The sequence below is a fragment of the Numida meleagris genome, chromosome 1, assembly GCF_002078875.1.
Source record: "Numida meleagris isolate 19003 breed g44 Domestic line chromosome 1, NumMel1.0, whole genome shotgun sequence".
NCBI lineage: Eukaryota > Metazoa > Chordata > Aves > Galliformes > Numididae > Numida > Numida meleagris.
This window is the reverse complement of record NC_034409.1, coordinates 110,791,676-110,854,352: the sequence shown is the minus strand read 5'-3', so window position 1 is coordinate 110,854,352 and position 62,677 is coordinate 110,791,676. Positions and strand designations below refer to the sequence as shown.

The following is a 62,677-nucleotide window of genomic DNA, read 5'->3' as shown; positions in this document are numbered from 1 at the left end:
GGGGGGGAAGGGAGAGGGGAAATGTCTGATCCACTTAATGCAAAGTATAAATTGATGTCGTTTTAATTTTCTTCTTATAAGATTTACTGCTTTACATGTAAATACCAGCCAGTGATGTTCCTATGCTGGATCTCCTATTCATATGGAGAATGTGTTCATCGACTGGAACTTAACTGATCACACAGAGTTAAGGGGAGGATAATAAAAAGCTATGGAGTGAATAATGGAAGGATTTAAAAATGAGGCAGGGGGGGTAGAAGGTAGAATACTGTGTGATTTTGGAGGTAAAATTACAGTTGAGATTAAATGTATATTTGTGGGCATCTGGCTGATCTAATGTCTGTGAGACAATTATCTTGTAATTGTTAAACCTGCAGCCTTTTAGGGGTAGGATTAGGTTTGTTAAATAAGCATGCAAAAAGCAGGACGCTCGCTGGTTCTGTGCAGCATCATTTGTGTGAATCCTAATTTGGAGTGGAATGCTTTTTATTTCTACTTTAGTTCACGCACGTATGGTTCTTGGTTTGCTTTTTTTCAAAAGTATTGTCAAAATATGAGCATTTGTGAGGAGCTTAGTGATAGGAGAGAGTTTAAGATAAGAAACCGCTACCATTTTTAGGGGAACTATTTTAGAAAGTAGTGGCCATGCTATTAGGCTAAAAATGCATCTTCTGAACAGCTGTATGAAATTAGCGTCTAATAATGCTGCGTCTGTATTTAATCACTTTCACTATCACAGATTTTTAATGTAAGGCTGACTATGCCTTTTTCCCAGTTAGTTTGCTATGTTTAACCTTTGTGCTTAGCGAGACATGATCGCAGGAGCTCTGCTGATATCCTCAGTGCTGTCTGTAAAGAAAGAAAACAACTAGGAAAAACACATTAATAGCAGCTCTCTTAGAAACACTCAAGCATTTCATTAGCAGTTGTAAACCAGAGAAACAATAGGGAGGGCCTTATTAGATGAGAGATGAGAAATGGGAAATTGGTAATAGAAAACCAAAGTTTGATAATCCCCCCTAACAACAGCAACATTGTCTTATTATCTGTGTGTTTGCATTTCCATCATGCCCTGATCACAAGTTTCTAAGGCCACACAATAAATAACAAACCAACCTTAACGAGCAAGAAAAACAATACGGTGGCTCGGCGCCAGCAAAAAATGCTGTGCAGCCATCTGCTCAGAATCAGCCCAACACCAACCAGTGCTTTGTGAGCGGGAAGTACAGATCATTCCTGAAGGCCTGATGGTCAAAATGTCACTGATTTTATGTTCTTCGCAGAGTGTATTTAATGTGACCTTTTCGTTACAGGAATGGTCTCCTTTGGTGTTTCTAGTTACATATCTATGTTTAAAGTTCATTGTAAGTATATAGCATCTATATTAAAAGGCTAAGGGTAGGGAGTTGAAAGAGTGAGTATTTGGGTACATTACCTTTAGACATCTTAAATGAAAAAATGAATATATGACAGGAGATGTGGGAAAAAGGACAGGTTAATACAGGTATGAGTGACCAGAAAAGGTGATGTTTATGAGGAGACAGGTTTCTGCAGTTGTTTAGGTACTTAAAAGTGCAGATGGGTCCTGGAATTTTCAGGTGGCCTGGCAGCTGGACCTCGGTGCGGCAAAAGACGACCTTTGGAAATAGGGTGCCTATTTTCGATTGCATTATCCCTTCTGAATGCTTGGTCCTTCTGAGAACTTCCCTGTTCACATACTGGCCTTCTAACAACCTCTGATAATCTGGTTTATAGTTGCTGTGAAAGCTGTTGCCCCTGTATTTTATCTGTACGCTGTGGTGCCCATTCCTGGGCAGAGTCTTCATGGTTCCTTTGCCAGTTAATATTAACATGCAAGCGCCAATACTAGGATTATGGGCTGAGAAAGCAACAGGTAAATAGAGGTCATCTCTGCTTAGCATTTAGATAACTGAAATCTGATAAAGTGAGTGGGCTGTAGTCTACCAAGTGCCTCAGTGGATGGAGACTTGTGAGCTTTTCTTTCAGTATTTCTGTATACTTGAGCCGTAATTATTATGTGGGTGTGAGTGCTCTTTGTACTTGGAGGAGCTAAACAGTTGCTTATGTATTAAGAAGGAAAAGTGAGATCTGAAAACTGTTCAAGTAATCCTGGATGGATTTACTTAGACAGCCATATGTGCTTGATGCTGCCGAGCTAGGGTTTGAAGGTTTAACAGGCATTGTAAAACCAGTAAACTCAAATGAGATCTTCCTCACAGAAATACTTGTGCTCATTTTCCAGCCAGTTCTCATTAAACCTGACTGTTATTGGTAGTCACCTGGGTCATGCGTGCTTGTGAATAAGAGTTAGAGTGTGGCTGGGAACTAACCTTAGACCTTGCATTTATACAGTTGTGAGAGTGACTCTATAGACAGTAAAGGGATGTGTTAGACTTGGTGTCCAAATGCATGCCCAATGCGTTGTGCGTATTCAGTGCTGGCAGCTCGAATGCAGGGTTACCTGGGCTCCCAGGTGGTATGGAGCACTTCAAGCTCCTGTCTGCTTCAGGGTTTGGGTTCTTCTCTATGCGGAGCAAAGACCAGGGGGAGCAGAAGTTTCTTAGAGGGGTCCTGGACTTGGGGGCAGCTAGCCAGGTTAAAAGACTGTATGTTATAGGACTGAAAAGATATGACATTAATATGGCTTTCTTTTGGTGCGTAGGTTTTTCTAGGATTGTGGAAATGTTTGATGGAAAGGACCTCTGGGAGGGGGCAACCTGTCTCCTTACAGCCACTGCTAGCTGCATCATCTGATGCCTTCATGTATTGGCCGAACTCTTCTCCAAGCCAACAGGCTGTTGCCTCCAACACTCCTGTCCAGAGACTATTCAGAAGCTCATTTGTATCAGGGTTAAACACCTAATTTTATCTCAGTTTGATACAGTTGTAGTTTTGAAACCATGCAGTTCCCCAGAAGCAAACAAGGAAAGCCAGCAGATCTGGAGGACAGTGGGACTTACTCTCAGTTTGTTGTATTCAGCAGAGCAAGCCACCTTCTTCTGGTCATTCCTTCTACAGTGGGCTGACTGAAGATAGAATAGCTGACCATTTCTTCCCTGGACCTTTCCCACTCTCATTTTATCATATTTCAGCATAAACATCCAGAATCATTACTCTACTCTATTAGTGCTTTCTTGTGTAGCACTCCTGTTTCCATGTACATGCTGGAAATACATTGTTTATACAAGATTTTTTCTCACCTGCATTGCACTGGTGGCTAATACTCATCTTCTGAACACCTGGTATAGGTCTTGCATCTGTAACTCCTGACTGCTGAGACCAGTGTGTGGCAGATACCTGTGTTCTTGTGCAGAGGACCCCACTGAGTTCATTGTGTGCCTTCTGTTTTGGTCTGACACTTGTCCATTTCCTCCATCATTCTCTGTGTGATGGTATTCCTCACACTGAAAGTGTTGGCCAGTTACATCACTGGTAAAATTTCCTTAAGATATTCCTATTTTTTTTAGACCTTCTTCCATAAAAACAAGTCAGCCTGAATGGCTGATGAATTTCTCCACCGATTCCAACAGTTTTTCCACCAGCAAAGGCTACAGCAGCTTTCCCCGCTTTGCCAGCTCCTTTATCAGACTGATTTTGTACAGCTCTGTCCTGTTTTCTGTGTGGTGCCCTGTCAGCGGGTTTACTGAAGGGAACTCAGATGGTTCCAGTGGATTTCTGTAGTCTAAAAAGTGAGTCAGCTTTTTAGGAAGAGTTCTTGGGATTAGCTTGCAGTAACTAAGCTTTAGTAAGCTATCTTGCATGGCTTTATACCATTTCCTACTTATCTCCATGCTTTCATTTAATAGAGAAAGTCAGACAAACAATTCTGTTGTTGTTGTTGTTAAGAAAAAAGACATCTGTTTAAATTAATAAAGCTTTTTTTTTCCCTTTCATTTAGCAGCGGTAGTGCAGGTAACATTGCTGAAGATGTACACTAGTGACCTTTGCTTGAAAATTAATGCTGGTTCTAAGTTTTGAAAGAAACATGTGCATAATATTTATGCATTTTAAGTGAACACGATCAGTTTAAGAAATAGCAGTGGAAATGATAGCTTGCTGATAGCCTGCTCCCAGGTGCCTGCCATTCCAAATGGAGCAGGCAGCAGCTCTTACCCAATGGTGAGCCAAATTGCAAATGAAAATATATATCTTTTTTTTTTTTCCCAATAGGTAGCACTTATTTTTCTGTTTCTATTGACACTTTATCAGTTTGGACAATGAAAGTGAGCTCACCAATTTCTAGTAGGTTTTACTTTACTTTATCTTTTTTTACTTTATCTTTACTTTCTTAAAGTAAAGCCATTCCAGTAAAAATGCTACAAGGGAGTATTTCCTTGCATTGAGTCAAAAATATCCATTTGAATGAGAAAATTTTTCATCTGGAACCTGTGTAAATGTGTTTCAGAAGCCCTTTCAGATTGGAATTTTTCAGCAAATTTGATCAGGTGGTGCCCTTTCAGTCCATCTGCTACTTCTTCCCTTGTTCTGCATTCTTGGGAGTTCAACTCACTGTGTCAGATCAGGACAGAGGGGAATTTGCCTGTATCTGAGCGGTCCTGTTGGGAGAGAGGGCGGTGTAGGGTAGAACATTTTATTCATGACAGTTCAAGCACAGATTGCTTTGAAAGATGCTCTAAGTATTCTTTATATGATCTCAGAAAGTAAGTGATGTGGTACAGTGGAAAATAGAGTGCCTATGTAGGGATTGTCCTGGCTTTTGCAAGTCTGTCCTCTTATGTTTGGATTCAGAATCAGGCTGTGACACAACCTAAACGTGAATATTCATTCTGGTTATCTGTACTTTTAAAGAATTTGATTTGTTTTAGGTATTTGATGCTTAACATAAAGGTGGAGTACTTCACAGTGGAGTCCTGCCAGTGTTTTCATGTTTACAAAGAACTGTTTACATTTCTTTTGAAAACCCGTGTTTCATTTTAACCATGACAAACTAAGTAGATGCTCTGAATCCTCGTTTTGTCAGGTAACAGCACTGGTCCGACATCAGAGGTACTATGTATTGCCAGACCAAACTTCCCAGGGACTTTGAAGCTGATCAGGTAGTTACCGTGGAGATAATAGATTGTTGAAGAAAATTATGTAAAGTTTATGCACGTGATTGCAAGGCAGTACAGCTGGTCAAGAATGGAAAAGAATCCACCCTTTTAACATAATCTCTGGTGGACAGAGGAGAAAGGGAGGGCAATAATGCCTGTTTTTGACGAGCCTCATCCTCCCCCTGCCACCCACGGGTGCAACTTTGAGCAGCAATCAAGACTGTGAATACCTTATGGTTTTTAAACCCTATGTACAAAATTATTCTGTTCACATTAGGCAAATCCTTTGAAATCAAGTGGGAGAGAGGAGAGATTATCACTTTCTTCCATTGAAATGTGCGTATTTTGTTTAGGCTGTTGAATGGGAGCAATATTTATTAATTTGCTGTTGCCATCTCTAAGACATATAGGAAGACTGATAAAGAAACTTTGGGAACATACCTGTGCATCAGGAAAGGTAAGGACAAACTTTTAGGTGAGGGGGGTGAGAGCATCTGAAATAGAAACATCTGAGGAAGGCGTTACCCTTGCTTCTGTGTAATAATGCTGATGATTTTCTGTATGAGACAATCGTTGTCCAAGCTGAACAGGTAGTTGAACGGGCTTTCTGTTGTTGGAAAGCCATGGAGTTGTAACAGACTGAGGTTTAAAACACCTAAGTGGAGAATGCCTCTCTGGGGTTCATTAGCAGGAGAAAATGCTGCTGTATCCTGGAGTCATTCTGCTCTACCTTTCTGTACCCAGCAGATTGTAAGTGGCTTTTGAGTGGACCTCTGTGGAAGGAGGAGGTCTAAAGCCACTGAAAGCTTTGGAAACTCCTCTTTTTTTGTTGTTGTTGTTGGCTTTCCCATGTCTTGGGCTGGCATTTAGAAAAGAACAAACCTACCTCAGAGTTGTGGAGTCCATGTGCCTGTCAGGCATGCCCAGAGGGGATGCCCAGCCACTTCTGAGGAGTAAAACATGGCGATGGAGCAAAGTAGAAGCCCAAGTTGAAGGAGAATGAGGAAAAGGAGGCCCAGCCTCCTAAAACAGTTTTAATTTTCATTGTTCTTTTTTCCTTCAGGAAAACATATTTTTGCTTTTGAAAATTTGCTTTGTTGTGCGTTCATCTCTGCTCTTTTTCTTATTTCTGTTTTCCTGCTTTCCCTCAGTATTTATCTTCTTTCCATTCTTGCTCTGTAAGTAACTGAATGTACTGCTGTGCTGTCAACTGTAGCACAAAATAGCTACGGTAAAACTTCTTCCAAACATTATGTACTTTAGGGCCAAGCCTTGAACTGTACTGGCAATAATATTTATCTATAATGGGGGAACATGTTGTTATATTGTGGGAACATTCTCATGTTCTGATTTCCCAATCTAAATGGACCATTTCAGTAAAAATAAAATTACCTTTTGAGAACTTGACATCCTCTTATTATATGTATCGCATACTCAGTGAGTAGGCAGCAACAGCAGACCAAATACATCGTGAGTGTTCCAAACTTACCAGGCTTCCTTCAGGTTTGCTTTCAGGCTTGTCTAGGATGTAATGTTGAGGTCTAGAGTTTTTCCCAGTGAGGGGTACAGGGACATCCATGTGTGCAGCGATGTTCCAAGTACTGAGCGGTGCCTGCTTGTTAGGACTGCCATGTGTTAGTCCTCCTTGGTGTCACAGGGCTGTGAGCCCTGTCCTCAGTCAGGGGAACTAATAAAGGGAAGTCATTCAGGATGGATTACGTAAGCTTTCAGCTTCATCATGCAGTGGCTTCATGTGTCCCATGTGAAGTATTCTTGTGGTGTGCTCTTATTTGGACACCCATTTACCCACTTGTGCCATACCATTGAGCCATAATTTTTTAACCTTTATCTGTGGTACACATCTTTATGTGTAAATAAGTCCAGGTGTGTGCATCTCCACAAGTCAGAAAAAGTATCCACAGCTCCCCATCATCCATGCTGCACGGCTGGCTATTCAGCAATACTACTCTACAGTAGAAAGAGCTTCACCAAGCCTCCTTCCAATGTCCAGGTGTTGTGCTTTAACCCGGCAGGTGGCTCAGCACCACAGAGTCATTTACTCCCTGCCCCCCTTCCCAGTGGGATGGGGGAGAGAGTCAGGGAAAAAAAAGTAAAACTCATGGGTTGAGATAAAACTATTTACTAAGATAGAGAAAAGGAAAAGGATAATAGTTATGGCTATATATATGTATATGTATGAATGTATATAACAAGTGGTGCACAGACAATTGCTCATCACCCCCGACGGATGCCCAGCTAGCCCCCGAGCAGCAGAAGAGATGCAGATGAACTCCCACCCCCTTCAGAACTCCTTCCCCACAATGTCCTGTGGAATGGAATATCCCTTTGGCCAGTTCAAGTCAGCTGTCCTGATTCTGTTCCCTCCCAGTTCCTTGGGCCCTATGCTGCAAATGGCCTCGGCAGAGGTACAGCCCTGATTAGCAGCAACCATAAACATCTGTGTGTTATCAACAGTGTTTTTCTCCTAGAACTTGGTTATGCTACTAGAACTTGATATAGCATCGTACCAGACACTCTGAAGAAAACAATTCCATCCCAGCTGAAACTAGGACACCAGGGCATGGAAATGGCCATTGATTTGTTTCCCCTTTAATTTTTCTAGTAAGATCTAAACTGAGAACCTGGAACCAGGAATCTAGGAATCTAGTGGTCTGAGAGTCAAATCCTGTTGTGTGATCTTTTGGGATGGTAGAAGGACAGAAGGAGGTTAGTTGAAAGTGATTTGTATCATGCAAAGTCAATTTTTTTTTCCTTCTTAATGTATTACAGAATGTCACATTTTTCAGTCAGCCAGCCATTCGTTTGGTATTTCATTCATGTTATGCATTGTGTTGGAGTAACCTGTGGGTCAATGAGTTTCAGTCCTTCTGTGTTTAATTTGCAATGTATCTAAAGTAGCTTTTGAAAGTCTGGCCCTTTTGGCACAAACAAAAAACATTCATTCTTGTTAAATTGTCTAGCTCTTCATGTTTTTTGATGTGGCACGCGTTGAGGTGCTTGCTACTGATAGTGAAAGCATCTCTGCAACTGCAGTATCAGGTCTTCATGGTGTAGAGGCTTGTAACAGAATGCCAAAGATTGTTGTAAGTATGAATGGAAATGTATGGAAACCTCTATGTGAAACAGCAGAAAAAAGGTTAAAGAACAGCATGTGTTAACTGCTGTGGAGCACCCTTTACGTGAGTTCATTCAGGGAGCCAGATGGCAAGAAGCAGAAGAAAAGTCTGACCAGAAGACAGCATAGTCCAATGAAGATCAAGACTGGAGCCATAAGATGCCTGGATAAAGAAAACAAAGCAACTGTGACATTCAGGAGCATTTCCTAAGATTTCTGAGTGGAATAAAGCAAAATAATGAACAGCAGATTCCAGGTGATATTCACTCCTAAATAGTGTGGAGGATGAGCCCCAGATCGTTTGTTTTCTGTCCCATTAAGAAGAACCAAGATGTTGTGAGGACTAGACATCCAATGTCTCCTGACCTCTGTGATGCACAGTGGAGATCCTGGCCAGACCGGCTGGGTAGGCATGAGCATCCTGATGCTTTCTGAACATGAGTGTCCCTGAGAAAAATCAGCTTCGGAGTGCTGTATAATGAAATCACCTTGCTCTTCCATAAAGTCTTACTGTGAGCTTTGTTACACTAATCTACAATTGTAGTATTTATAGGTGGAGAAGTGAGAGATGATGTAGATAGACTCTCTCAGTGAAGTTGCTGTTATTTGTTGGGATGACTTCTTCTCCGAAGGCTGATCTGGGAGTGCTTGAATGGAAATAACTTGTTTCTGAAGAACTGGAACGTAGTCAGACATACCAAAATCCCAAAGTGTTTGTCAGGGCTGCTGTGGCTGGAAGCAGGCTTTGCTGTGCATTTTCTCCCTTTGAATCCTAGGAAGGTGCGTGTTTCCTGAGCTTTGTCCTCAGCAACGGTCAGGCAGAACTCCCTGACAGCCTGGAATGCTTGGAAACCATGACATCCGTCTGTTAAATAATCCAAAATAAAAGACAGGTCTTTTATTTAAAATATCTTTATTATATTATAAATATTTATTATTATAATAAAATATTTTATTTAAAATATCCGAAATAAAGGACAGGAGAATGTGCCCCTTGTCTGTATGCCTGGAGTACAGATGTGGAAGCACTGTAACGTCTGTCAGCAACATGATTGGCAACACAAAATTGAAGAGGGACATCTGGACTTCTCCAATACTTTTTTGTCTAGTTTTTTCTCCCTGCCCCGCCTCCCCTTTTTTTTAAAATTATTATTATATGTGGGTGAGTGCAGCGACTTTATTTGCTGTGCCTTTCTTGCTGATAGCACAGTTTTGTTTGCAGGCAGCCAGGCTCCAGTACCTTAAGCTTTTCATAGCCCATTCGGTAAACCACCATGTCGGTGGCGTGTCATCCTGGATTAAGAGTGAGCATCAGCTAGAGCCAGATAGAATGGCAAATTTGGGAGCTGCTTCCCTGCCTGGAGCCAGTCACAGCATGGTCTTAGTGACAGCTGCTGGCAATGTGTAGTAAGAGCTGCTGAAGTAAAGTAGGAAAGCTTTGTAAATGTATGGGAGAGAGTAATGGGCTAGGAATTTCTATGGCTCATGCCCAGCTTTTTAATGCCTTCCATTTTCTCTCGTTAGTAGGTGGCTCCCCAAATTGGAACCATTTAAGATCATAGATGAGGCTTGAGCAAGCATGGCTGGCAACCGTGCAGACATGAATTTTACAACAACCAATCAAATGAAATAAAGCAGAATGATGTGTATAATGATGGGAGCATTAGCTTGTCTTACTGTTAATATGAATGCTAGTAAGATAAATATTGGATTTCTGTAAATAAACTATCATTATACTAGCGTGAGACCTTCCTTCAGACTGTAATTCTTCCTGAAAAAGAGACCATGGTTTTCTTTTCAACGGGAGCTCTGCACTGAATCATTTCCTTTAATTGCTGTTCTAAAATATATAACAGGGTTTTTTTAATGCCTACTTTTTATATTTATGTTTTTACTTTCCATTAATTGCAGTATTTCCATTCAAGCTTGAAAATGAAATTGCTTCCTCAATGTATTTCTTGTCTGCTCTATGTAAACATGGGCTTTTTTTATTAGCCTTGTTCCCAGCGAAGCTGAAAGCACACCAGTGCCGAATGCACTGAGAGGCTTCTGTCGGCTGTCCTATTTACAGGCATTTTAAAGGGAACTCAGAAAAGCTGCTACAGAGGGCAAATCTCATCTCTTTTTCTTATGGGGAATTCGTCTGTTGTGTTGGGGATTGATGTGCAAAAGCTTCATTATGGAATTTATCCTTAATTTGGTGCAACTATCTACTAGTTAAACCACAAATTTCCAATTCTTTTTCTGAATGTGCCCTGTTTTAGAAGCATAGAATCATTAGGATTGGAAAAGACCTCTAAGACCACCCAGTCCAACCACCAGCCCATCACACCATGCCCACTGCCCATGTCCCTCAGTGCCACATCCACACGGCTCTTGAACACCTCCAGGGACGGTGACTCCACCTCCTCCCTGAGCAGTCTGTGCCACTGCCTCACCACTCTTCCTGAGAAGAAATGTTTTCTAATATCCAGCCTTAACCCTGACATAACTTGAGGCCATTCTCTCTCATCCTATCGCTGTTACCTGGGAGAAGAGGCTGACCCCCATGTCACCACAGCCTCCTTTCAGGTGATTGTAGGGAGTGATACGGTCTCCCCTGAGCCTTCTCTTCTCCACACTGAACAATCCCAGCTCCCTCAGCTGCTCCCCGTAAGACTTGTGCTGTACTCTTTGCAGCTTCATTTTCCTTCTCTGGACACGCTCCAGGGCCTCAATGTCTTTCTTGTAGTGAGGGGGCCCAAAATGAACAAAGCACTCAAGGTGCAGCCTCACCAGTGCCCAGTTTTGGGAGATGTGGGCAGTGACTGTGTGAAGCTGCTTCTGCCCTGCTTTTGGTAGATGGTGGAGAACAGCACCAGGCACTGTGATGGCTGCTCAGCTCTGCTTTTTGGGTGTCTGCTCTAGGCAGCCCAGCAGGGCTTCCTGGTGCCTTGATTTGCAAGTGAGAGTCTTAAATGGTGTGTGCCAGAACGAGGGATAATGATAAAGTCCTTCTCTCCCTCTTCATTTAAACAGCGCACCTACTTCATTTATTTGCTTTGATTTTCAGTGGATTTGGTTAGCGAGTATGTTAGTGTTATGTTAAAACCTGATGGAAGCTGATGAGATGCATAGCAAAAAAGAATTATTTCCAAGTGAGTCATCGTTAATAGCAGTGAGATGTGCAAAGTTGGGTACAATTTGGTCCATCTGTCATTAGGTACATCACTGCAGCTTTTTGAAGAAAAGAAGACTTGAAGGAGAAGTGAGCAAGTGAGCTGCAAGTGCTGCATGTGACAGTGTGAGAGCTTGATGCATACCTTCTGCAAATCTCCTGCTGCATCTCACACAGAGGGAGCGTTCTTGATCAGAAGTTTTTAGATCTGTCATTAATTTTGACAAAGAATGTTCTGCAGGCCAGCAGTGCATCAGAGGTCTGAACGGTCTGCAAATGAGACTGGCAACAATTGCACCAACGGACTTCTCAGATTCTTCTGAAGGGTTTCGGAGCAGCTCAGCTGCACATAATGAGTGTTAGTGCCTGTGTTCCCAAAGGAGCTGTGATAAAGCTTCAGGGTGAGATAAACATGTGTCCCATAGCTTCTGGATCCACATCAAGATGTAAGATGAGTCAAAGTGGTGGGAAAGCTATGATTAAAAGCTCTTCTGATGTCCTTACAGTCTTCATGGATCTGAGCTGCAGATCAGATTGTTGACCGTATCAGTATCTCTTGTAACTTACAGTAGTGTTTTGGAGATGTCTGAGTATTTGCGTCTCAAAAGAGCATTAAATACAAACACTGTATTTTCCTGTGAGTTATCGGGTGCATATACTTGTGTGTTATGCCTATACATATATATAGAAATGCAAGACAGAATTCAAATGCTTCGTTGTGTAATGCAGGAACTTTTAGTGATTCTTTTGGTTACAGGCTATGAACTGTTTTGAAAGAATATTTACCAACCGTGGGCTGTCAGATGTGGAGGTGATCATTTTGAATTTTAGTTCTTAGGGCTATTTTTCCTTTAATATGATGTACTGCAAGGCCAGTTCACTGCAGTCTTGCGCTGAACGCTCTGTAGCAAGGAGCATGCTAGAGAGTTGTTCCTTCTCTTCTGCTGCCCTGTTGCTCTTGCCCCTTTCTACCAGTCCGTCTTGTGGAGCAGTCATCTTTTTTCTGCTGAGGATCAGTATATTCTGATAGCACAGCTTCCCACACACAGCTGAGCATCACCTCCTTGAACAACCAACTTGCTTGCAGATAAAGAGGTAGTATCCCTGTTAAACCTGTGAAGAATGGTGTTGATAATCACTCTAGCTGGGAACTGATCTTGCATAGGAGAACCGTGACATCTACGTAGTTGCTTCAGGAGCATGTATGTGATTTGTTTGTAAGCAGTTGCTAATCAGGACTTTAAGGACTAATTAAGGAGTGTGCTTCCAAAAATGCACACTAACACACTCCACAAATGGCTGCTTCTTTAAGTCTTAGAAGTTAAGAATTGTCAGTACGCGGTGTCCATTTGCTGTGCAGGCTCTGGAGGAACTGACAAATTGGAATTTCATCAGCCTTCTTCCTCCTCCTTTTTTTGCTGTTGGGAAGTGTCATGGTTTTGTGATTTTCGGTTATTGGTATTCCACATCATAACATCATGTAGTGGACATACCTAGTTCTCAGAAGAGAAGGACTACTACAGTCCCCACGGTACTTTGCTCCTTTGTTACCATTTTCCAGCCGGAGGGAAAAGATAGAAGCTCGCAGTATAAAAACTTGCAGATCACGAGACCTCGTCCCTTTTTTCCGCCGTCTCTCGTCTTGGCAGCACCTCGCTCTCCAGCCGCCTTATCGTCGGTAGTAGAGTAAGGCCTACCTTGATTTTGGGACATTCTCTCTCTCTGTATTGAATTTATCAGCTTAAATTGTAATTATATTGTATTATAGTGTGTTGTTTTGCATTCCGATATTTTATTTAGTAAATTAGTTTGTTTCTCCTCAGATTGTTGCCGCTGTTCTTTGCTCTCAGGGCCATCTCCCTACCCTTTTCCCCTTTCCCCTTTTCCCGGGACGTGGGCCCTTGGGTCCCCCGTCCCCTTTGTCACGGAATCGGGCCTAACGCCCGTAAACCGTTGACAGGAAGATGTGACAGGAGTGAAAACCCTTCATTATTAGATGCAGAGGAGTGCAGAAAGCATCTGCACGCCAGTTTGTGGGAATACCTTCCTGTTCGGATTCAAGGCTGATATTTCCTTTCCCTCCCTAAAAAGGTATATGAGTCTTAAAAAGCACTGCTTCTGACTTTGGCTTTGGCTTCTTTAGTAGGAATGGCATGTGAAAAACGGTGTATTGCAAATGACAAACAGAGCAGTATGAAAAACTGCTGTGTAGGTGCTAAGAGAGAGCCCTGGACTTTGACTGAAACAAACCCAAGTTATTTTGGAGTGGTACAAACCATGCTTTGGTCCTCCTTTGCCTTGTTTTGTTACCTTCTTTGCTTTCTTGGATGCATTGCTACCTGACTTTGGGAGGGGCGGTAGCCAAGCTGTGGGTGAGGGCAAGTATGGATGGCTACAGAGAACATTGCTTCTGATGGGCTGAATTGGGTACACTGAAATGAGAATGCTTGTTTTCTCGTGATGACTCATTTGAGCTGTGCTGCAACATGGTGAGGGTGTACTGTGTGTACGCTGCTTTTTGAAACAGTCCTCCATGCACCAGAGGCGTTTCCTACAGCACGGTGCCTGAAAGAGCTGGATAGGAAAACATGGGTCTTGCAAAGGGGGAGAAGGAAAGATCAGAAGCCTTCAGGGGGAAAGAAATATGGCCTTTCAGGAAGGGAAGAGTGTACAGAAGGAATGGCAGTTCTCCATTGCATCCAAGAGTGATTAGGAGAATGTAAATAACCAGTGGTTTCCAATAAAATGGGATCAGTACATTAAGGGTTTAGTTGCAATAATAAAATCCTTTTTAAACTTTAAACAAAGCACTTACCAGATCACCATGTGTGCTCCCGAGCTGATTTTTCATGGATTGAACTGCATTGCAGGCTGCAGCTGACTACTGCCTTGGCAGAGGAGCCCTGGCACTGAGCAGATGGAGGCTGCTTGCCCCCCCGCTTCTTCTCACAGGTTCCAGCCAATCTGAGTTTTTAGCAGACCCCCTGCCTTCCACTTGCGCCATTGCCCAGCAGCTCCCCTCTGACAGATGAAGGGATGCAAGCTGCCCACCCCACCACCTTCTGCAGGCAGTGACCCTAGGATGAGAGGTAATGGCCTCAAGTTGTGCCAGGGGAGTTTCAGGTTGGATATTAGGAAACATTTCTTCTCAGAAAGAGCAGTGAGGCAGTGGCACAGGCTGCCCAGGGAGGTGGTGCAGTCACTGTCCCTGGAGGTGTTCAAGAGCCGTGTGGATGTGGCTCTGAGGGACATGGGCAGTGGGCATGGTGGGGATGGGCTGATCTTAATGGTCTTTTCCAACCATAATGATTCTGTGACTCTGTGATTCTACCTGCTTCACCCTAATGGAAATTCCTAGCCTTTGGAGAAGCATCTCTGGGTTGTGTGTGCCTTCTTCTCACATCTTTGTGCCTTGAGGGGCTCCTCATAAACTTGTGGTCTGCTGGCATGCAAGAATCCTTTTCCTGCTCTACTATTTGCAAATTTAGGAGCTTGAAACTCCTGGCCTTGGTCCCAACAGCATGACCTTGAATTTGCAACTGCTGAATTTCATCATACATCTATTATCGCCCATTTCTGTGCTGTAGTCTGCTACTTCTGAAGGATATTAGGAATGTAACTGCCTGAATGCAAAGTGGTTCCAGGAGAGATTCATACCAGTGCTGTTGTATGCTGTGATTAATGAGCTTGTTAATCAGTTTTTAATTCCTTCCAAGTTTTCTTACTGCTAAATTTTAACTTTATAAGGACAGTAGATAAAGAATCCGATAGGTCTGCTTTGCCTCCAGTCTCCTCAGCCGGCAAAGAGAGAAATCACTCTGGTTCTTGTGCTGCTGTGGATGTCATTACTGCCTCTCGTTACATTCAGAAGGAACTGTGTGGGACTACTGCAGCCCTAATTACAGATATGCAATTGGCATACAGGCAGCAACAGACTAGTGCCTGATTAAGGGATGGAATGGGACTGATATTGCCCTGCATCTGCCCCAGAGTATTCATGAGCTCAGCAGGCCTGGATGCTGCTGTTGCCCTCTGGGCACATTGCTGAAGGTGGTGCAACTGAGAGGCCCTTTTCCACATATGGACTTTGCATGTGTTTGAATGAATGCAGCAAATGAAAAAAAAAAAAAAAAAAGGCTGGATTGCAGTCGTGGCCAAGACTCTCAGGCTTTGTGCCAATGTTCTCATCCATCATTGCTGCCTTGCCGAAGAGGGGTGGAAAGTGTAATGGGCACTGCCTTTTGAGGGCAACAGATCTGGACAGAAGTCCTCTCCTGTGACACAGGCCCTGGGTCTAGCTCGGAGGTAGGATGCTCTCCTTTCCATTCCTACAACACTAGGAATTATTCTGATGGTTTCCCTGTGCTTGCTGTCGCCTTTGGTGCACACCACAGTCCTGCTCTGCTATGCGGAAAACCAGAGGCACTGTGTTGTGGTAGGTTTGGTGACCACTGGAACACTGTGAATCTGCTTGTCATTCATGGATGGTAGGAGCAGGTAATCTCATACCATATACTTAGCAGAATGGGCCCTCTTTGGAGAAAAGGATATTCAGAAGATAAATCAAGGAAGGAACCACCTAGCTGCAGACGGGGTTTTGGCTGTGCAAAGCAGTGCAGCATTTGCAGAGCAACCTGTAGGTGTGCTGGCCAGAGCCCTGCTGCGAAGATGCTGCCTTACTGCTGCATCAGGTCTAAACTATAAAGTATTTTTTCTAATTGAATGAAGTATCTTACGCAAAAATGAGCATAAGTCTCATAGTGAAGGTGTTAATTTGACTGAGATATCTAAGCGTTTCTGTAAGTGCAAGGTGGGAGAAAGCTGAACTGTACACCATCGGGATGTCTGTTTATTATAGCTATTCATTACATGTATGATTTTAGTATGGAGATCAGGTCCCAGATCTCATTATTCTTCCTGAATCTTCAGTAAGTGGCATGTCATTAACAATTTCCTTAAAGAAAAAAATCTGTAAGAATTGGAATTTGCTACTATATTAGCAAGAAATGATTAGTTTTGAGCCATGTTGCAAGGCTCTGTTCAAGCTGTTGTGCTGTGTGCCCCCCCACTGTACTCTTTGCTAGTGCTTTTTAGGACTTCTTGGGACATTCCCAGGTTTTCATCCTGCAGAAAACTGAATGGTTCGGATTTCCCTTTCCCACTTAATTAGAGGAGCATCAGCCTCTTCTCCGGGCGTGAAGGAACACTGGGGGAATTAGGGATAAGGACACACACTATTTCCTATAGGGTCAGTGGTGAGCAACCTGATCAATTGCGTTCTCTGTGATAACCTAATAGTCACTTCGATGCCTGTCTGAGAGTTGGTATTTTACTTCCTTTCCATAGTATAGATGGCAGCCCTGCCCATGGCAGCGGGGTTGGAACTGGATGACCTTTGAGGTCCCTTCAAACCCAAGCCATTCTATGATTCTCTGTATATTTTTAAACTAGATCTTCATTTTCAGCTCCAAGGATATGAATGATGCAGCAGCTCACTTATGACAAGCATTCGTGCGCTTGCAGTAGCGTCACTGCAAGGAAGAGCGGTGAACCTCACAAACATTTTGGAGAAAGAAATAGGATTTAAGTCCGCACAGAGGAAGCGGGTTGTTAAGCTTGACGTTAGCGTATCTAATGAAAATCTGCTGCACTGTATTTCAGGGCAAACTTGAGGCTGTCTGCTGACCCGGACGCTGTAGCTTGTTCCTGCTGGTATTCCTGATGACAGTTTCTTCAGGGAGGGTACGGACCAGTAGTTTTAATAAACAGGAATCACAGTTTGGTATGGAAACAGTGAGAGCTGTGCTAGGTAATCTGTTTTGTGACAGCAGCTGGTACTAGATGGATGCTGAGCAGCGTGGATCATAATTCAAAGAGATTGCTAGGGCAGAGGGACAAGCCAGGAGCTGCTGTGCTGGACATCCTGCCCACCCAGCAGCAGGAGGCAACTGGGAGCCCAAAGACCTAGGCAAGACAGGCAGTGGACTACAGAGAGGGACAAAAGCTAACCAATTCAGGCCATGGCGTTTTTCTTTTGCATCCTTTGGACTGGATTTCTTTAGAAAGGCATTGTTTAGGGGGAAGCTGTCAGAAAAAAGAAAGGAAGGAGAGAGACAAGCCTGAGTTAGAAAAGGTGGGAGACACTGGGTTTAATTAAAAAAAAAAAAAGTAAGATCTGCTGGAATCATTTGTTTCATTAAGTTTTTCTTATCAGCTTCATTTTTTTTGTGGAAATACTGGGCTGTAACATTGGTAATTGCACCTTTGGTGGTGGTTTTGTGTTGCTGTTTTCTGTCAGTGTGCATCCTTTATTTTTCCCAAAGCAGAGGGAAAGCTGTGAGTTGCCTCCTTCCAAAGACATAACTTTCTTTTAGTTCCAGCAGCAGTCAGTACTGTGCAAAAGGTAATTGAGGTGGGTCTGTAAGGTGCAGTGAAGATGCCCAGATGTGAGGACAGAACATTCAGCTGAGTGGCTGGCTTACGTGCATCTCCGCATTGCATCACATCTATTCTTACTGCTTTGCACCTGCCTCTGAAGAGCTGACACTGATGCTCCAAGGAAGATTTACGTCTGGTTTAGTCCCCTGCTGCCTGATGAGAGCCCAGAGGGGGAGGCAAAGATTCAAAGCCAGCCACTCCCCTTGCTCGGCAGGCTGCAAAGCAAGAACATTTTGAATGTGATCCCTCACTTATTTTGGGAAACTCATAAAATTTTCAGAGGTAGGCCAGTTATTTTTAAGCCTTTCCAGACATGCTTTTAATGCAGGGTATGCTCTGGATGCTGTCAAGGTCGACCATTTCTTCGTGACAAAGTTTCCCTCTCTTGAGGAAATATCTGGTAGATCTAATTAGCTGTGCACCTTGGTCCTCTCTCATTTCCTCACAGCCTGCTAAACCAATCACTAGGCCTTTCAGCTTCAGCCAAGATGAATCACATGAGTTCTTGTCTGCTTTGCCATGGCTCCATCCATTTTATGTAGACACTTTCTCTAGTCCATTTGAGAAGATTGCATCAGAACAGTGCTGAGACAGCACACCTCTACTGAGGTACAAGGAGGCTGGTGTTTGGAAATCAAGGAGCTGACATGGGTACTTTCTTTGCATTTAGCTCTTTTCTACTGCTTTGGAACTCTTTTTAAGTTGCATGCATTTTGCATTCATTTAGCAAGGGTGTGAATATGAAATTAAGTAGAAAAAATGATACCAACAACGAGATCTTGATTTATGAAGCTCACCTCCTGCTTCCTGGTTCTGTGGGTAAAGAACTGGTCCAGAGAAATACTGAGCTCTCCCAGCTGCTTTGAAATCAGTAGGGCTTGCTGTGTGCTCGGCATCGATGAGGATTGGGTACCAGGTCTTATTTTGCCGGAGCTTAGGAAGCAAAATAGCTGACATCTGTAATGAACAGGAGGACATGAATTATGTAGACAAATAAACTAGCAATTACTGCTGCACATTTATCTTCACCTCTGTAAATGATAAACTTTAATGTTCCATATGGAAGCCCTGTGTATAAATTAGTTTCTCTGCATTTGGGGCTGTTGAAATCTCTGTGGATGTGAGATGGAGTTCCTTTTATATCTCCTATCTCAGTTTGAGGCAGCAGCTCCCTCTATGCCATGCTGCAAATGCTCTGTGAGATTTTGGGTGTGAAGAAAGCAGACTTAATTAGGATGCTGTGTGTATCCCGCTTGAAGGAGTATATGGTATTTTCCTGTGCAATTCTGGTGGAATTAAAGATAGAGCACTTTCAGAAGTTATTCACTGATTCTCTTCTCTTATTTAAACATTTCTTCCCTGTAACCCAGGAAGAGGTTGCCCAGAGAAGCTGTGGTGCCCCATCCCTGGAGGCGCTCAAGGCCAGGTTGGATGGGGCCCTGGGCAGCCTGAGCTGGTGGGGGGCAGCCCTGCCCACAGCAGGGGTTGGGGTGGGTGGGCTTTGAGGTCCCTTCCAACCCAAACCATTCTGTGATTCTGTGAAAATCAGTGACTAGTGAAATGTATTGGTGATTATATGCTTAAGAAGAAGCAGGGCAAGATGCTTTGGTGGTCCATGTGTTGTCCTACTGACAAGCCCTAATTTGTTGAAATGTTGAATAAGAGTAATTGTACACAGAGACATTAACTGGGAAGCAGCAGGAGAGGATCTAGATTGAAACACTCTGTGGGAACTTGATTTCAGTGGAGTTTTTCTTGGAAAATGACCAGGTTGCCTACCTGCCTCATTTCCTGCCATCTAGTCAGTCAAGGGTTTCCGAACTGTGTTTGCCAAGCCTGAGTTCAGAAGCACTGAAGTGTGAGACTTTCTAGCTCTAAACAATACAATTTTCGGTTGTGTGTAGTCTTTATAATCTTTGCCCTGCGTGGATATCTGTTTGATTTATTATTTTTTTTTCCTTTTAAATGTTTGATTTAATGATGAGCAGTCCTGGTGATGTTATATTGAATGCTACATCTCAAGTTTCCATGCTGAAGAAACATGAGTCTTCAGGCTTCCGCATTAGTGAATTTTTTTAAGGCCCTAGAAGGCCTTATGACAAGGTGACCCACTTAGTGGGTGAAGGTAAGGCTGTCAATGTGGTCTACCTGGACTTCAGTAAAGCCTTTGACACTGTCTGCCACAACATCCTCATGGAGAAGCTGACTGCCCATGGTTTCAATGGGCGTACGCTCTGTTGAGTGAAACACTGGCTGGATGGCTGGGCCCAAAGAGTTGTGGTCAGTGGAGTTAAATCCAGTTGGCAGCCAGTCACGAGCGGTGTCCCCCAGGGCTCGGTGCTGGTGCTGTTTCTATTCACCATCTTTATTAATGATCTTGATGAGGTAATTGAGTACATCCTCAGTAAGTTTGCAGATGACACCAAGTTGAGTGGAAGTGTTGATCAGCCAGAGGGTAGAAAGGCTCTACAGAGGGACCTGGATAGACTGGATTGATGGCCAAAGTAAACCATATGAGTTTCAATAGGGCCAAGTGTGGGGTCCTGCACTTTGGTCACAACAACTCCAGGCAACCCTACAGGCTTGGGGAGGAGTGGCTGGAAAGCTGCCTGATGGAAAGGGACCTTGGAGTGCTGATGGACAGTCGGCTGAATACGAGCCAGAAGAGTGCCCACGTGGCCAAGGAGGCCAATGGCATCCTGGCTTGTGTCAGGAATGGTGTGGTGAGCAGGACTAGGGAAGTCATCCTGCCCCTGTACTCAGCACTGGTGAGGCCCCACCTCGAGTACTGTGTTCAGTTTTAGGTGCCTCAATACAGATGGGACATTGAGGTGCTGGAGCAGGTCCAAAGAAGGGCAACAAGGCTTGTGAAGGGCTTGGAGAATATGCCCTACGGGGAGCGACTAAAGGAACTGGGGCTGTTTAGTCTGGGGAAGAGGAAGCTGAGGGGAGACCTCATTGCTCTCTTCAAATACCTGAAAGGTGATTGCAGTGAGAGCGGGGCTGGTCTCTTCTCACTGGTGACAGGTGACAGGACAAGGGGAAATGGCCTCAAGCTGTGCCAGGGGAGGTTTAGGTTGGATATCAGGAAAAACTTCTTTACAGAAAGGGTTGTTAAGCACTGGAATAGGCTCCCCAGGGAGGTGGTTGAGTCACCATCCCTGAATGTGTTTAAAAACCATTTGGATGTGGTGTTCAGGGACATGATTTAGTGGTGCATTGTTAGAGTAGTATGGTTAGGTTGCGGTTGGACTTGATGATCTTGAAGGTCTTTTCCTACCTGAGCAATTCTATGATTCTATGATTCTAAGGCATAATCTATCTTCAATGAAATCCAGGATGAAATATCTTCTTAATAATGTTTAAGACTGGAGAAATAGTACAGAAAAGAACCAGGAGTTGCATAGTGGTTTCTTACTCCTTTTTGGATCATGAAGCACTGAGGGATCACATGGTTAGTGACGACAATGGTGATGGGTTGGTGGTTGGACTAGATGATCTTAGAGATCCTTTCCAACCTTAATGATTCTGTGATTCTACCCAGGTATGGACTACTGTGGTTTAAATCCTGTCACCATGTTACAGCCAGTGCCACATAATTAAAAGCTGAGGCCTGGCAACACAGCTTGGGCCCTTCTGCCTCCCCTGGGCCATGGGGGTCCCAGCCCACCAAAGGACAGCTGCTTACCTTTCTCTCACAGCTCCTAATGTTTGGGCAAGATCTTCCTATAGGTTCTTTTTAGAGACAGATATTTTTCTTTTTTGAATGTACCACTCCAGATTATTTATCTGGGGCGCTGCAGTCTCTTCTGTGCCTGCTGAAGATTGCGGGTCTGGTTGTGTTTGGAGATGGACATGGCTTTGTTTGTCTTAGCAGAGACACCATGCCATTTCCAGGACAAATCTTAATTCCTAGCAATGCCAAGTGAAGGCCAAATTTTGCTGCTGCTCTCTTGCCCTATGTGTGCCAGCTTTTGCAGGTGCTTGTACATAATGCAGCTGTGGACTGTGATCCATGGCTCACATGGGCTCTAAAAGGCTTGTAGTGATTCTCCTGTGTCTGCCAGGAGAGCTGAAGTATTCTGTACATCTCCAGGGGATGACATGTTAATCATATGCATGTATCTGCTACTGTTTATCTTGTTGATTTGCTGATGTCTGTTGGGAGAAAGAAATATGTACATGCACAAACATACATGAATAAGGCTTAGTATTCCTAATGAAAACATACATTTTTCCCCCCATGAAGTCCAATGTTTTCTAGCATATATGCATATAGAAAGTCTGATTTCATAATGAGCAGAGCCTTGGGAAGAGTAAGGGTAGCTCTGAGCACCCCCTCAACATTTTGAGATCTAGTGACGAAAATCTAACAGAGCATCCCGATGTGTAAGGTGTTTTTTTCCTTGAACAGCAAAGAAATCTGAAATCTGGATAACCATTTCCCATTGTTGTTTCAGATTTGCTGAGGATAGGCAGCCCTTGGTAGCTTTTGAGTGACAGAAGGAAACTGCCATCTTTCACCTGGATTTCGAAATGCTGCAGATACCAAAGCTGCACAAGATCCCCATGGAATAGATAGCATTACCCGTTTCAGTGTGCTTTGATGAAAGCACATTCAGCCCTACATTTCACAGAAATATGTGAATGGAAGGGAAAGGAGTGGGGAAGATGAGGGAGATGGAGAGGCTGTGCATTGCAGGAGGTACTTTAAGTTTTCTTTGAGACCTTCCAGTTGTGAATGTCCCCTCTGTTTCTAAAGAAAACAGACCTGAAAACCAAAGAGGCAGCTGGTACATTGATTGATCCCTCGATTACGTGATGAAACAGGGAGGTAGAGATTAAAAGTATATCTTGAAAATAAGGAAATGAGATTTGCCTTTGGGTGGAAGTGGGCATTAGTCAGATTGCCGCTCGTGCTCCGTTAAATAAAGGCCATTAAAAGATCTGCAGGGAAATCTTGTTTTTTCTTCTTTATGAGTGCAGCCCGAGGGGCATCTGCAGTGCTTCTCTATGGAAACATCCCATCCCTCCGCACAGTGACAGATTTGCTGTGATTTTAGCCCTCACCACCAACTGCAAGATTTCCTTACACCAGCACTCTATTAAGATACAAAATGGGGATGAGCCACCAACAGACTTTGCTCTTTTTTCCTCAACTCTTTCTGTGTCGTAAATTGGATAGGTACCCTTGAGATACGGGGAAACCAGACTCGTAAAATGCATACTAAAGGGTTAGTAATTGTTTCCAATCGTGGAGTATAAATGCTTTTTGTTGTAAGACCATAGTTCTCTTTCCAGTGTGAAGCCGCTTGTTTGTTTTGGCAGGGAAGGCCGCTTTTACTGCTCCCTGGGGGCTGTGGTAAAACTTTCAGCAGCTCGACTCAGGCACAGAAATGAGCCCTTAGTCCAACCAGAGGCAAGAAACCAAGTTTTGCTCTTTGGATTTCAGAATCCCTCACAGCTCGCTTCCTGGCTTTGCTTTTAACCTGCACCACTTAAAAAACCTTTTGTGTGGGAGAAGAGGGAGAGGTGAGGGTGCCCCTTTCCCTGAAGAGCTTTGCAGAGGGATGGGAATAAACTCCAAGGAGGTGTTTGATATGTGTAGTTATGCGTGCTGCTTGGTGATTTGTTTGACATTAAGTTGTTGCTTGATGGGCTGCGGGAGTAAGGACTCAGTGCTTTTCCTAATGCTGCACTGAGAGATGAACAGGAGTTGGATTTACTCTTACTCACTTGTAGGCAGGAGAGCAGAAGTCTTTGCTAATCCTGGTCTGGAGGTGTGGCAGAAATACCAGCACCTGTTTTGGCAGGTCGGGGGCAAAAGGGGATGTTTAGTGAAACTGCAGGAATTGATGGGTTTCTCTGGCAGTGCTGCACCCTGCTGTGCTCTGGGTAGGTGCCAGGCGGGGACATTTCTTTCCCTACAGCTCTAAGATATGAGGTGGGAAGGAAGAGAAGGAGCTAGGAAGAGTTAAAATCACCAGATGAGATTATTTTCCGTGTGTTATAGAAAGGATCTCCTCCCTTTGAGAGGATGTTAATTTGATTTTCTCTGCCTGCCCTCCTCTCCTTTGGTTTCTCTTTAAGCTACTCTTTGACCTCAAGGATAGCAGTGGCACTTTCTTCTGCTCAGTGCCCCGACTCCCTCCATTATCTCCATCTCTTCCGCTGTCCAGGGAGCTCCACTGAGGATTGCCTTAATGCTTTTAAGTTAATTAAAAAAAAAAAAAAAATTATTCTTGTTAGCAATGCATTACCACTTCACACCTCAAGCAAGAGGCTGGCTGCTCCCAGGACCCTGTACTTAGGGGGGAGAATTCTGCACAGCTCAAGGTTTCACTTGCTGTTCAGGGGGAGTGGGAAAAGCTCAGCTTCCAGAGCCACACACTGCAAGGGATGCTGTGTTCTTAGAACTGGGTACTTGAGCTTTAATAAGGCCGGGTTGGATGGGGCCCTGGGCAGCCTGCTTTAGTGAGTGGTGGCCCTGCCCATGGCTGGGGAGTTAGAACTGAGTGGGCTTTGAGGTCCCTTCCAACCCAAACCATTCTGTAGTTCTCTGGAAAAGGGCAGGATGTGAAGTAGCAAGTTTGGTTGTTCAGTTTTAGTGGCAAAGCTCAGGTATGGGCAGTTACTGGTTTCTGGTAAGATGGATGGATTTGACCACCTTTCATGGCATGCTGTATGAGCAGAGAGCCTATTCCTAGGCAGAGTGAGGCTACCAGCAAGTACTACGTTCTCCCTCAGCAATCATCAGCCGTGCAGTGATTAGTCCAGATGTTTGTCCTCTGGTTGTGGCCTTAATATAACATCTCCAGATACTGAAATTTGTTTTTTTTTCTGTCCACCCCTCTGGAGTTAGTAGAAGTCTTGAGGTCTTCTGCCAACACATCACCACCAGTGAGTCTCTTCGGGATCACTGTGTACTGAATTTGGATGTCTTCACTGATAGCTCCTGACGGCTTTCTTCTCTTACTTTGCAGATCACAGGTGTTATCCTTCTCGCAGTCGGCGTCTGGGGCAAGCTCACTCTAGGCACGTACATCTCTCTCATTGCAGAGAACTCCACCAATGCCCCCTATGTGCTCATCGGGACAGGTACCACAATCATTGTCTTTGGGCTTTTCGGCTGCTTTGCCACTTGTCGTGGCAGCCCATGGATGCTGAAACTGGTAAGTGTGCCAAAGTACCAAAGTGCAGAAGAAGGGAAGAGGTTTTGTCAATATGTTATGATTTCTTGCTCCCACTCCAAGCTTCACCAGATGTTAACATGTTTTTTTAGGCACAGAATCTAGATTTTATCATTTTTAATGTTCAACACGTGTTTCTTTTGGATAAAGAAGTGAAAAAAAAAATACCTGCCAAAACCAGTTGTTGATGGAGTACGAATGAATTTTGCTACCGCACAGCGTACAGGCTCAATGTGTGGCTGGGAGCAAGGCTGAAGTGCCGCTGATGAATTACTCCGTGACCAGTTCTATGGTCATTCTGTATTTATGTGAGCCAGGCAGGTGTATTTACAATCTTAAAAAAGTTCACAGCACCATAAATGTGAAATGCATTTGAAATATAGATTAAAGGGGTCTTTTTAATACTCTGTTGTGAAATCTGTGGAAAAATATTTGATGCTTTCTAACTGCATACCAGCCTTGCTTTTTTTTCCTAACATTCACTCGAATAAAATACATCAACCCCAGAAAACAAAGCTCTGTACTGTATGTTTTTCCACAACTCAAAAGCACCGTGGAATGGAGCTACGCTAAGCAGAGGTACAGCAGCCATCTCTCAGTCCAGTTTAACCTCTCTTGCTATAAGTTTCTCTGTTCTGAGTCTTCCAGTTCACTTAAAAATGCAAAGTTACTAGCAGTTAAACAAATCTGTATCGTGGACTGTGTATTTTAGGAATATTCAGGAGCAAAATCTTACAAATGTAGTCATTTGAAGGGTGGAATTACCATTTGTGAAACACTACATGGTGGAAAAGGGCTTGACAGTAAACTCGTCTCCTGCCACCATACTTTGGGGCTGATTTCCTAAGAAATTAGCTGATTCTCCTCCAGTTTGAGCTGAACTTAAAAAAAGACATCTTAAAGAGAGTTAATTTGCTAAGGTGGTGGCACAGTGGGGCACAAGCATGAGCCGCAGCCTGATCAGCAGGTGCTCTTATACCTGATGCTACTGGAGCCGCACCGCTGTCTCTGGCTGGTGATGCGTTGTCAGGGTGTGTGTAGAGGCTTGTCAGAGTTATTGCAGTCCAGATGGGAAAGAAATAAAGAGTGAAGGCAGATAAAAATCCATAGGAAATTGGGCTCTGCTGGTTGCTCCATAAGTCATGTAACTTGTTTAAAGGTATGTCCTCTAACTTACTGTGGCACAGTGCTGTTTCAAGCGCATCATTTTATTTTCACTGTGTGCATTAGAAATATTTCAAAACCTTATTTCTTTGCCTGAGTACAGACAGTGATTTTACAGCAGCATTAGTTGTAGAGAGTGATTTTTCTAGTTCTGTCTGTAGTGTTGTCCTCCCTTCTCCAGCAGCCTTCAATTAAAATTAAATTTCCCTCTTTCCGTCAAATCCTTTTAGGACTGAATTTGATTTAAAATATTTCCTTTTTAAAGTAACTGTTGAGTATTCAGCACGTGGTGAAAAAAGGCATTTTCCCACGAGAAGATTAAGTTCCAACTTCACATTTTACCACCCCACTTCGCATTTTTTTCTTTGCTTAATTTTTTTATATTTTTGGCCTACGTGTATTCTTCATGGTTTGTGAGAGTAGCTACACTGAAATCTACTGTTTTCAAGGTTTATTTAGCTCTGAAGCCAAATGCTGCTCAAATTCAAACATGGGCTTTGGCTCAGCGAAATGTTAGGGGCATCTGTCTAGTATTCCCATGAGAATGTTTCCAGTGAATTCAATCAGTCCATTCATTTGAGAAACTTCAGGAGTCAGGCTGGAAATCCCAATCTAACAGCAAGAGATGGATAAACATGAGCCAAAACACCTGGAGAAGCCTATTTACTTTAGCAGAGGGCCATACAAATAAAAAGGGTCTGTTTGTATGCCTTACTGCAAGATCAAAACCTTAGTGATTTGTGATCCATCTCTGGAATGTGGATTTTAATTTATACGAAAACACTAAGAAATATGGGAACAGAAGGGTCGGAAGAGCTAGTAATTAGAAAGTGCATGCAATTTGTGAGTTGCATAAATACATACAACATACTCATGCAGTAACCTATGTATTGCCTTCAAATAAACTTTATTGACATCTTTAAGTGGTATCTAGAGCAGAAAGTATAGATTAAACTCTGTAATGAACAGTAATTGTGCTGAGACAAAAGCCTGTCACACTCTGAATTCTCATGCCTCCTTTCTTTTCAGTATGCCATGTTCTTGTCCCTGGTGTTCCTGGCTGAGCTAGTGGCTGGCATTTCAGGGTTTGTGTTTCGCCACGAGGTAGGTGGAAATGTGCTGAGGTTGCATGTGGCAGTGCCTCCCTGGGCAGGAGCTGCTGAGAAGTGCTCTGGAGCGTGGACAATTTGTAGGTCGCTGAGTTCAGCAGCTCCATATGCATCTCCAGGGATGTGGCTGACGTTCAACAATAACATGTACAGCTCGTAAAAATGATACGATTCCAAATGAAGGGATTTAGCCAAAGCTCTCGGCCTCAGCTGTCTGGTATTTACTCTGGAGCTATCGGTTTTTGTGTGTCCATCATGTAAGATCTTCTTTACTCTTTTGCGTATGCTGAAGACTGCAAAACAGATTAAATACTTTTCTTAAACACAGCTTCTTCAGCCAGGCAAGCATTTATATAAATAAGGCAGAGAGCACTTTTGCTTGAGAGCAGATTTGATGTTTCGTAAATCTTTTTCTTTTTTTTGCAGGGGGGAGGTGGAATGGGGTTGTATTTTTATACTGAGAATAGGGAGAGATTATAAGTAGCATGAGGTAGGAAACTGGGACAGGAAGAAGCTTTAAAAAAACATGATTTGTAGTAGCACTTCTGCTTCATACACTGTAATCAGGTCTATCTCTGGTTTTAAGTCTGTGAACCTATATGCAATTAATGCTGAACCAGAACAAAACCCCAGAGACCCTCTTAGTTTCTTCTCTTTATATTAGCTGTTTTTCTAGTCTCCTCTTTTGACATGAGAATTCCCTTGGTGCAGATGTTTCTAGTTCCTTGCAAGTGGTGGGTGGCTCTTAATTTGATCTTGAAAGACCTGTCCATCTGCTCAAGGTTGCCATTTCACCTGGCCTTGGCAGCCTTGGTGTGACGCTGCTGCTCCCTCTTGGCAGAGGCAGTCTCTTGTGAAGGTCACAGCTATGTGGGTTGACCAAATCATCTGCTACCCATCCCCTTTACCACCCAGTTGGAAGCACCTTTTGCACTGATGTGCCTGACCTTGACCTGAAAGATCTCATTTTCGCCATGTGCACTAGGGATGTACTTAAGGTGCTTGGTGCCCTGCTGGCTCCCTAGGACATGCTAAGTAAGAACGATGGCTTCATATCTTCTTCTGTCTGGGAGCAGTAGTCTGTGACACACCCCCCCTCCCCCCCCAGCATGGGCCATGTCCTGGGACTGTGGCTTTGCAGTCAGTGCCACGTGCTGTGCCAAGGAGTCTCACCAAACTCCAGCTCTCAGCACGCACTCCTGAGCAGAGGGATTCATCCAGCCTCTTTCAAACTCAGTGCTGAAGCAAAGTATTTGGGGAAAAAAGCAACAGAAGATACCCTTCTCATAGGTTAAGTCCTTTTCCCATCCCTTTTTGGACACCTGGCAGGCTTGACTTCCCTGGGTGCCTGCAGCTGATGGTGGTACATCCACCTGCTTCCTCTCCACATCTTCTCTGTGTTTTGTAAGGGACCTCCCTGGTTAACCACTAACAGTTCTTGCGTGCTTTCAGTGGTCACATTTTTGCACGTTCCTTGGTTGCTGGTTAGCTTGAAAAGGAAGGAAAATCCTCAAAACCAATGATTTTCTCTTGATCTGGAAAAAAAGAAAGTTTAATACCTTCGCTGGGTAGTCTGAAGCTGTCAGTTTGCAGATCCACGCACAGGATCTCCTCAAACTTGTTACGTATGCCAAGGATATGTGATCCTGAAGCATTTACTTTGAACTGTGATTTGTGGAGCTATCCTTTTGCTGTCTGCTTTTCCTTCTAGAGAATCCCAGTTCAACTGAACCAGTACATACATGCCCCAAACATCCCAATAACCTTCTTTTTTGCATTAACACCCAAACCATCAGTATTCTGATTTTAAAATTAAAGCAGTTTGCTGGGGTAGTGTTCTTTGAATATAATCCACTTGGAAAATACCATCAGGAGACTCCTGGTCGTAAAGAAGGAGCTCTGCCATCTCTGAAAGCACACTTTAAAAAGAGTTTCAAGGGCTACTTCAGTTGCCTTTTTTGGTTTAAAAATGCCTTTATTTCCTGCAGTAAGTGCTCAGATGTTATGCTTTACATTATTCACGTGTTTGTTTTTTCTTCCTCACCCTCTTAGATCAAGGATACCTTCCTTAGGACGTACACTGAAGCAATCCAGAATTACAACAAGAACGATGAGCGGAGCCATGCAGTGGATAACGTACAGGAAAGTGTAAGTCTGAAACTGGATATTAAGAATGAAGAAGGAGAGACAAAGCATACCTTCACATTTGATCACAGAACATGAAGTGCCAACGTCTCAATCTGCAAGCTGTATTTTGCAAGCAAAATTCATCCTTTAAGTTTTGGTCTTGCTTCCCTTTTCTGATTATAGCCCTGCCTGTTTGTGTGACTGGTTTTTACTATGAGAAATTAGTTTTCTGTATGCTTGAGATGACATGCTGCTCTGGCAAAGTTAATGAGAACTTTACCATACACAGCAGTGAAACTGGGTTTTGCCCAGAGCATGTACCAGTTGTAGAATAGTTGTCTCACCAAGGACACTCTATTTTGTTTGGGAGATTTGCTGGACGCCATGCCCAAGGCATCAGGAGATACTAAATGTCAGTATTTCAAAAACAATATTGCAACAGCACCATACTGGTGCACTCCTAATGCTGTTGTTTTGACAAATCGATTGCAATTACTTCTAATCTTGTGCCTGGCCTATGTTAGAAAACACATACCAGTGGGATGGAAACTTTTGACAATTGATTCAGATAAACTGATGTAAGCCTAAATTAGGGACTGGCAAAAATCGAAATAAAAGTATTTCATCTGACATGCTTGTACAAGATTGCTAAATTTTAATGAGCTTAGTACAAGCTGCCCAATAAAGATGAGACCTGTACTATTTGCTCTTGCTTGACCCCCAATCCTGAACTACATTTAGGAGCCAGCTTTTTCTTTAAGAGTGGTGGAAAGCCCTGGTGGGCTTAAGAGTGGTGGAAAGCTGGGCAGCCCTTATTCTTCAGGGAATCTGTCAATAGGGTTATAAAACACTGTACATCTGAGCTGGATCAGACAGGATTTTATTATCTAGTATCCTGCATCATTCATCAGCTGCAGCTGTTTCGTTCACAAGCACAATGAATGGCTGGCAGAGGAGACCTATGAGTTAAGGGGAGAAACCGAATGTATTTTTTCCGAAGAATAGAGGGGTGGGCAGAAGTAGGTACTTAGCAGTACTCATGGCTGACACGTGTAAAGGGTATAAGGCTCTGATTATTCTCATTTAGCAACAGAAACCAAATAAATATGTACTTGGGGAAAGTGGGAGATGGTTTTGAAGGAAGTTTGAAGTAAGACTTCAGTATCCAGTTTTGTGGGTTTTTTGTTTGTTAAATCTGCCTCTTTTTTTTCCCACAGCTGAGCTGCTGTGGCATTCAGAGCTATACCAACTGGAGCACCAGCCCTTACTTCTTCAAACATGGCATCCCTACAAGCTGCTGCATGAACTCCAGTGACTGTAATACTCAGGATCTGCGCAATATGACCGTGGCTGCCACTAAAGTAAACCAGAAGGTACTAGAAACGTTGTGCCAGTGGAAAATGTTATGAAACCATCCAGTATGTTGGCGGAGCATATGGCTCCTTGTAATGGCATTTTATTTCATGTGGTTGTTGATAAGAACAAGAACGTATTGAGGTAGAGGGATGGTAAGGATGGGCTTTGCCTCCTTCTTGCTTTCACGTTCCTTAAGCTGACCTTTCTCAAATGACTGGTTGCAGTGACGTTTCTGATAAGAAGGAAATTTGTTCCCCTTCCTTGTAACACTGATTCGGTTACTGCACTGCACACAGAAGCAATGCTGACCAGGCCAGGAGTGCATGCAGCACGTGTTTGTCCTTAAGAGCCAGGTCTGTCACTGCTTTTCTGCACTATTCTGCTGAATGCTGTGCTTTTTGTAACTGGGTGGAGGGAAAGATAGGTTTTGTTCTTGCTTATGTTCCTGTAGAAATTTCAGTTGTAGGGCATAACTATGGGAAAGCAGAACAGGAGTAGGAAAGCGGGTTGGGAAAATGGGGAGAAAAGGAATAACTGGGGAATAAAGACACAGGGACAGGAAGAGTAAAGGGAAAACAATGCAGCACATGTCGTAGACACAGTGCTGCAGAAACACAGCTCAAGTTTTCCCCTTAAGTACTGGTGCATGGTCAGTTCTTTCTTTCTATTCAAAATTTGCAAGAGGCAACGGACAGTTTATTGATAAAATGAATCATTTTGTAGCCCATTTACCAAGCTAAGCTGTGGCATACCTCAGTTTGACTTTAGGATTGTTTTCTTTGCTATTTTTGTTTTCAGAGTTGAATACAGAAAAGAAGGGAAAAAGAAGAAAATAGGGAAAACAGGGAAAATACATACATGCCTCTCTATTTTCTCTTCCTGTCTTCTTCACTTCAGTCACCTGTGGATCAGAAAGTTGGAGTGGTGGCTGAGCACCGCCTGCGACATCTTTCTTTGAAAAGCAGTCAAGCGGACAACATTTTCTAGCATGTATTAACAAAGGGATAGTAGAGGATTATTTCCCACTGACTTTTTCTCTTCTAACCACTTTCTTTTCTATAGTAGTTCAGTGAGAGCCACTTGTTGCAGATTTACTTGGAGCAGTAGTGACGTCCATCTGTTATGAAACTCACAGTAGTCGCCGGCAAAGTAATCCTGCTGGGTTGCATAAGATATATAGAGAGAAATATAAAGGACGAACAAGTCCATTCATTTTCACTTTGTGAACTTGTAGTAACTTTCTGCTTTCATCTAAGTGGAAAAATGGTGAGAGGCAGGGTGGAGGTGGATCTAGAGGAGCTGCAATACAGTCAGATCCCCTGCAGGAAAGCTTTGTGGTGTGTATGCATCCTCAGATACTGTCTTGTCCTCTACCAGAGTGCCCAGTTTGGGATGGCCACACGCTTTAACCCTTCCCAGGCTGCATAACTGTGCAGATGCCATTTGCATTCTCGTTGCCAAGTGTAGTGTTGCACTGAGGAATTCCTGTCCATTTGTGAGTTCTTCTTGGCAAAGGTCACGCACAGATTTGTAAGGAGCACCTGATGAATGAACTTGTGTTAGTCCAGTGCTAGTGAGACATTTCTAGCCATGCTTGCTCCTCAGCCTGTGCCTCCTGTCTAATGCCTAGGTCAATAGTACTGCTGATTTCTCAGGAGAGAGTTGACTTCATTACTTGATTTAATTACCTAGAGGAGGTTGGAAAGTTCTGTGACATCTGAAAAATCGTGTCCAATTTTCTGAGATAGACATTTGTATTCAAAAGTTGTAAATATTTCTGTTTAGTAGTTGTCTGCTTCTGTTGGAGTTGTCCCTAATGCTTGAACAAGGTAGGATGTGAAAGAGGCATGAGAAATAAAAAGTAAATAATGAGAAAACGTTGTGTGGCCTTCTCTGGCACTTTTCTCTGTGTGTTTTGGAGAAAAAGGAAAATGCACATTCTCTTCATTGCAGAAGACCTTTGTTACTGTTCTTATGGATAAGTGTATTTGAAATACAGATTTTTGGTGGATCTTGCAAAATGATCAGTAGGACAAGTATTCAATGAGCTAATCAAGTTACTAGTAGTTTATGAGAAATAATGATAAGCTATCCAAAGAGGATTAACTAATGATCTAAGTGAAGGACTAGAAGAAAACACTCCTAGATTTTATTTGCCAACACTGCCACTAACTTGCTTAGTGACCTTGGGTATATCATTTAGTCTGTCAGTTTCTTCATCTCAGGTGGGACTAACACCTAGCTTTAAAAGCTGTAATTAAGATGAACTAAATTAAATTTATGTAGCACTTTTAATCTTCAGAGTTCCCTACCAACAAATCTCAGGCACTATTACTCTTTAGAATCTTAATAAAGGACAAGATGGATGTTGTCAAGAATGATCAGATACTTGCTGGATTGTAACTTCTGTCCTCTGTATCAGCATCCGGATGTGTGCACACAGCTTCACATGCATTTGTACTGCGTATGCAACTCTTGAGTGCTTCCTGCACTCTTCCTCACATGCACAGTAAGGACTGAGCAACTAGTTGCATTTGTGCAATGCACTTCAGGAAACAGAATATTGTGATTTGGAAAAACAGTCTTCAAATGAGGAGAGTGATCACACCTGTTTCTCTTGCATGAGTTTTTAACAAGATCGTCTGTTGCCTTCAAATTACCATTGCTGTTAGGTGTTGCATCTCTCAAAGGCTGTTGAACAGAATGGATTTCAGGCAAGTTAGGAGAACATGAAAGATCTGGTTGAGAAATCTGATCTTGTTTCATAATATGTAGAACACACACACAGCTATAGTTGCTTGATATGTTAAATATGCAAACTTGAATTTAACATACTGTGCAGTGTTGTAAGACATGATTAATATGTACGCTTAAAACATTTCACAACTGAATAATGGCTGTGCTGGTCCTCAGTTAGTAGTGGTTATTAGGTTTACCACTTCATTACTCCCAGGATTAAATAAAATGTCTTCTGCTATTACAGAAGAGGTTAGAGAAATGATGTTGTTCAGGTCATGAATGGCCTGCCTGCAACAGATGACACTGTCCTTTCCTTCTAGCTGTTATTTCTTTCAAGCAGCATAGAGTTGTATGCTGTTCCATATCTTCCCTAGTCTCTTTGACAGATGAAGGCAAGCAGAATGCCTCACTGTACACCTGAAGCATGCTTGTATTAAACATCTGGAATATTAGGAGATCAGCTGCGTTTACTCATTTTTGACACCGCTGAAATAACAGAAGGAGTTCCTTGAGTGTTTGCAAAAGCGGTGTGTGGATGGAGGGCAAATGGTGGAGAAGCATATCCAACAGGACTGGAGGCCAAAGGGATCTCACTCTTATTTCTGTCGTTTCCAACTTCTGATAAAGTGGATAAAGTTCTAACATTAAATGCAGTGCCTTGGGACCAACTTCACGGTGAGAGTGTTGTTGATCCTTTGGGTAATGGTGGCAGAAGGGCTGGGAGATGGCTTTGTGTTGTGTGGGCAGATGGGTTAGTAATGATACAAAAAGAGCGACCAGTTAGGGACCTCAGACTAGGAAAACTAATTTCAAAGTTTTTTGTTGTTTTTTTTTTCTTTTTTTAAGGAAGAGTAGGCAAATATAGAAACTTGTATAAAGTTAACATAATGATGGGGACATGTTAAAAAAGCCTGTCCAAGAGAAGGGCAGCTACATGGATGAATTTTTTGGCCATGGTGTGCACTATGAACTGAGAGGTATGAGGAAACAAGTCAGCTGGTGGAGTCAGGGTCTGAGCTAGAGATATAAAATCAGGTTTGGGGAGCTGGACAGGGTATTGATGTCCTAGAGCAAACAGACCAGGAAGCTTCATACAAATGTTTGATAACTTCATTAGATGGTTTAGAGTTGTGTGCTGCTCCACATCTTGCCTGGTCTCTTTGACAGATGATGGCAAGCAGAATGCCTCACTGGACACCTGAAGCATGTATTTATTAAACATCTGGAATATTAGGAGATCGGCTTTGTTTACTCATTTTTGACACCTATATTGTATTATAACATTACTATATATTGTTATTGGTGTGGTTTCAGGCCAAAGCTATATTGATGTTTATTCAATCAATGCAAACTGCCTTTCTTTTAATAAGACCTATAAAAATGAGTGCAGCATCACATTTAGCTTTTAAAAATATTTAAATGCATTTTTTTTCTAAAAAGAGCGATTTTTGTCACCATGTTCCATCAGTCACTCAGAATAGCTATCAAAGAAAAGGGCCAACAAATATTTCCAACATTGTTGGAAATAGCAGCAAAAATATCATCTAACCCAAGAACATTTGAAATGAGATGTGTGTATGTATGCATGTATGCGTGCCAGGGAAAATCTGTACAAGGAATGATTATGTTTGTTTTCCAGGGCTGTTACGATTTGGTGACCAGTTTTATGGAGACAAATATGGGAATTATAGCTGGAGTTGCTTTTGGAATTGCATTCTCACAGGTAAGTGCATAAATGCTTCCTTCCCCAATTCTTTTTTTCCCCTCTCTGTCTTTATCCTGACTTCAAGGAAGGAAGGATTATGTAAGGGACTGAACTCAGCATGCTCGTTAGTCCTGAGGTCATCTGTTCATTGATTTTCTTTTTTTCAACTTAAATGAAGTTTCTCCTTGGGAATATCAGTTACGGTAGAGCTAATGACTAGCTCAAGGAAAACAACTTGTCCCTTCACTGGGTCAAATAGAGGTTAACCCAATAAAACATTGGCTTAAATGGAGCATAAACAGAAAAGAAGACAAATAGCTTGTCCATTGTTTGGATAAGCTTCTATCTTCTAAGCACTCTTACTGTTTTATAAAGGAGTGAAGAATACAAATAAGGCTCTTCAGGCCTCCCCAGCCTGGAGAAGGGGAGAAGAGCCTGGAAGGGGCACTGGGTTTTGATGACTGATTTTTTTTTTCCTTGTACCTCTGAACTCTCTGAACAGAAATCTGCCAAAACCAGGTTATTAAACCAGCTCCTTGCCTGCACCAAAATGTTTGGCGCACAAAGGATAAGAGGAGAGCTAAGAAAGTTGTTGTTGCTCCCTAATATCCAAACTGCCTTTGCCTATACAAGAGTTAGGGAAACTAAAAGGCTGATCAGAATCATTTAATAAAGAAGTGGCAGGAAAACACCTGCATCTTTCAGCGAGTCCTGTGCTCCTTTATGCTCATCATTTCATGTGTGATGGCAAGGACTTTCCTGGAGATGGGCAACAATGCAAGAGGGGGAAACACCAGCAATGGGAAACTGCTTGCAGAATGTTGCAGTAAACTGTGTGATGATGTATATGATGTCCAAGCCACTTACTTACAAGGGGCAAACTGCCTTCTCTTGTGCATGTTATGTAGTATGACTGCAAGTGCCATATTCAGAAATGGTCACGCAACTTTCACTTGCCTCATTCACACAACACGAACAATCTGTTTCCTGAGGCAACACTGGAAGTATATCTGTTGAATGACTTACCTTTATCCAGTGCATGAAAAAAATGAACTGCTACGGCACATTATTTGGCTTCTTAAAACTCATGAATTCAGTTACCGAGATGTAAGTTTACACTGTGGTGCACTAGAATAAGTGATTTTCTGCTGCTGGTGATGGGCAAGTGAATTAATGTGGGGGACGTAGTTGCCCTCTTGCCCTTGCTGCCCCATATGGTCAGCCTGTGCTTCGCTGCACGGTACTTTGCTCAGAGATGTCTGGGGTTTAATTTGCTCAGCAGTTACTACAGCCGTCAGGTTCTTCAGAGTAACTGTTCCCAAGCTGTGTGGAACATGACCACCGTGTCCTCTTGGTCAGCATACGCACAACCCTAGGTAGCCCTGGAAATAGGTGGGCTTAGTCCTGCTGCCAGCTCTACCTTGGGCATATCTGTAAACCTGATTCCTTCTTGTCTTGATGTTAGGTGTGAGAAGCCCCACACTTTGGCCTTACATCCTGTTTTATGTGAGTGTAAAATTTGGTTTGCCATACCTCCAGCCAGCCAGAGCGTGCCTGCGGGTGTCAGCACTTTGGGGTTCAGAAGTGGTAAAACCACTGGTCTGGAGATGTTGGTCCATGGAGCAGGGGAACGTTTCTTAAGAAAACAGACTCCTCCGGTTCTTGTTGAGAGGACACACTTGTCTTGATACTCTTCTCCAACCTTGGTTATGTCTTGTTTGCTGGTGTAGGACTCTGAACTCTCTATTTCACTTTGGATTCTAGACAGCTAGAAGGCTATATAGCATCTTATTAAATGTCTCATGTAAAAATCTCCAAAAAATAGAATAAGTAGAACTTTATGAGTAATTCGTATGCTGTTGGGACAAATTCCTCAATCAGGACTGATGTCATGTGAAACACTTTAATCAGTCTACCATACACAGGCTAGACAAATAAACATCTTATCTTGCCTGAAAGTTGCTTGCAGCTGGGAGGGAGATTGTAGGAAGAGTTCAGCTGGAACTGTTAGTATTCTGGCATGTGTCGGGATGCTTAGTCTGAGTCGTCAGTTGTCTGTGGACGTGACGTGGGAAGGCAGTGCTGCAGCAAGGGCAGGCAACGTGTGCAGAGTGCGGTCCCCGAAACAGGAGCCTTTTGGCGCAAGGCAAGATGAGCACCAGAGCTGCAGGCAGCACAGCAGGGAGTGCTCTTTGCTGCTGTGGCTCCAAGTGAAACCCAAAATGTGTTTAGATGTGGTGTTGGCATGTCGCCCTGCCTAATGGCAACGTGAGCCCTGCTACCAGCTGGGATGTCACTCCTTTCCCTAAACACAAGCTCTGGCACGCTGGGGAGATATCCCAGGGTAGGAAAGGTCTGCTCAGGGTGTTTGTGAATGTGTGAAAAAGGAGAAGAGAGGTGCTATAGGGGAGAAAAATGCCCTCCTGGTGTGTGAAGAATAGAAGGCGGACAGTTATCATTTACTGACTAATCTATTTTGCTGGACCCAATTAGGAATGGTGTTTACAAATTGCTTTCAGGTTAACACTGGCTGGCAGTGATGCCAGGCAGTGTTCCAGCTGTAGGTAGGGTTTCTCTCTTCCTACTGAGAATAGTTTTAATCTAAATAAAAGAGAAATTAGATCATGTTGCTCTTCTACAGCAAAGCATGCTCAAGGGGCCTTTTCTTCAGATGATTTGTTAGGTGATGAGGTTGACTAACATGAGGAATGTGCTGATTCTCAAAAATGGGGAAAGCTGATGTAATAGCATTACATATCTTGCAGGCTTGGCACAGATCTCCCCAGTCAGAGTTAAAAAAAAAATCTACTGTGTTGCTGACGTTGTCTGCGTGTTCAGAAGCAGGCACTGCTTCTTGGGTTTGAAATAATTATAATAAAGCAGAATTTGATTGTTTTTGCAATCAGATGCCAATGCTTACTTCCAGCTGGAATAATTTCAGGTTAGCAGGTGCCCTTCAGAGCAGCAAAATGATTGCTCTGTCCTGCCCAACGGAGAATAAAAGAATGCAAGCAAGATAGATGACAAAGAGTTTTTCCTAGAGAAAACTACAGTGCAGGGTGAAAGAGAGAGGGGTTTGTCAGGGGGAGTTATGAACTGTGATTGCATTAGGGTCCCTAAGTAGGAGACTCTCAGTGTGGTGTTAGGGCCAAATTCTTCCCTTCTCTTCTGAAGGACTGGAAGCCAGGTGCTGTCCATATGCTTGAAGTCAGGCACTGAGCATGCACATACAGCTCCCATGTGTAAGGGAGTTCTCATGTGGCTTCAGTCCCTCTCTGCAGTGCAGTGCCCACCTGCCCTCTTACATGTGGGTATCTCTACTGATTGCGGACACAGTTCTGGCACAGGCATCATCCACCTTGTCTACTGCAACTCCTGCCAAATATATGGAGGCAGAGACTTGGCCTGGTCCTGGCACAACCCCCAGAGAGGGGTATTGCATCCTTCTTCCCCCTTTCACAAGGGCTGGGGAGCTGGACCTGTATTGAGATCCAGTGTGTGACTTGAAATCTAACATAAGCTTAAGTCTGCTGCTTCTGAAGACCAACCACTGTGGATTTAGTGTGGAGACAGGACCTGTGCCAAGGACGTATCAATGCACAGGAGGCTGACTTGGGTATGCGGCACATGGCATGGAAAACAGAATGTCTTCTAAAGCAGAGGTAGAGACCCTAGATGCTTGAAACTCTGCTTATAGAGAATATGGCAAGGTAAATCATTGGACTACACTATTATTCCTGATGGATAAAAAAAAAGTCATTTTAGCTTACCCCATCCACTGAAGAATTCACAATTACTTGAACACATCTATATTTGTAGACTTCACTGCAATTCCAATGAATGAGGAGTGGTGAAAATACCAAGAACCAAAATAAAGAAATTCAAATTACACTTCAGTTTCTCTTCAATATAATAAGATATAAATATGTCCTGCAGGACAGCTTTCACTGTTAATTCCTGTGAAATAACTATATTAAAAAGGCAGTCTTCGTATTATGTGAAAAGAAGTAAGATTGCTAGGAAATTGTTGTGGATAGATTTCAGTGATAACATCTAAGGTATGTCTAAGAGTAGTCCTCGATACCATGGAGAAATGAAACATGGATGTACTGCATTGTGCTTCCTAGAATGAACTTTGGGCAAGAGGATGGTTGTAAAGAAGATACTCCTGAGGCGTATTGGTTTTCCATTGCTTTAGCCGAAAGAATTTGTCCACATTTTCAAGTTTCCTATGGCAAGACCAGAAGTATCAAGGTGAACCTTCTGGTTTTCATGTAATATTTCAGGAGTCAAAGGTAATCTTAGAACAGAGGGAAGAAAAGGAAGAAGTGAGAAAGAGGGCACACCTTATAAAATACACATTTTTATGTGTGTTCAAAGTACTTCTAAAGTATTTGTTACAACTCTGCTGTGTCCTAGTGATAGCTAGAAGTGCCTTATAAAATCAGTGTATGCAATAGCTTGATACGCAGCCCATTGTTTTAGAAATACGAAAGTTGAATATTATATGATACTATAACCACTTAGGTACATAAACCAGCATATATCACCAGGGCCAAGAGTTAATGAGCAGACCAGAGGTCAGAAAGATGTTCTTGCATTCATGTGTAACCTATCATTCATCTTACAAGTGACTTGGTTACACCAAAACATTATCATGTGCTTGCAAATGCTGCAAAACTTTGCTTTTTTGGTGCTTATTAGAGAGTTGCAGCCTGCATGAAGGAAGAATACATGATTGAGGTTAGCTAGGAGAGGTCTTCTGTAACAAGCCTTTCAGACTGCAAACATGGGATCAAGTACAACAAAACTACCTCTGGGTCAGTTGCTGGGTAATGTTGCAAAGAGTAGGTGTAGGATTTACCTGCAGCTTAGTATTGGTTTCCAGCTGAATTTTTTGTCAGTTTGGCCATCCTGCCTCTTGCTATAGCGTTGTCCTGTGAAAGACAGCCAGACCCTTCTCTGGCCTTCCCCAAACCTCCAGAGTGTAGATGACACCAAGGGACACTGTGGCAGTGTGAGACTTTTGCAGTATCACGTTGTTTGCAACAACAACAAATGAAGACTGAAGTTCTAGTGAGGGCTGAGAAATAATTGAGGTATTGTGGCACAGGATAAAAAGACAAGTCAACTTGAATGTTCATGCATTTGTTGGTTATTGTAGGATGAGGGAGGAGCCAATTTGGGATGAAATTTGCTTGGCAAAAATAACATAGGATGAAATAGACTGTGAAGTTCATTGTAATGAAAAGGGCAAAAAAGCCAGGAAATAACTTCTATAGTCAGCTGAGGAGAGCAAGAGAAGAGCAAATCATCCCAGTGACCGGAGTATTTAAATGTGTAAATCCAAAGCCCAGCCAAATAGTCTTGACATTGTTGGCATCACTGGTCACAGGCAAGCCTGTGAGCACTCTAGCTACCAAGTTTTCTGCTGGAACATCTGTCTACAGACATTAAGTAGAAAAGTCAACAATGTGGCTAAAATGTCTTCTTGCTATCAAGTGAAATTTTCAAAGCTTTGGAGGGTTTTCGGCACCCACATCTCTTTCAGCATCTGTGAAAATATAGCTCCCAAAACCTAGTAGCTGAGATTTGTATTGGAGGTTTTTCAGGAAGTGTTACATGTGACCCAAGTCCAGTTGTAACCAAGGCAGTATCATCCTTGTTACTTGATGCCAAAATTGGCATTTGCGTGTTGGAGTTGGTGGAGATTCAGACTGATGACTCCATGCCCTTTGGAGGTGCCTAGCATAGTCACGGTGGGATGTGATCTGACACCCACCTCTTGTGCCATACTGCTCTTGGGGCGGTTTGCTGGCTGGAGTTCAGGCAGTCTCTGAAATAGGAGAGGGAGCGGTAGTAGCAAATTTCCAGCTAATGAAGTATGGCCTGACCAGAGATTTGAGGTCTTAGGGGCATAGAACAGTTTATCTGGATGTGTGGTACCCCAGCTTGGCCTTGCGCTGGGCTTCTGCCAGCTCAGCTGCGACGTATGTGTTGTGTCACTCAGCTGTGCAAGGTTCCTGCAGCAGGATCTGCCTTCTTGAGCACCAGCCATTCCAAAAAAAACTAGCCGGGAGCTGGAGCAGCTGGGACAGCCCAAGCATTAGCAAGAGCCACTGCGGTTGGTTGGAGCAAGGTCAAGGAGAGGCTGATACTCCCGCAGAGGCAGCCCCGTCACCTCGCCCTGTGGCTGGTGATGAACGGTGACAATCTGGATATGCTCATGAGTTAATTAATTGACCAGTCCAAATGAGAAAAGTGAGGCTGAATTATGTATAGCGCATTAACGCGGTTAGCATATGGAGGAAACGCTAACAAATTGCAATAGGCAAAACATTAAAATGACTGAGAGATTATTGAAGAGTGGAGACGAGGGATCTGTTTTCAATAATCTGAGTTATGTCCAGGGGAGTCGTGAAAGGCATTTTTTTTTTAATTTCCAGATTTATAACGTTCATTTATCGAGTGCTGCATCATTTGTAAAGAAAGCATAAATGCCCGGGGGGGTCAGCAACTGAGTGGAGCAGGTCAGTGGAACGCAGCCAGGCAGCAGCCCATTGGGTTTCCTGCCTGTGCTGGGCTGGCAGTGGCGACGGGATGGAAAAGTAGTAAAACATGTGCTGTCTATCAAACAAAGAGGCTCTGATAACAATCAAGAGGAAGATCCCACGAGGAAGGACAAGAGATTTTAATGCTATTTCTCTCATCGGAGTGGTCCATAAATAGGGGATAAGTTCTGTTGTGGGTAGTAGCACCAGAATGTGAAGTCTCTGCATACCACAGCCTCTCCTTTGCTCTGCATTCACTCAACCTAACTTCTTCTGTTCTTGTTTGGAACAGTTGATCGGGATGCTGCTGGCGTGCTGCCTGTCCCGGTTTATTACTGCTAACCAGTACGAGATGGTGTAACAAGGTGAGCCTTTCCTTCCATTAAAGGTAGTGGACAAGTGACGTAATAATCAAGAATTTAGTCTTCCCATGTGATTTCTTGCTTTGTGTTTTTCATTCCAGTGTTCTGTGTGGTTAAAAAACAAAAACGGGGGGGGGAAGGGGGAAGGGGGAAACGTACAATTGAATGTCTTGCCACTTCAGCTTCCGTCTTGAAAGGAGAGGGCACAATACCTGCTGCCAGCACCCAAACCGACCCACCTCTTATCTCTTGCCTCTCATCCAGTCTTTCAGAAGCGTGAAGTCCAGCGCCTGTCCCAAGATCAGGAACTGCAGCATTCAAGAAAGACTGACACGAATGTTATAGCACACACTGTCTCTCGCACGCACGCACACCCCCACAAGCAAGCACGTGCGCGCGCGCACACTCGCCCCCCCACCTCCCGACCTGTCCCATGCGTAGTGTACCATCCTGTGAAGCACCGCCGTGCGCCCGGAGCCGCCGGGGCCGCTTGGCCTCCAGACCCGACCCCCGGGCGAGGACGGCACGCTCTTGGTCACGCTGTAGTTGCATTGTAAGTTAACACAGGTAATTCATTAACAGCATCGATCAGGCTGTGCATGTAGTGACTGGAGGGCACGATTAGCCTTTCACCATGGTTAATAAGTGTTGCACACATTCATATAAACCGGTATATGAACTATGTATTCTTTTGGGTTGATCTTAATTTCTTGGTTTCTTTATGCTTTACTAAGGTTTTCACCCTTTCCCCCTTCGCCGCGCCCGCTCCCCTTCCCCACAAACAAAGGAATCGGTAACATAACATAAAGATACTTGAAAACGATGTTAAAATGTTGTGCTTGAAGGGAACCGTTCCTCCTGATGTTCTTCGACATCTTTGATTCTTACTCAGTGTTGTATGCCCAGTGCGTATCCCGGTAGGCTTTGTCTAGTGCATTTCGCCTCTGAACCTGATCCTGTGTAATACTGTTATTAAGCTGTGTTGTTGCTTACTGTGAAGGCAGTAATTTTGCTCCCTTTATTTTTATTAGATAGCTAGGAACTAATTGAACCGTGCTGTACCGCGGCCTTCGGACTTTTTTCCTCTTCTTTCTTTTCCTTTCTTTTTTTGCATTGAGGTTGCAGCCACCAAGTACATCGTTGAATCAAATCAAAGTGAAAAACAACAACAACAAAAAAACTCACAACCACCACCACCAACAGGCATATGAAATATTTTTGGGGGAAAGCAAAAATTTAAAACCTTTTTAAAAAAATAGGACTTTTTTAATAATGCCTCTGTCTAGCATGCCAACGAGAATGCATTGATATTGTGAGTATTTGTGATATATGTATTAATAAATGGAACCATTACAGATTTCTAGCTGCTTCCTTTTTGTTCTTTAGTCATAACAAAACTCTTTGGAGGGGGGAAGTGAAAATGAAACACGAGTGCACAGCTTGGAGTGACATGCCTTTATGCATATTTTAACAACTAACTTGTTTTTGACAGAAAAATGTTATTACCCTGGGAAAAAAAAAAAAAAGGAAAAAAAGAAGAGCTGGAATTGTTTCAAAGCTCCGAGAAAAGCCTTCCACAGCTGGTTTCGCCATGTGACAAATACATACCCTCTGCTTTGCAAACGCTCTTCTTGTGACTGATACAATCTGCAGCGTTTAATTATCCTGTCCTCTGCGCCGCGCGTGATTGTGGCGTTAAGCATTTCTCTTTGATTTTGGTGAGCGTGTGGGTGGGGGAAGAGGGACGGGGGGGTCCTTTGTATCTGAGATGTTCCCTCACCACTGTGCGGGAATAGCAGGCAGAGAATTTAGTGGTACGTGTCCCGCGGAAGCACGTTTCCCTGCCTCAAACAGACGCACGTACGTGCCCGGTGTGAAAGGTGTGGGCTCACCCATTGCTGAAGAGGGGCTGAACTTTCAAGATCTGAACACCTCAGGCTGAGGCAGAAGGGCAGGGAGTGTGTGTTCCTTGCACGGTGTGCAGTGTTGGGCACAACTTTTGGGAATACTGAGAGCTGCTGAACACCAAATCCTGATTATCTCACAGAAGCATTTCAGTTCCTTTTTTCCTACAAACCACGTAACTGCCTTTGATCAAATGGAGCTCTCACAAAAGCAGTTTCTCCGTCGCCCTTCTCTCTCCCCATCTTTCCCACCGTAGCCTGTCCTTGAGATTCAAATCTAAATCAAAACAGAGACTGTGTGGGGCAGACTGGAGACAGGGCTTTTGTTCTGCTCTCTCATTAGCCTATGTTTGTTGTTGCTTGATTTATTTGCCTTGCATTCGTTTTCTCCCACAAATGCTAAGCACTGTGGATTGGTGCTGATGTCATTCGTGAGCACTGTGGATTCAGGCTTAGCACTTGCATCTGCAGTCCCTGCCGTGGGCTGAAAGAAACAGTAGTGGCTTGAGCAATCGTTTGGGCCATAGGATGCTGGAGCAATGCCTCTTCCTGCATTTCCACAGGGAAACATTTGCCCACACTGTTAGAATACCTCGCCCATGAGCTACCCACGTTTTTCTCCCCTGTTAACCTCCAGGTAGGTGTCCCCTGGGAATAACAACCAGGAGCAGGTCCCAGCACCGTTGCCAACACTGGTGTCAGTGAGGATCATGTGTTCTTCTGAAAATACGCACACACGCACACAGCCAAGTGTTAGAGCCAACCTACCTCTCCCCTGAAAGCACAGCATGGCACTGGTGGAGATGAAGCAGTAGCAGAGAAAGTTGCCAACATGAGCTGAAAAGGTTTTTATGCACAAGCATCACTGCGGAGGAGCCCCGGATCACAGGACCTTGGCCTGATCAGGCTGCCCAGGGCCCCATCCAACCTGGCCTTGAGCACCTCCAGGGATGGGGCACCACAGCTTCTCATGGCAGCCTGTGCCAGGGCATCACTAGTCTCTTGGTAAAGAATTTCTGCCTAACATCTAACCTAAATCTCCCCTCTTTTAGTTTAAAGCCATTCCCCTCACCCTGTCACTATCTGCCTGTATAAAAAGTCAGTGTTGATGAGCAAATCGATTTACCAACAACACTAGTGATTTGGGTTTATCATAGAATCATGGAATCAGTAAGATTGGAAAAGACTATGACCATCTAGTCTAGCCACCAGCCCATCACCATTGCCCATGTCCCTCAGTGCCACATCCACACGGTTCTTGAACGCCTCCAGGGATGGTGACTGCACCACCTCCCTGGGCAGCCTGTGCCACTACCTCACCGCTCTTCCTGAGAAGAAATTTTTCCCAATAGGCTGTCTGGCAGGGTAGGAAGCCATGCTTTGTGTGCTCTATCTGCTTGAGGAGAGGAACAGAAAACACAGTGCAAGAAATGGCTGTTGCCTCGTGGGAGAACTGCTGGAGTGGGAGAAAAAAGCAAAAACATACCCCCTCTATTTTTTCAGTCAAAATGGTTTTAAGTGGGAAGTTTTTCAGCATGCTTTAGGGACTGCAAGACTGCAAAAAACTTATGGTGCACATGCAGTGATGTTCTTGGCCAACTTAAATCCGTGGCATGGCCTGAAGCTTTGCTAGAGTGGTTTGTTCCCATGGGCTTGTTGAGCTTATGTGGGATTTACTTTCATCATTGTGTTTGTAGTTTATTGCATGGTCAAAAGAACCCGTTAATCCTTTTGTTGATTATTTGGTGTCTTCAGGCTGGCAGTTATTTGTAATTAAAAGCAAGAAAAAGTTGCCTGGAATTTTCTTCCTCCCAGGATTCACTGTGATGCACATGTTGGATATGTTAGTTCTTCCTCCAGCTATAGAAGCCGGCCCACTGAGCCCGCGGGTTACCTTCCTGCAGTCTCTTGTCCTCGGGGATGAGGACAGCTTCCTTTCTGCACATGAGATGAAGCTCAGCCTGCGCTGTTTGTTTGGATGGCGTACTTTAGCTGCTACAGTATGAAAGGGAAATTAAAAAAAATGGCTTTATGAGACCAATTCAATAAAAAAGTTATTGGCAATTAGCGCAGTCTTTTTTTAAAAAAAAAGTAATTAGCTCTCCTGCCCTGAGAATTAATGAATGCTTTTCATTAGACCCCATGGAGCAGTCAACCCAATAATAATCCATTTCAGGTTAATGTTGTTCTAAGCCAGCATTGTTTGAAAATGCGGGCTGTGGGATGATCACAAACAGGAGGCACTCGTACTGCTGGTGAGCACTGGAGCAGGCAGCTTCAAAATGAAGGGCCATCAAGCGTAGGTGTGGCACCAAGGGACATGGGCTAGTGCGCAGCATTGGTGGTAGGTGGGCGGTTGGACTAGATGATCTGAGAGGTCTTTTCCAACCTTAATGATTCTGTGATTAATTTGCTTGGCTTAGTGTGATAGAACCAACTTCATCAAGGAGATGAAGTGCAGCACCCAAAAAGATGGGCGTCCCTGCGAGTAAATCTTACGACACCAGTGGAAATGTGGCAGTGCTGGTCACTACCCTTGCTGGATGTGTCCGCAGAGCCTGGCAGGGCAGAACGCAAGGCATCTGTGTGACTGTCAGGAGGTGGCCGTTCCACTATCCAAGGCTGTTTGGCAGCGAGGTGGCAGGGGCTGGGGGGGAAAGAGCAGCACTGGCTCTGGACCAATGTGAATTTTAACAGCTGGTTCTGCTGAATGTCTGTGGTGGCCACGTCTCCGCTGCTTCCCTGCTACGTGCAGCAAGATGAAGATCCCAGGTGAGCAGAATGTGATGACTGCTCAGCGTGCGGTGCTGTACTGCCTGGGGGCGATTGCACAGTATCACAGCACTGTCCCGCTGGATGCATCAGGGAAACACAGTCATGCATGGAGCAGAGGCTGAGTGTAAGGGCAGGAAAAAATGGGCCGAAGATAGAAAGGAGAGTATTAGGCAGTGCAGATGCTATTGAGGTCATCTCAGTAAGCACAGGGCTACGTTACAGTTGGTTTAGGGAACCTCAGTCTTGGCATTTTGTAGATAATGGATGCCTAGCTGCAGCTGTAAGCTGTTTTCAGCAGACATTTGTTTGGATGTAGTCACTTAACTTAAAATATATATATATAGGGGAAAGGTTCTTTTTTTTCATGTGGAATCACAGCCATGCTCTGAGAGAGCTTTTAGCAGAGTGGAAATCCCTACAACAATCCCTCGGTCCCTGCTGGACAGGCTCTCTACATGATGGCAGAGCAGCACTTGGCTGTGGAGAAGTGGGGACGAAAGGGTTCTTGCATGGGAGAAGCTGATCCATGTGCTACACCTTGATTTCAGTATCAAGGGAAATAAAGCATTCCTCCATTTAATACCACTAAGCATTTTACCTCTTCTTCAGGCCTTTTTGCTGGAAGGGTTAGCAGAGCTCTGGGGAAAGTTTTATAAGGGGGGGGGGGGGGGGATCATTTTTTTCTAACTTAAAAGGTTTTTAGAAGGTCAGCCAGCTGTGATTAGTTTTGGAACTTGAGTTAATAATCACTTAACTGCCATATTTAAAGTATCTGGACATAAGGATTACGTGTTGGGGTATGATAATGGCAAATTTAAATTAATGCATTTGCAGTTCTTGCTTTGGGAGAATTGCCCTTTCTTGGTTGACTTCTGCTTTTTTTCCACAAACTAAATGGATGAAGGTTTGGTGTGATCTTACTTCACAGAGCTGAGGAAGCCTGAGGTGGGTCTCCCATGGATTCACACAGTGCTCTGGAGCCTGTCATTTTCCATTATTCATTTTCTTGCAATAGCACAGAGGGTAATTTTTGCAGGAATGGTTGAAGCTGGGAACCACAGAATCATAGAATCAAAGAATATCCAGAGTTGGAAGGGACCCAAAAGGATCATCGAGTCCAGCTCTGGGCTCCACACAGGGCCACTGAAAATAAAACCCTATATCTGAGAGCACTGTCCAGATGCCCTCTGGTGCAGAATCTTTCCCTAACCCCCAGCTGCCCCTCCCCTGACACAGCTCCATGCCGTTCCCTCGGGCCCTGTCGCTGTCACAGAGAGCAGAGCTCAGCGCTGCCCCTCCGCTCCCTGTGAGGAGCTGCAGCCGCCAAGAGGCCTCTCCTCGGCTCCTCTGCTCTGGGCTGGATGCACCGAGGGGCCTCAGCTGCTCCTCATACGTCTTGTCCTCCAGATCCTTCCCCACCTTCATAGCCCTTCTTTGGATGCTCTCTAATAGCTTTATGTCCTTCTGTTGTAGTGCCCAAAGCCACACACAGCACTGAAGGTAAGCGGGTGCAAGAGCAGGGCTGCCAGGTGCTGGGGTCTGCTCACTGCTGAGGGGCTGAGCAGGCAGCATGGGGATGATTGCCAGGCCCCAGGCAGCCTGCCAGGCTAGATATCCGTAAAAACAAAAGGCTTATTGCCGAAAGCATCAGCTACAGAGACTGCAGCTCAAGGCATTGCCTCCTCCTCTCAAATGATTGCTCTCAGGTGGAGCAACTCCTCCAGCCAGCTCCTGGTGATCAGGATTGCTGGGGCAGGAGGCTGAGGGACCTGCTGGTGTCATGCCACTGCTGGGCTTCATCTGATGAGCTGCCTTGCAGTAGCCAGGGTGCACGGCCAACTTCATCAGTCACCTGCTGTCCCAGGCACTGCCGCAGCTCCCTCTGTTCCCTGTTTGTGCAGCTCCTAAGGGAATGTGTGCTGTGGGATGCAAGAGGAAGGGCTGAGTTTTCTGAGGCCACGCTAATCCTCTGCTTGTGATCAAGGTAAGCATGCTGGGTGCACTCGTGTCCCAAAACTCACCACAAACTCTGCTGTCTCTCAGGGAAAAATTTAACCTGCTTTTAAGACATGGATTGCATTAAGGCACTATGTGTAGCCTTTTTTTTTTTTTTTCCCCTGGAAAAATGTCCTCCTGCAGCAGAAAGAAGACAAGGACAGATGCACTGGGTGAATAAGGAAGGCCCTCCTCCTACAGGTCCTCACACATCCTTAGGCAAGGCCATGTTACTTGATGGTGCCAGAGAACTGTACCCTGCAAGGGCACAGTGTCCCCTCGCTCCTGTGCCCCCTGTGAGGAGCAGTGCCCCTCACCCTGGAACTGCATCACCACCCAAAGGACGCTTGCGAATGCAGCTCTTCCACAGCACGCCTGCCAAAATGGCATGACGGGCCCATTTCTTTCTTTGTGCTGGACTTACAATGGTCCCTCTCCAGCAGGTTAAACCGCATCCATACTGTGGAAGGGGAGGAACCCCAAGCCCCACTGCAGGGATCCACATCAGCCTTGCTTCTCCACCCCTGCAGCCCCTTGGAGCCCCACATCAATGCAGACAGCGCTGTTTTCAACACTGCTTTCAAATGCTGGCTTTCAGCTTTTTATTCCCCAGTTAAGATTCTCAGCACTTTGGCTCCTTAAGACAAAGGTCTGTGCCCCTGGAGAAGGCAGGAGATGGGGGCACAACCCTGAGTCTGAGGCACAGTCCCAAGACAGCCTTGCTGCCAGCAGCAGCCTGATGAAACCACGTATGTTGGCAGCAGCCTAATGAGCTGCCCTTAAGATCTGTGCCTCGGAGGGTGAGTACAAAGCACCAGCCCCCATGCAATCCTCATCTTCTCTGTTTTGTGCAGGTTAACGAGCAGAAGAATCCCTAGCCATGGAAAACTCTACGTGGGCTTTCCAATTTATCGATATTCTTTATTTTTACCACTTACCCTTCATGGATGAAATACAATCAGATAAACTATACTTAGGAGCCATTTCAATATGCTGAATATTTTCTGTAGCAAAGAAAGTAAGTGCGTGGTGGTACTCATGACTGGGTACGCGTGTAAAAGGCAGTTATTACGCCATGTATCACAATAACAACAGTAATAATATTGTATATAAACCCATGTATCTTGGCTGAACTTGAATACACTTTTTGCCTTATGGGAAAGCAAAGCCCCAGTGCAATCCCACCTTGTACCTCCCACGCACCCATGCACAAGATGGGCAGATCTAATTTCAGGCCTGCAAGCGTTGACAGTGTCCCTTCAGTGCTCTTGCAATTGCACCTCTTACACCACTGCTCCTTATTCCCACTCACTGTACTGTAGCACACTTGGTGGTGTTGCAATGGTGGCTGACAGCTCCCTTTGCAGATCTGCTTCTGTCAGTTGCAGGTGCTGCTAATCGGATAATGCTGCTGTTTTGGTTGTGCTCACATTCACCTCTGCTAAATGACGAGCAGTAACTTGTACTCTGCTTTCTGGTGCTTCCTTTTTGAGCCTCACGGCTGCACTTGCCATCTCACCTCCAGCATGTATCAAAGTTGTTCTCTCTGCTTTGCAGCACTGTGGCTCTCAGTTGCAGGGAGGTGCCTGGCAGCGGGCGAACCTCATTAACCCATCACTGAGGCAGCTCTGAAACTGATTGCAAGCGAAGGGCAGTCCCCTGAATCTGGTCCCAGTCTGGTTTCTGTTCGTTGATCTGCCAGATGGAAAACAAGTCATGCCGGATGCTGTGTATTTGTGGGTTCCCTCCCTTCATCCTAGGAGCGCGTTTAGTAAGAAGCCAGGGCGATAAGCACAGGAGCAGTGGCTGTTTCTGTAAATCTTGTTCTCACTAATGAGCCTTGGGGAGAAGGCTGCCTAATCGAAAGAGGGCAAAATTAATATATTACCCTCATGTCTGAGATCAGAGCAACTAATCTTGCTAATAACACAATCTCCCACTATGGCAGTGATAAAGGATGTCTCATTCAGTGCAGGTTGGAGGAGCCTGAGCAATGCAAGGTTCAATCTCTACACACAGAGGTAATTTCCAACGAAGTGTTAAGCCCAGCAGTAAACCCAAAGCGCCTGTGCTTCCTAATTGGTTCTTGTTCAGCACCAAGCTTCCAGCTGACTTTCACAGCGTGTTCAACAGGGGGCTGGGAAGTGGTTCCCAAACAGTTCTGAGCTAGGCTACAGTGCCACTGGAGGGCTACTTGGCAAGTTTCCCTTCGCTTACTTCAGAAATGCATCCTACAGATCAAATACCAGGCTTAAAAGATTAAATATAGGGAAGGTGAAAGGATGCTTTGGAAAAAATCCAAATTAAACCTTGCCTCTTGGCCTGAAGTGGGGTAGGAAAATGGGAAACAGCCCAGAGAGTGGCACTTGTTCTCAGTGGTGGTTTTAGCTACAAGGCTGAGTGATGGTAAGAAGGGTAAAACGTGATTTCAGAGACAACACATTTAAGAGAATGGCCTGCCAAAGATCGATGTCCTGCAAAAGAACTCAGAAAAAAGAACATCTTACCTTTTTTAAATGGAGTCAAAAGAAATAATTAGTTTTAATTAGCCTTCTTAATCTGGCATATAAAAGAAACTCCATAACTCAAAGATGATCAGCTCTTGAGATATTTTCACGTAGCACCCCACATGTATGCAGAATATCTCCCTGTTGGGCTTCTGAAAATGACAAAACATGGCAACCTGGGCATGAACACCAAGGCCCTGCTGGGCCAAGCAATGTACCCATGCCAAGACAAAGCAAACACAACTGGCGTGTGTTGTCTTAAAAAGGCCAGAGAAATGACAAAGTAAAGCTTAGTGGGCATGGTGGTGATGGGTTGATGGCTGGACTAGACAGTCTTAGTGGTCTTTTCCAACCGTAATGATTCCATGATTCTATGAAAACAGATAGAGGAAAAACACACAGAGAATCCCAGGGAAAGGAGAAAGTCTTTTCTGCTTGGGATGATAAAAATACAGATTTAGTACACATGTACAATGCTCCCAGCTAGAAGCAATCACCAAAAGTTCAGAAAGGGAAAATCTGGGAAGCTAAGGTAGAATGTGAGTGACTGTTATGGGAATGATATGAGCAAGCTGGAACAAGATGACATTGTGCGCGTGTTTAAGGATCTGACTATGAAAACATGCAGTGATGGTCACTGCAAAGCTAACCACAGCCACACAAGTGAGTAGAAGAGCAGGAAACTTAACATGAAGACTAAAACTTGCAACGTCAAGCTTTCCAACAGGGGATATCTCTAGACTGGCGACCTCCCACTAAACCCACTGAAGTCAGTGGATTTGACGGCAGAAATCTGTAGGTCGTGAGACTGCATGTACATGTGCTGCTGGGCCCAGCCAAGAGGGTGTATGTCACCAAAAACTGGAACAGAAATGAACAAAAACCCTTTCCAGGAGCGAGGGGACTAACTGCAGCCTTGTAAAAGATGTCAGGCAATCACCCAGGGACACTAAGGTATGTCATGGAAAAAGTGAGGCCTGCTCTTATTATCATCTGCATGGTTTCCCAAACCTGAAATCAAGGGAGTAAAAGCAGTATTGCAAAACAGGAGAGCAGATAGCATGGCCTGTAGTACATGGAACTTGCAGAAGAAAGCTTCATACTGGTGAAGGAGAGGACATGGGACAGGAGAGGGAGCTGGTTGTGCTGTGACCCTTTGGCAAGTACGCTGAAAGCAGGAGGGGACCAGACTGCTTGGCAGATCAGCTGCTTTGGCAGGATTTTATTGGTTGCCAGAGGATGAAGGAAAGCTCCAAAGCAGAGCTGCAGCTGGGTGTGAGGGGGCAGGCAGCCCTGACAAGCTGGGTGGGGTCCAGGACCCCAGTACATCACTGTGGTGTGCTGCAAGCTCCAGCGTGCAGCTGAAGCTGAGACTTGAAATACCCTTCCAAAGTGCTCTGAGCGCCAGAAATACTTCCCAGCCTCATTCCAAGTGCTAGGGAGTCTGGCAGGAGTGAAAGCATCCACTGATTGTGAGCCATGCGGGGGCAGCATGGGGATCAGAATCCCAAATGAGAGAGGACATTGAGGCAGCCAAAAAGATGCCACCCAAACCTCAGCCGAGCCAAATGCCAATCCCAGACAATTCAATTACGTCTGGAGAAAACAGTCACGAGAGGAGTAAAGCCACTGTTATTAGCAACAGTGAACAAGCTGAGAGTGAGAGGGGTAAACAAGGAAATTTAGAAATTGCAAAAGAGGTTGAAATAGGTCGATGTGTTCACACCCAGCAGTGCAATACAAGCCACTTACTAAAGAAATTGATTCACTTGGATACAAAATAAATTTGGTAGCTAGAGCAGAGAACAGTGCGAACAAGGACTTGAAGCGTCCAACAGCATCACCATTCAGCATCTCCTTGTCCTTCCCCTTCAAGCATCACCATCAGGCTCATGCTACAGGCCAAAGCGCAGCTGTAAATAAATAATAGAACTTTGCCAAGCTACGGCACTGACTGTAAAATATTCCATGGTTTTTGGTTCCCACCATCATACGTGTCTATTTCATTAGGATGGCCACATTTTTTATTCTTAAACCGTAATCCATCAAAGAGTGTGACACTGGTGATGTGCAGTATGGATTGAACATGCTTAGTGAAGCTGAGATGGTGATCAAGTGTCTCTGCTAAACTGTGGGGAAAAAAAGTCATCGGAAAAGATGCAGTTGTCCATAGGGGGAACTGAAGGAAGAAGAGGTGCGGTGTCACCCCAGAAACGGTGAGTGCCTTTGGACTCGACAGTTGGAAAGAAGAATGGTGGGAATTCTGAATAGCATCTTATGTGCCACACAGCTTGGTGAGATACAGCCAAATGATCTGGAGGCAGTGGAAACTCCCATGTGAACAAGATAAAGCCTAACATGCCGTCACTCCAGAAAAAAAAGGGGAGAATGGGGAAGGAAACAAAGCCAAAGAAGAAGTGCTGCAACCAGCAGCAAACCTTCAACATTAAGGACGTTGTAATCAGTCCTCCCATACACCTCCCCAACGTGAGCACGCAGCCATTTCAGGAGCATTCATGAAAAGAGTGGACACCGTGGCCTTTCCCATGGTGCCGGGAAGGAAAACATGCAAGGGGAGTGTGGGAAAGTACTGTGCAGTCACTTCAATTGCTGACGTGAAAAAGGAGAGAGAACAGCCTGATGTCCAGGGGCGGGCAGCGCGAAGGACCCCTGTTTCCCTCCTGAGAGGGTCAAGCACGTGCTGTTGACCTCGAGGAAGCTCAAATCAGCTGCATTACACCCATACTGCTCCTTGTCATCCCAAGTGCTCCAGCTGTGCTCTCGCCCTGACTCTCCGGTAATGCGCCCAGGCCCTCTGGGAAATAACTCATGTTTCAAGCACAGGAGGGTTGTGGAGTCAGCTAAAGTATTTATGGACTTTTAATGTCAGGCTGTAACTCCTGGACACCCACTGCTCTTTTAGGTCCAAATCTGCTCTGGATGATCAGTAGCTGGGATTTTATCATTGCCCAACAATCACTGTCCTCTTTAACTAGCGAAATCTGATTTCTGAAAGGGCATCGTTCTGTCCCTCATCTTACTTTAATTTACTAGATTGTGCCATATCCCCATCTGGCAGTTGGCTGGAGCTTTGTTTTGTTTTGTTTTTCCCCTTGAGTTATTCAAGGAGACGCAGAGCTGGCTGAGTACAGTAGGTCATTATATGCCTTTTAAAGTAGTCACTGGATTTATTTGAATGGGGATTAAAAAGGCTAAGAACGTTTTCTTTAAATGAATATACTAGCCTGCAATTTTAAATGGTAGTTTTAGTCCATTATATTGATCTGTAGTTAGAGGACTTTGATGTTTTTACTACAGTGTGAAGAAAGCTGTAAGTATTGGCGCTGCGGAAACCCAACAGCTCTAGAATTTTGTTCAGGACTGTGAAACAACAGGTGCACAAATCCCACTGAAATTCAACGAAAATTGATCTCTGACCTCTCTAAGTTACTTCGTAAAGCTCGTTTATGGCACTTCCCGAAGTAGATTTACACCCAATTAGTATTTCATATTAAACACGCTTCATACATATTCACATATTGTTATCTTGGAAAAAATTAATTGGAAGGGCGTTCCTGACAGTGTTACATGAAAACATGTTTCAGCCCTTTCCTTATCTGTCCTCATCTCTGAAGTCCTACAGCTCAGTTTAGCTCTGTGTGGTGCTGACATCAACACAGTGCAGGAGGAAACCTTTCCACATGAACCCACGGAGAGCTGAAGATGTGCCACTCCTTTCTCCCCCTAATGTTTGTATGGAGCTTATCCATGTGTTGACCCTAATACCAGCCCATGATACTTTGCTGTTTATGCCTATCCTTAAGGCTTTAGTTGCATTTGGCTTCAACCCTCTGTCAAAGATCAATTCAGTGAGAGAGTGCCAACTGCGTACAGCTCCTTTCCACACTCGCTGGCATACCAGTAAGCTACCCCAGCTGCTAATACCTCCTTTCTGCAGCAGTATTATCTGCATGTTTACAGACAAGACCTAAGCTGGGCTGTAGGAAAGGAATGCTTAATTATTTGGTGCCTATATTCTGCACAAGGTTCTGCATGAAAAGCATGGAATTTTATTTTTGTTGCTGGAGGGAAAAGGATGGGGGAAAACGAGGAGCATAGAAACCCTTTTCTTTCCTAATCATGCTGCGTCTGTCCAAACCATTTAGTCATTCTCTGTGCACACTCAGTGGGAGAACAATAATAACAATAATAACACCAAAAATAATAACGGTATCTTAATGAAATACTGCAAAGAGGAACTAATTAGTAAGTGTCACACTACCCTTTCTGTGTGTATGCTAAACTGCAGAGGGAACACGTCTGTGTGCTGATGGCAGGTGAGTAATAAGAACTCAGTTTCTTCTCAATATACAACCACCACCAATTTCAGAATCTGCAAATATAAAAAAAACCTCAGTATTTTTTTCTTCCTCTATCTTTGTGTATATATCCTCATACATCTGTGACTCAATAGCGAATATTTCTGTAAGAACATATATTAAAAAAAAAGCCATGCTGTCCCAAAAGCTAAGCTAAATTGCATCTCAGCAGCAATACTTCTGAAGAGTTTTTGATGGCCATTTCTATCTCTTAGAACACATCTTCATCATTGAAGTCCTTGGCACAGGAGCATTTACCCACCTGGTTTTGAGGCTGCATCTGGAGCGTGCTGTGGATCTTTTACAGTCTGTGCAATTGCACATCACCGCACAGCTCCTGAAACCAACTGCCGCTGTTAGGCATTCACAGCACAACTCTGACCCTAACTCAGCTCCTCCTATTGACAAGCCACTGGCTTTGGGGTGTGTTATCTACAATAATGTTTACTTTTAGCCAAGAAAACAATAAGGCATGTACCATTTAGGTCTTGGCTGTCTTGCTTTAGTGTTAAAGAAATCCTCACATTTTTTGTTGGAAAGAGACTCCATCTGAATGTCTTTGCCTAAGATTTCCTCTCCCTCCACGGATGTGCAGTGCATTGCCAGCTGCGTGATTGCCTTTGTCCTATCCAAAGCGGGACTAGCCTTCAGAAATGTTCCAAAAATGTAGGTCGCATTGCATTTGGAGAAAATTACTCTGAAAGTGGAAAAAAAAGAAGCTTGAAAAGCACTTTGAGATGTAAGCTATTACGTAAAAGGTCGGCTGTTATTGTCATTTCTTTATTAGTCATTATTGTTGATAATAATGAAAATGCTTGCCTAGCTTCGAAAAGGTCATTCTTTCCGCTGCTGTTTGATTCCATTTTGAAGTCTTTGTCCCTCTAACTCTTTGTTGATTAACTTTGAGTTTGCTAAGGAAGCAAAGCTACTTCAATCACTTTGGTTGATTTTCAGCCCAGGTAACCTCAACAGTTTTTAAATTCACCAGTCAATTTAAGCAACTGTGGCAGTGGGCCAAAGATGTCTAATATAGAAACTTTCTCTGGGATACAAGGAAGTAGAAAGGTGGGTAGAAAAGACTCTATTACCATTCCCAGCTGAGGGAGAAGGTACAATGTGAGCATAACTGCTGTTACGCAGTACAAAGTCCTCCTGGGTGCTGAGCCTCAAGCCATAAATCTGTAGAAAACCAGGTCTCACTGGATCTAGTCTTCAAATGCTTCTTTGTTGTTCTCTCTTGATAATGAACCCAATAAACTCCTAAGTAAAGATTTGAATTGTAGATGACAGTATATCCTGTGCTAGCATGTAAAACTGAACCTTGGTGTTATTCATAGCTCACCAAGCCTACGGGGTGTGGTATTGCTTTTCTTGAAAGTTGCCAAGTTTTCTGCTTGGTGGTTCAGCCGTTGCCCTGTTTTCCCGTGAGGCAGTGGAGGTGTTCTGAATACAGCTTGTCATCTTACCAACATTTTCTTCACTCGCTCCTTACTACAGCTCATCCCCAGCTCAAAGAAGTTTGCTTTGCTTTGCCCTGTCACCGTCTACTTTTTAACATAGCATGTGATTTTTGTCCTCATCCCTTACCTAAATAATGCTGACACTCATCTCCAACAAGTTCCTGTGCCTATGATGTTGTATATGTGTATCCAACTGCAGAAGGAAGTTTCATATAAAGAAATCAGAAATTATTTCCAAATCAGTTTCTGGCACTTGTTTGCCAACTGTGAGCTTTTTTTTTCTCTAAAGGAAATGAAATTAAAAGTCCAAGCCTGTCCCTTTCTCCCTTGCTGTCAGCTTCTGCTCATGGATCAGGAGACTTCCCAGAGCTGACTGCGGGATGGCCAAAGTCACTTCTCTGACTGTCTCTCCATTTTGGATGTGAGTAGGATAAACTGGAATCAAAAATAAAAGCAAAACATTCAGCAACAATTAATATGTATTTATTGGAAAACTAGGCTGGACCGTATTCCCAGCTTTTTTTTTTTTCATATCTAATTGTACTCTTAAAAATGTCATAGCACAGAATTTGTAGACACAGCATACTCTACATGAACAGGGAGAATGAAATTTGAAGGTAAATCGGAGATATGTACACGTGAGTAACTCTTGTGTTTCTTGACCAAAGGACTCAGCACAGCACTGCTTTACTTCCACCCACCAGCTACAATCCCCTTGATTCTGGGGCTCCCCAAAAAACTGGTCGCTCACACTTTACAGGCATCCCTACGTTCACTGAAATTATTCTCCAGATAAATTCAGAAAAACGAATACATTTGAGGAAATCATGACCTACTCACGGACAATTACCAAAGGAGGGGGAGGACCCACAAAAATTGCTCCGGGTCATTATTCACTGTCACTGAAAATTATTCACCTGGCTCTGCTCCCAAGCCTCCATATGTAAATCAAGTCGGGCACGACTAAGCCGCATTTGCCAAACAAGTTGAGTGCTCAGCTAATGGCTTCGCTCCCTCCGCAGCTTCAGCACTAAATCAGGCGATCCAGTGATTCCGAATGACACTAAATATCTACTTTTAGGAGGTATCTAATCAGCTAAAGAAGTTTCCAAATGAGCCACAAATAGCGCGTGTGGCCGCTGTTAATTTATCCCCTTCCCGTTGCTATCGACAATGTGAAATAGAGTCTCTTTGCGCCGGTGTTATCCAGCCATTACGGCCCATAAAATATTGATACAAATGAATGGGAAAAAAAAAGCCGGAGATCCCGCAATTCCGGCTGGCTAAGAAGCCCGATCCCTCTCGCCGAGGCAGGAGCGCGATGCGGCCCGGCGGCACTAGATGGCGGGGCAGCGCCGGCTATCGCGGCTAGGCCCGGCCGCTTCCGGCTCCCCCAGCGCGGGCTGCCCTGCGTGTGTCGGGGCACCCCCTGCCCCTCACCTTCACAAGGCGGGGGTGCCCCGGCGGGGTTGGATGAAGCTCTTAAACGACCAAAATGGACGTGTGGCCGGCTCTTCTCCCGATCGCTGTTGTGTTGGCCCTGGTTGTCTGCTTCGCAGCTGCCCTCGCCGGCTCCAGACCCCGCGTGAGATAAGCAGCCCTTGCTCCAATGGAGATTACCCAGCAAACGTGTGTAAAAACTTGTCTCGTCTCCTCATTGATCTAAAAGAAATTTGCATTTAATAGTCCCACGGGGAAACACCTCTCCTATCAATTTTATGTCAGTCTGTGCGCTGCTGTTTTACTGTGTGAGAGGAACTACCAGCTATGCAGTTAAGCTGCGAGGTATTTTTATTAGGAGTCTGTTCTTCTCTTTCTACGTGCAGAGAAGAGCTGTTTATGCAAAAAGGAGTAACAGATGAAAAGGTGGAATCTCCAGGATCCCATTCTGGATCAAATAACCAAAATCTGAGCTGAAGAAGGCACCGATCTTTGGGCAGGCCAATAAGTTTCCCATCCTTTTTTTTTTTTTTTTTTGTAAGGGAGTGATGGTTACGGTCATGTCAATAAACTCCTCCTCACAACTGTAACCTTTATCCCATTTTAGGGGTATTGTCTGACCTTGCACCATGCTTAAAAGCTAGTCTCAAAAATGTGGTTTAAGTTGGAGATAGAATAAGCAATATCCAAACTGCTCTGTTCTTTTAACACGTAGGAATGCAGAGACTTCAAGAATGCTGTTCCTCTCAATGTGGTTGCAAGAGAGTTTATACGGCTCTGGGTGCTAATAAAAAAGATGGGACTCCCCTGGAGATGTGCAGTCCTCCTCCCCAGGTGCAGTTCAGTCCAAATGGTCACTCACTGCTGAAGCATGACTTCCAAAACAGAGATTTCACTCCGAAAGTTTTGTAGAAGCTTTGAGGTGTCCAACCCTTCCGTTTTTCTCTCCATCCTTGTAACACTCTGTCCTTCCCATTCTTCCCTGCCTTTTGGGAGGTGTTGGTCAGGCAGTCCCAGGTCACCCTCCCCTAGGAGGGTCATCACATGAAGAGGCTGCACCGACTCCCAGACTTTGGAGATTAAAGCAGCAGTATTACAGGTACAGAAGAGCTGCACATACAGTAACCTGAGGGTATCTTCTCCTCAGATTGGAAAGAAGGCTTGGCAGTTGCCAAGCCCAGACAATTTCTGTTTTTAGGACAGGAAGAGGCTAACGTGAAAAAATCCTGCTTTCCGCTGGTGTGGACTTGTAGCAAGTAAGATGTATTGCACTCATCCTTGTCCATTTAAATAACACGGTCTCACTCCGTATAAACCAACTTATAATATGAATGAAAAAATAACTATGGATCATGAAACAAGCGGGAATGGATAATCAATTTTTATCACTAATATTGTGGGAAAGACCAATAACTCTGAATGAGTTATGAAAGACTTTCTCTACTCTGAGCAGATACATCTCTTTTTCAAGCAGTCTCCTTTTAGCTCCATCTTAATAATAGAGGTTTTACATATTATACGTTGAGTTACACACATTAAAACTAACATTTTTTTTCCTTATCCATGATATTTCTTTTTAAAATAAAGGAATGTGAAATTCACACAGGTGGGGCGGCTGCGGGAGGCACCACACTGATGGAATAGAAAAGCCTTTCAGCTTTACAAACATGGGTTCAAATCAAGCTTAAGTAAGTGACAAGCGAAATGGGGCTATTGATTTCAATCTAGTCCCATTTGGCTACAGCAAAAACGCAGCACAAGTGTATCAACGCTTAAAGGGACACTGCCAGCTAAAAGACAGTGCTTCTGCTGGACAGCATCAGCAGCCTTATTTTTACCTGTTGAGATTAGTGGATTGGTTGAGATTACTCAAGCTGAAAGACATCCGAGAGTAAATTTATCTCCCCCTATGTTGGGTGTTTGGTTGTGCTTTCTGCCAGACCTGTACCGCAGTTCTCCTTTCCAGTTACACAGTAGAGCACATGCGAAGCATTCAGGAAGGTTACGCAGGGAAAACATTTTCTTGAGACTTGTCTGTCAAATAAACCCATTTACACAGAGTCAAAACTCCTTGGCCATCAGATGAGGCAAGTGTTCAAATGTACCTGATTTTCCTAGCTACTCTGCACCCCTCTGTCCAGCATTCCACTTGGAAAACCACTGAGGAGCACTGGCCACAAACAAGCTGCGGTGAGCACTGGCAGTGGAGGAGGGTGGTGTTGCCCTTCACATTCCATGGTGAAGCTTCATTCTCTGAGAGAGTTATAATGCAAATACTGACAAATTTGGACCTTGGTGGGGAAATCTGCGTGGGAAGAGATGGTCTTCTGCCTTGCTCTGCACTGCTCCTGTGGTTGAAGTCTGGTACTTGAAGAAGTAAAAAACCTGGCCTCTGTTGGTGACAGTCAAGGACGGGTTGCACAAGATATTGGGAATAAGAGAAAACAGGAGGAAATAGAGCTGTTAGATTGTAAAATGATAAAATTATTTGTGACTTCATTTGAAAAAAAAAAAAAAAACAAACCTCAGAAGAGCCCAGCACACACCACAGGGGCTTGATTTTTAAGCAATTTGTACGTTGCTCCTTCGGATGCCTAAGTCCCAGGGCTCAGGACTGGGCACAGAGAGCCGCGTCCAAAGCTTGGCTTTCCCTGTGGCTGCTTCACTCCCGAATCCCCAAACTGAGGTGACCCGTGGAAGCCCATAGAGGCAGTCAGAGCCAGGGTTAAAACGCAAGGGTTTCTCGCTCTCTCGAGGCTCTTTTATCCGCCCAATCCCGCTCCCCTGGAGCACCTCTCCCGCTGCTGTTCAAAGACACAGCAGGGCTCAGCGGTTGGCTCTGTGGCTGCCCCTCTGCTTCCTTGCACTGGGGGACTTGTGTCAGAAGTTCAGCATCGCTAAATGACATTTTGAGTGATTTTGTAGTTCTAGGTTAATAAACTGCCTAGTGTCATGGAGGAGCTGAACCATGCATTTCTCCAGTTGCTACGGTGAACCCTTTTTCTTAACCATGCATACAAAATATGCCATTTGGAATGATTCTCAAAAGCCCTGCATTTCCAGATTCAAATTTTTAATTAAACAACATTTTCAGTCTTCTATTTCTAAATGGGCATATGCCTCTCCCAAGCAGCGGGACTTAAATCTCACCGACCTCCATGACTGGAACATCTCAAGCTCCACTCTGGCTACAGAGAAAAAAATAGCAGAGAATAGTGAACTGTCATAACTTAAAGAAAGCAAGCTCTCTGCAATTATTTTTTCATTAAATTACGTAGAAAAAAAAAGTCTTAGGAATTCAAAGCATCTTCATAGTGATCCAGCCTCAATACTGCCTAAAGATTATGTTCGGCTCTAATTTAGGGAGGCTGTTTCTCAGTTCAGGAGGGAAACAGAGTGAGACCTCCGACCTTGCTGAGAATGAGGATCATTATAAAAAAAATTACTGGCGGTACTGTCTCCACTATAGCATAAACACACATGTAAAAGGGTTGGATCGCTACTGCTGTTCTGAAAATGACTTTAAAACACATGCAATTAGGTGCTTTATACACACATAGATAGGTATTCTGGGACTTTCCTTGATGCTGCGGGAAGTCGAATGCCTAGATATTGCAGACATCACTTTTTGTGCCGTAGACTGCTGAACTCTGTCTGTGTCCTCTCTGAAACCACAATTTGCTCTAGTTTGTGGCAAGGAGCACAGCACAGAGGGTTTTGCTGGCTTTCACAAGTGTGGAGAAACACATCAGCCACAAGGAAAAAGAGGCGACTACTGACTTACCTTTTGCTCAGGTGCTTTTGCGTGGGATCCGAAACAAAAGGCAGCTTTTGTTCCGGGCCCCATTCGGCGCTGCACCCCGTGCTATCTATTGGTGGGGTGTCTGCCAGAGTGCTTCTGTCCGCTCCCGTTTCTTCCCGCAGGCACCGCGGTCTGCATCCCTCACGAGCCTGGCCGCAGCTTTCAGAAACATTCAATAAATCAACAGTTAAAAGGGAAGGGTAGACACGGGGAGCAGGTGCTTATTATCTGTGCATCTCTGGAGAAGAATAACCCACAGTGTATTTCCATGCCCATTTGAAATGGAATATGGCCATGACCCTGCAA

The 62,677-nt window shown here is 44.1% G+C and overlaps 1 protein-coding gene across 1 annotated transcript; it reads left to right on the top strand.

Moving 5' to 3' along the window:
• Window positions 5,422–43,469, top strand: TSPAN7 (tetraspanin 7). Its single transcript, XM_021407757.1, has 8 exons — window positions 5,422–5,532; window positions 24,790–24,978; window positions 27,190–27,264; window positions 29,322–29,417; window positions 30,614–30,769; window positions 35,131–35,214; window positions 42,040–42,112; window positions 42,374–43,469. Exons 1-7 carry the CDS (start codon window positions 5,437–5,439, stop codon window positions 42,106–42,108), a joined length of 765 nt encoding a protein of 254 aa, XP_021263432.1. The 5' UTR covers window positions 5,422–5,436; the 3' UTR covers window positions 42,109–42,112; window positions 42,374–43,469.

What these genes read in the sequence shown, in the direction of transcription:
- TSPAN7 (XM_021407757.1), top strand. Translation starts at nt 5,437, where the DNA reads ATGGGAGCAATATTTATTAATTTGCTGTTGCCATCTCTAAGACATATA. An exon ending in GCCCATGGATGCTGAAACTG is followed by an intron (nt 24,979 to 27,189) that starts GTAAGTGTGCCA and finishes CTTTCTTTTCAG; the next exon opens with TATGCCATGTTCTTGTCCCT. An exon ending in CCACTAAAGTAAACCAGAAG is followed by an intron (nt 30,770 to 35,130) that starts GTACTAGAAACG and finishes TTTGTTTTCCAG; the next exon opens with GGCTGTTACGATTTGGTGAC.